General features: G+C 38.5%; 3 protein-coding genes across 8 annotated transcripts; 1 reads left to right on the top strand and 2 right to left on the bottom strand.

Moving 5' to 3' along the window:
* Positions 1 to 29,474: 29,474 nt before the first annotated feature.
* On the bottom strand, positions 29,475 to 32,405 carry LOC103431053 (stress-response A/B barrel domain-containing protein UP3). 5 transcript variants are annotated; one of them, XR_003774478.2, is made up of 10 exons: positions 32,217 to 32,405; positions 32,003 to 32,114; positions 31,493 to 31,620; positions 31,256 to 31,395; positions 31,073 to 31,141; positions 30,650 to 30,785; positions 30,371 to 30,433; positions 30,247 to 30,290; positions 29,819 to 29,965; positions 29,475 to 29,715 (listed from the first exon to the last, which is right to left on the bottom strand). XR_003774478.2 is itself a non-coding variant. In XM_029104618.2 (10 exons), exons 1-9 carry the CDS (start codon positions 32,311 to 32,313, stop codon positions 29,879 to 29,881), a joined length of 876 nt encoding a protein of 291 aa, XP_028960451.2. In that variant the 5' UTR covers positions 32,314 to 32,405; the 3' UTR covers positions 29,475 to 29,784; positions 29,864 to 29,878. The 5 variants fall into 5 exon arrangements, 3 of the variants coding, with proteins under 3 accessions (XP_028960451.2, XP_028960450.2, XP_070679592.1); XR_011581999.1 differs by having other exon boundaries at positions 29,475 to 29,697; XM_029104618.2 differs by having other exon boundaries at positions 29,475 to 29,784; positions 29,864 to 29,965.
* An 878-nt stretch (positions 32,406 to 33,283) lies between these two features.
* Positions 33,284 to 37,912, bottom strand: LOC114825631 (uncharacterized). Of its 2 annotated transcripts, none has more exons than XM_029104619.2 (5): positions 37,610 to 37,912; positions 36,534 to 36,773; positions 34,694 to 34,825; positions 34,434 to 34,550; positions 33,284 to 33,861 (listed from the first exon to the last, which is right to left on the bottom strand). In XM_029104619.2, exons 2-5 carry the CDS (start codon positions 36,771 to 36,773, stop codon positions 33,520 to 33,522), a joined length of 831 nt encoding a protein of 276 aa, XP_028960452.1. In that variant the 5' UTR covers positions 37,610 to 37,912; the 3' UTR covers positions 33,284 to 33,519. The 2 variants fall into 2 exon arrangements, with proteins under 2 accessions (XP_028960452.1, XP_028960453.1); XM_029104620.2 differs by having other exon boundaries at positions 37,563 to 37,642.
* Positions 37,913 to 38,274: 362 nt separating this feature from the next.
* LOC114825630 (uncharacterized) lies at positions 38,275 to 46,475 on the top strand. The gene is made up of 7 exons (XM_029104616.2): positions 38,275 to 38,521; positions 39,412 to 39,555; positions 39,639 to 39,740; positions 40,823 to 40,993; positions 42,009 to 42,104; positions 42,316 to 42,456; positions 43,441 to 46,475. The coding sequence occupies exons 1-7, from the start codon at positions 38,438 to 38,440 to the stop codon at positions 46,318 to 46,320; spliced, it is 3,618 nt and encodes a 1,205-aa protein (XP_028960449.2). The 5' UTR covers positions 38,275 to 38,437; the 3' UTR covers positions 46,321 to 46,475.
* The last annotated feature ends 25,614 nt before the right edge of the window (positions 46,476 to 72,089 follow it).

The raw sequence follows: 72,089 nt of genomic DNA, 5'->3' as shown, positions 1-72,089 counted from the left end.
GTAATCAAGCTTTTTCTTCACATTCGAGCACTGTGGGGGTCTCGATGTGGAGAGCTATATGGCAAGCTAAAATCCCCGGAAAGGCAAAAGTGTGTGTTTGGAGGGCCTGTCTCAACTCCCTTCCTACGCTTGCTAATGTGGAGAAAAAAAATGAGTGGTGGTGGACAATAATTGTGTGTTTTGTAGTTCCTCTCCGGAGCCAGCATTACATGTTTTTTCTGATTGTCCATTTGCTCAAGCGGTTATTTTCTCCTGCCATTTGAAATTGGATTCAAGTTGTGTGTGATTGGGTTGTAAGTTGTGAGTGTCAAAGAACATGTGCTCATTGTTTCTTAACATACAGGTAACTTGGTCAATCCAAGTTAATAGTTGAGAAAATTATGGAGCCTTATTTGGTTAGGTTTAGAGTCCTTATTTAGTGTAATTAATCATGAAAACCTTAATTAGTTGACAAATAATTTGTTACCATCTAGGACTCTAATGAAATCCTAATTGATTTGGAATATCCCTTTAATCAGTTAATAGGCCGGATTAAAGGGATAAGCGTACATATATATATTAGGAGGTCGTTGCACTCACAGTATTATCTTATTCTACTGCAAAACCCTATTTCTATGCACAAGGACTCTCGACTGCTAGAGTGTAGAAGTTCCTCCTTGAAACCCTAGCAATCAAGGCTTCTTCTTCCTCCGCTTTGGAAGATAAGTTTATTTCCCTTTAATTGTTTGATTGGTTTATTGTAGTTATATTTGTTATATATGTGATCCTAGTAACTTGTTGATTTTCAGATTACATCTTACATGTGATATCAGAGCAACTCAACTTGTCTAGGATTCAGAAGTTCCACGATCATATGGTTGGTTTTGAATATATTGAAATTACTTATGCATATACTGTACTTTGTTCCTTGTCTACAGATACAAATCTATTAGGGAATTTGCAAAGCTTGGGGTTCGGATTATAGGTAATTTGTTTGAACTTTGAACAAATTTTGACAAACTGAAGGCATAATTAGTTTATGTTTTTGTTAAATGTCTTTTACTTATCGATCCTGAGGCTTCCGCTTATTTTTAGAGTATTTTTATAATTACTTTTCTGACTTCATGACTCTCATGTAATTATCAAAATGGTTTTGTTTTGCTTTCATGGGAAGACGTGAAGATGAGTTTTCTTAGCCATGTCGTGATATTAAGAAGCAAATCTGATTGCTTTGTTTATAGCTATACTTATTTGATGAAAGCTATATATATAAAATTTTGCATTGAATTTTGATCTTCGCCTGGTTAATTTGATAATTTCTTCTTAATTTATTGTGACCTTAATTAATATGTGTGTATATTATCAATTTCTGGAGTTTGGAGGCTTGTCACAATTTGCATCTAAATAGTTTGATTTAATTATTTTAATATGATTAATATCAAGATTGACTTGGATGGCATTGTTGTAGCTGCTGGACAGTGTTTAGGGTTCCTTGTTTTGGAATCCTATTTACAATAATAATTACTATGGCTTCTCATGGTGTTTCAAATTTTTGTCTCACACACCGGTCACCGGCAAGCCGTTCTTTAGTGACTACTCACGCTGTCAATGGTCAAGTTTAAAATTTTGGTCATTTTCGGAGTCTTTCGGCAAGAATCACTTGCCATTAGGAAACATGGGTATGATTTAATTGAATTATGCTTTTGAATAAATTACATGATATCGATTATTTTCAAACTCTATATATAAATACTTCTACGAATTAATATGGAATTTTGTTATGAGTTTGTGAGGTTTGTCTTCTTGTTTTCCCTCTTTTTTGTGTATACATGGATCCTCTCAAATTTTCTTATTGTTATAAAATAATCCTATCGTTATGTGTTTCTAGGATTTTCATGCTTCCGCTCACTCTTATTCTATTATTTTTCATGAATCTATTACCCTTGTATTAAAGAGAAGAATTGTAGTGGTAGTCTTGAGATTTTCTACCTATAGTAACTTATATTTTAACTACATCAGCTTATTGATTGCATGATTAAATATTGTAGTTCGGTCCATAATTTTTGGAATAATGAATTAAAAGGACTAGTGTGGCTTTTGCATTGAAATTTGATATGGTTACCAAATTTGGATATTTTGCTGATGTAGACTTTAAGCAAAGTTGTCTGTATGACTAAATCCTTTTCTTTTATGGTGAAAATGGATGCCTTGTTTGTCGTAATCACCAAAAGAATGAATTTTTGTTACCTATTTGCTTTTTGTGTAGCAAATATATAGTGAATGGTCATTCTTTAGCCAAATTCTCATCAGTGCATATGTATCTCATTTTATTGTGATCTGTTTAGAAGATTTTGTAAATTTCATTCACCGCTCCAGAACAATAATTTGATAAATTTTCCTATCTCCAATTTTGATGAAATTATGTCATGTTATGTTATATAATGAACTCTATACATGCAAAAAATTTCATGTCTTTTGGACCAGAAATGGATTTATGGTAAATTTTTAAGTGTGATACCATGTTGCTGGAATTCTGCATACTTCTGCAGAATAGTGTCTTTGTAATATTATTTTGATATATTTATGTAATTGATAAATTCATGAAATTTTAGTATGATATACATTGAGATATTTATTTCAAATTGGAAATTTTGACGAGCATTGGTTTGCAAATGAATTATTGGTGTTTTTTTTTTAATGTCGGGACTATCCTGCAGAATTTACGCAACTTCTGCAGCACATTCCATTTCCATTTTATTTTTAGCCCAATTCTCAGATTGCAAAAATTATGGAACTTTTGGTGACAATAAATGTATGTCTACTTCAATTCTGGAAATTCTCAGGCATATTGGAGACAAATTGAATTTTTGGTGAATTATTTAGTCCCCGGTATGTATTGCAAAATTTTGCCGTTTCTGCAGCACATCCCATTTCTAATTTTCTTTTAGTACACTTGTAATGTCTCAAAAATTATGAAATTTTGGGATTTAACAGCTTTGTATGTTTGCTTTATGTCTGAAAACTTTGCATGCATATCAGATGAACAATGAATATTTGGTGATTTTGTAATCTCAGGTCTGTACTAAACCTTTTTCTGTAGTTTTTGCAGCACCTCCATTTTCGAATTCATTTTTTGGCTCACTTATAAAATTTTAAAAATCATCAAATTTTGCGAAATAGTAGCCATCTATGTGTAGTTCATACTTGAAAATGTTCATGACAACCTAACAAGAATTGAGTTTTCAGTGAATTTACAAATAATTTAGTACTGCTGAATTTTGGGACTTCAAATAATTGGTTGTGTTATGGGATATTGTTTCACTCATTTGTGCACATCTATTGGTACCAATTTTTAGACAAGTTTATTGTTCCAATATGTCCTTATTTTATGCAAATTCTCAATACTAATGTCTTTTATTAGGCAACACTGATTAAGTTTTGATTTAAAGATGTATTGGTTTATTTTTCTCAAACCAATGTTCTATTTGGTCATCAATTTTGGATTATGATGACCATTGCCTTTTGGGACAAAAATTGGAAAGTCGCATCAGTTTACTAATTGATCATTTTGGTCCTTATCGAATAACTGAATAACCATGTTTCCTCTTTCGAGAACTCTATTGTTCAATGTCAACAACAACATACTTTTGTGTCTAATTGAATCTTTTGAGAATCATTGAATATCCAACAAAATGGTTATTTAATATTGTTCTAAAGGATTATTTTGAAAAATCACTCACCAATTATAAATTAGTATTGTTTGTACCATACTTGACCAATCCCGAAACTACTGAGCACCGGTCAACGTTATACCGTCAAGGACCCAGAAAAGTTTCCCTCCAACCAGGAGGCCAATCACAACGCGACACGTGTCGACATCAGAAGCCAATCATAGCGTGACACGTGTCAACATCAGAAGCCAATCACAACACGACACGTGTCAATGTCAGAATGAAACTAGAAACTCTCTTCCATAAATAGAGACCATTCTCTCACAATATTTACTAATGTCATTTGTACTAAATCATTCACTAGTACTCACAAAAGAAGAGTTTGAACCTATGTACTTGTGTAAACCCTTCACAATTAATAAGAACTCATCTACTCCGTGGACGTAGCCAATCTGGGTGAACCACGTACATCTTGTGTTTGCTTTCCTGTCTCTATCCATTTACATACTTATCCACACTAGTGACCGGAGCAATCTAGCGAAGGTCACAAACTTAACACTTTCTGTTGTACCAAAGTCCTTATTGATTTTGTGCATCAACATTTGACGCCGTCTGTGGGAAACGACACTTATTCCCACTCTTTTCGGCTTTGTTAAGCTGGTTTCCACCATTCGTACACTCTCTTTTAACCAAGCATCCCTCTTCAACATGGGGAGCGAAGGAAGCCACAGCACGCAGAATGACACCCCTCTTGCACTTGGTGCGAGGCAACGAAAGAATGAAGGAAAGAGAGTTGATCTTCAAGCTAAAGTCGATAAGCTAGAAACTCAGAACAACAAGATAGCAATGAAGAATGAGGTCCTCCAAGAGCAGTATGAGAAGCTCTTTGAGACGCTCCACGAAACTAGGCGTACTCAAACACGCGAGCTTATTACCCCTGTGAACATCAACCATCATCTGGGTGCCCCCTAACACGGAGGGTCACCTTCCTTCGACATGGGTATCCCTGATGAGGAGCGAGCTAATCATCCAAACATTGATCAACATGAGACTTCTTTCAACCCAGCTGCTTCGACTGGAAGTAGAAGAAATGGAGGAAGACACCTCCTTACAGAATGAGTGGAAGGATCGAAAGTCGTCTTTTACGACTGTCGAGATTTCCTAAAGCAATGTCGAGACAATCCCATCCATGTAAGCTCGAAGATCAATGACCCAAAGGTCTCTGAAAGACTCGATCCCCTCCCATGTCCTAGGCCGGCTACCAATTTGGGGAAAGGGCAACAAGTTCTAGAGAAACACGAAGGTATAAAGGACTCAGAGATATTCCGACAGACATACCTTGGAAGTCAGTATGGCGAGTCCAGGGAAAAGCCACATGCTCTTGATCAAACCTTCCTACTTCCAATAGGAGATAAAGATTTACGAAAGAAAGCTCCAGTGGTACATGACTCCACTCAGGACCCTCTTGTCCTACAACTCCTTAAGGAAGTAAACAAGTTGAAAGCCGAACGACAAGCTGAGATACCTGATTGGAACCAACCTAGGCCTGGCCCTCTTACAAGGAGGATCATCGACACCCCCTTCATGCAAAGACAAAGCAGAAGCTTGGCTTGCAACTCTATACTGGAAAGGAGGATCTGATTGAACACCTTAACCTCTTTGAGTCTACCATGGCATACCAGATGCACACTGACGAAGAGCAATGTCTTCTCTTCCCCTCCACCCTCTCTGGTGAAGCTCTAAACTGGTATTGCCGTCTTCCACCTGAGATGGTAGACTCATTTGAGGAATTGAGGAAACTGTTTGTTTCTCAACACATTTTCTAGACCAATCGTTTACACTCTGCAGATGACTTGTACACTATTTGCCAGAAGCCAGACGAGTCATTACGTATGTATGCTGGCCGCTTCAGCCATGAGTATTCCTGTTGTGCCGAGGCAGACGACAAGACTGCCCTCAAAACCTTCATAACAGGCCTACATGATTGTTTCTTCAAGTACATGATCAATGCCAACACTTGGAAGACTTACTCACAGGCTTACAACCATGCCTCCACTGAGGCAATGACATATCAAAGGAAACCCCCCCTCACAACCACCCCTTATCAGCAAGTAGGAAGTGGAAGCCAGATCCAACCAAATGAGAAGACCTCGACCTTCCAACCGGCAGCGGTGCCTCCCCCTGCCTTACTTAATACTTTGCCAAGTCAACAGACATATCAATCTCAGGGCAAAAGGAAAGATTTCCATCCTCACCAGTCTCATTTTAGTAAAAGGAGTAAGGGACACTACCGCGATAACCAAGGGTATCGCCACGATAATGCTCGTCCCCAGGCAGTCAATGCAGTGAGCCAAGCACATGTCAGGAGAGGCCCTACCCTGAGGTATGAGACATACACGCCTTTGAATGCCACATGCGTGGCCATTTACCCCAGCATAGCACACCTAATACTGAAGCCAATGCCGAGGCAGTAGGGTTATAAGCCCACAAAGAACACGGGCGCGTTTTGCTGCTACCACGAGCATAACGGCCATGACGGCGAGAAGTGTATCACCCTTCGTGGTCATATTGAAGCTTTGGCGCGTGAAGGAAAAATTGATTAATTCCTCCTTCACCCTTTAAGGGATAACCGTAACCAACGCCAAGTGAATGTGATATATTCCATAAGCGGCGGCACACCCATATCTGAATCTTCCAACAGAGCCATGAAAAACAACGAACGAGTTTTAAGGCCTGGTCACCAAGTGTTTCACGTGGAAGACATCAAGGGAGGCAAGTGTCAAAAGCTTAACTGGGATCCAATATGTTTCTACCCTGAGGAAGAAAGAGGTATCATCTACCCTCACAATGACCCACTGATCATGGAAGCTCACATAGCCAACTTTGAAGTACGATGAATCCTGGTAGACACGAGGGCTTCGGTTAATATCATGTTTGCTGAAGCTTTCAGGGCATTTAATGTAGCTGAACACTTGCTCAATCACTCGATTTCCCCTCTGATAAGCTTCTCCGGTGATATCGTGCAACCTTTGGGGAGCATACACTTACCTTTCACCATTGGTACATGCCCTTACATAGCTACCATTACCACTAACTTCCTGGTGGTTAATTGCCCAACGACATACAATGTCATCTTTGGACGCACAGGCATTAATGATCTCAAGGCCATGGTATCCACACATATGTTGTTGATGAAATTTCCAACCCCTTATGGCAATGGTTACATCAGAGGAGATCAACTTAGTGCACGATCATGTTACAACACTTCGGTCAAGCAACAGCACCTGTCTGTGCCCAAGGAAACCCTTTCTATACATGACCAAGTCATAAAGACCAACCTAGATGAAGCCAACTTGGATCTTCATGGTGGCAACAGTCAACCCGATGATCCTCGAGATGACTCTTTCACCGAGCAAGCACAACCCGCTGAAGAGTTGGAGAAGATCTCTATCTCAAAAGATTATCCGGATCGCATGGTGAAGATTGGCACCACCTTGTCACCACTTATTTGGTTAGCATTGATCTCTTTTTTTGCAAGAGAACACTAAGGTATTCGCCTGGTCATACGAGGACATGACAGGCATCTCTCCCGATATCATCTGCCATCGCTTAAGTATTAACCCTAAGACCAAGCCAGTGAGACAGAAGTGAAGATCCTATGACGTTAAACGATACGAGGCAATAAAGGTAGAAGTTGAAAAACTCAAAGGCATAAGCTTCGTCCGTGAAGTTAATTATCCAACGTGGGTAGCAAATGTTGTCCTTGTTAAGAAGAATCTGACCAATGAAAGTCTTTTGATCCAAAAAGTCTTGTGGAGAATGTGTGTCGATTACACCGACCTAAACAAAGGATGCTTGAAGGATAGCTTTCCTCTTCCTCTCATAGACAGACTTATAGACTCTACAGCAGGGTGTGAACTCCTGAGCTTCATGGATGCTTACTTAGGATACAACCAAATCCTCATGACCTCATGAACCTTACGGACCAAGAACACACAGCCTTCACTACTGACAGATGACACTATTGCTATAAAGTTATGCCCTTTGGCCTAAAGAATGCAGGAACGATTTATCAGAGACTGGTCAATTCAATGTTCGCCGAACAGATTGGGAGAAGCATGGAAGTTTACGTTGATGATATGCTAGTCAAAAGCAAACATGCTGACCAACACATCACCAGCCTATCTGAAACTTTCACCATTCTGAAGAGGTATCGAATGAGGTTGAACCCCAACAAATGTGCCTTCGGCGTAGGCTCTAGCAAATTCTTAGGCTTCATGATAAGCCAACGAGGCATTGAGGCTAATCCCGAGAAAATCAAAGCAATCTTCGACATGAAGGAACCGGTAACTTCAAAAGACATCCAAAGCCTTACTAGCAAGGTGGCAGCCTTAACTAGGTTCATCTCTAAGGCCACAGACAGATGTGCTCCTTTTTTCAAAGCACTTAAGGGAAGTAAGAAGTACATTACATGGACTGATGAATGTGCTGAGGCATTCAAGAACCTCAAAGACTACATGAGTAAAGCCCATTCGCACTCCAAACCTGAGGTTGGTGACACTCTCATTATCTATCTGTCAGTATCGGCTTCAGCAGTAAGTTTCGTTCTCATTCGAAATGATGGTAATGTCGAACAGCCTGTCTACTGCGCTAGCAATGCCTTATAAAATGCGGAGACACGATACTCCAACATTGAGAAATTGGCTCTAGCAAATGGTCATGTCTACTCGAAAACTTCGCCCTTACTTCTAAGCACACTCCATCATCGTGCTTACCAATCATCCTCTTCGACAGATACTCCAAAGTCCTAACACTTCCGGGCGAATGATCAAATGGGCGATAGCATTGGGTGAGTTTAACATCTCCTACCAACCAAAGCTAGCTGAGAAGGGCCAAGCAGTGGCAGACTTCATCGTCGACTTCACATATCCTGTTAACATTGTTTCTACGCCTAAAGAAGTGGTTTTATTACACTCAGAAACTTAGAAAATAGAACCAACAGCCCCAGCATGGAGTCTATATGTTGGCTCGTCCAACCAACAGGGTTGTGGAACAGGACCATTCCTTACGACCCCTGACAAAGTGGCGATGGAGTATGCTCTTCGTTTCAAATTCAAGGCATCGAACAATGAGGCCGAATATGAAGCCTTCCTAGCAGGCTTACATTTGGCCAAACACCTTAGGGTTAAACGAATTGATATCTTCAGTGACTCCCAATTGGTGGTTAACCAGGTCACCAACAACTTTGACGCTAAGGATAGCTCTATGGCAGTATATTTGGCACAAACACAATTGTTGCTCAAGCACTTCCAATACCAGATCACCTAAATTCCTCGAGCGGCAAACAGTCATGCAGATGCTTTGGCTCGCCTCGCCTCAGCGGTGAAAGACAAGATTAGGAGAAAAATTCAGGTCGAATTATTGGCAGCACCAAGCACCATGGCTGCGGAAGTGTCCAACTTACAACAAGGAGATAGTTGGATTACCCTGATTTATAGTTTCCTTGCTCATGGCACCCTTCCAAATGATAAAGTCTAAGTTAAGCAGATTTGATACAAGGCTACCCGTTACTTGATCATTAATGACCAACTCTACAAGCAGGGTTTTAACCTACCATACCTAAGATGCCTTACGCCCGTAGAGGCGGAAACTATCCTTCGGGAAATACATGAAGGAGTCTGCGAAGATCCTGCTGGATCTCGATCCTTAGCACACAAGGCTTTTCACCAAGGATATTACTGGCCAACACTCCACCAAGATGCCATCAGAATATCCCGCTCATGTGATAAGTGTCAAAGCTACGCAAATATTCCTCACTCCCCTCCCGAGCCGCTCATTCCTATGATCAAGCCTTGGCCCTTCGTCCAATGGGGAGTTGATTTGATCAACCCAATGCCTACAATGAAGGGCAAGGCTCGCTATGCAATCATTGCAATTGACTACTTCACAAAGTGGGCCGAAGTAGAACTCTAGGCAACCATTACTAAGGTAAAAATAGAAGACTTCGTATGGAAGAACATCCATTATAGATTCGACATTCTTAATGCGATAGTCACTGACAATGGGTGACAGTTCGACAACAATAAGTTCAGGATGTTCTACTCTAAGTTCAACATCAACTTATGTTTTGCCTCCTCAGCTCATCCCCAGTCTAATGGACAAGTTAAAGCCATCAACAAAATAATCAAGCGAACTTTGAAAACCAGCTTGGACAAGGCTAAAGGTTGTTGCCCAGAATTTGTACCCCAAGTTTTTTGGTCATATCGCACTTCGTATCGGACATCAACAGGAGAAACCCCATTTTCACTTGCCTTTGGTACAAAGGCAGTTGTCCCAGTTGAGCTTGAGCAACCAACGTTCCGAGTCCAGAACTACGTGCAAAGCAAAAATGACAAACAACTTGCCCTCAACTTCGATCTAGTCAAGGAACACAGAAACCAGGCTCACTTAAAGAATGTTGCCTACAAGCAGTGCATCTCCAACTACTATGACTCAAAGGTCAAACCTCGTTCTATCAAAGTGAGGGACTGGGTATTGAAGAAAAGATTACTCTGCGACAGAGTCCCGAGTGAAGGAACACTTAGTCCAAACTGGGATAGACCGTTTGAAGTTGTTGGCATCAGTCGCCCTGGCTCCTACAAGCTTATAAGCTCCGATGGCAAGACCCTTGGCCATCCATGGAACGCTGATCACTTAAAGTACTATTACAAGTAAACTCACAATGTACAAGTGTTAAGCTTTAGCCTTTCAGCATCCTATGTAACGAAGACTATTTAGCATGAATTCAATAAAGAGGTGATTTAGACAACTCGATCCTAATCCTCTTACATTCCTAGTAATGAAACACTCGGGTTCAAAGCTTCAACATGAATGCTTCCAACATGAAACAAACTCTAAATATATGTCAATAAGACTATACAAATAAACGAACAGCTTCACAGTATATTCGTTCAATCATACATTCCAACACATTCATACATAAGTCAACTGTGCTTTGAAAGGGTTCAACATATTTTGTGTCATTCGACACTTGCTACAATGTACCTAGACACCTTGCCCTTATTCTCACCAACCAGGTGATGAAATGTGAAGAAGGAACTCATCTTCATGCCACCAACCAGGTGATGAAATGTACAACCCGTACTCTCCTTCATGCCACCAACCAAGTGATGAAATGTACAACACATATTCTAATATCATTTGGCAACTTGCCACTCATGCCACCAACCAGGTGAAGAAGGAACTCATCTTCATGCCACCAACCAGGTGATGAAATGTACAACCCGTACTCTTCTTCATGCCACCAACCAGGTGATGAAATGTACAACCCGTACTCTAATATCATTTGGTAACTTGTCATTCATGCCACCAACCAGGTGATGAAATGTACAACCCATACTCTAATATCATTTGGCAACTTGCCATTCATGCCACCAACCAGGTGAAGAAGGAACTCATCTTCATGCCACCAACCAGGTGATGAAATGTACAACCCGTACTCTCCTTCATGCCACCAACCAGGTGATGAAATGTACAACCCATACTCTAATATCATTTGGCAACTTGCCATTCATGCCACCAACCAGGTGATGAAATGTACAACCCGTACTCTAATATCATTTGGCAACTTGCCACTCATGCCACCAACCAGGTGAATAAGGAACTCATCTTTATACCACCAACCAGGTGATGAAATGTACAACTTGTACTCTCCTTCATGCCACCAACCAAGTGATGAAATGTACAACCCGTACTCTAATATCATTTGGCAACTTGCCATTCATGCCACCAACCAGGGGAAGGAACTCACCTTCGTACCACCAACCAAGTGATGAAAGCAACTCACCATTCATTCCACTTACCAGAAGACGAGTGGTACAACTTGTACATGTGAACTCCTAGCATTCACAAATAATCAAAAACCCTCAAGCTTGACAACTCAACTAGGGGAGCACTTATGCCAAACAAAAGTTATAGTCACCAACAAAAGCTTCATCAATGGAAGACAACTACAAATTCTCAAAAGCTTCACACTATCTTGATCAAGACAGTGTGAAGCAAAATCAATTCATGGTACCCAACAAAAGCTTCAACTCCAAAGCTTCACCTACAAAGCTTCAACTCCAAAGCTTCACCAAGAAAAGCTTCATCAATGGAGGACAACTACAAATTCTCAAAAGCTTCACACTATCTTGATCAAGATAGTGTGAAGCAAAATCAATTCATGGTACCCAACAAAAGCTTCAACTCCGAAGCTTCACCTACAAAGCTTCAACTTCAAAGCTTCACCTACAAAAGCTTCAACACAAAAACTTCGCCCATAAAAGCTTCAACACAAAAGCTTGACCTACAAAAGCTTGACCTACAAAAGCTTGACCCACAAAAGCTTGACCTGCAAAAGCTTCACCCACAAAAGCTTCACCCACAAAAGTTTCACCCACAAAAGCTTCAACACAAAAGCTTCACCTACAAAAGCTTCACACTATCTTGATCAAGATAGTGTGAAGCAAAATCACAAAATCAATTCATGGTGCCCAACAAAGCTTCAACACCAAAGCTTCACCTACAAAACTTTAAAATATATATATATATATATTTTGGAAATTCGAAAATTCAAAAATTTGAAAATTCAAAAATTAAAAAAAAAATCGAAAAAAAAAATTGCCTAGGCCTCATCTTTTTGGGCCTAACAACTTTCATAACAAATATATATGAAGAAAGAGTTTTGGGCTCCCACTTAGAAAGGAAATGCCTCATTCGTCAACTCCCTCGATCAGGGACTTGGAGGACTCCTACCATATGTTACTGCACCTTGATACTCGGAAGTCTCACGACCACTCAGTGACTTGGATTTTTCAAGTCTCCAAACGAGAAGTTTTCCTCACTCGGGAAATTAAGGGAGCATTATCTCAACCTACATGCTTCACTCACAAAGCTTCAACATACAAGCTTCAGCAAAAGGAAAAATTCAAAGAACTTTGTGAAGAAGGCCTTGGTGTATTTAACACAATACATTGAAATGAAGCAAAACTTGTTTATTGATATCTCCGATAAGTTACAAATATGTACATATACATGAATCAAAATAAACAAACAAGAGGAAGCCTTCACAAAGGTTACTCAAGAGAAGTCTCAGCAGTCGGCAGAGCCCCAGAAAGAGGAGGCACCAGAGGGTGATTATTTGGAGCCTGAGTACTAGGCAGAACCCTAGAAGGAGGAGGCACCGAAGGTTGATCATTTAGAGCTTCATTACGCGGTACAGCCCTAGAAGACGAAGGCGATAAATGCCTTTGGAACAAACCCACAAACCTCTGACGATCAAGTAAAATCTGACCATCAGATTCCTGTAGCTGGTCGAGCTTCCTTTTCATGTTTGTAGCATAGTCATATGCGAGCCTGTGCAACTGTTTATTCTCATGCTTGAGCCCTCTGATCTCCTATTTGAGACTTATCACTTCAGCCGCCAATGATTCAACTTGGCGGGTTCGAGCAAATATACGTTGGGCCATATTAGACACAAAACCTGCACACTGAACACTGAGAGCCAAAGAATCCTTAACAGCCAACTCATCAGACCGCTTGGAAAGTAGTCTGTTATCTTTGGGAGTGAGAAGGTTCCTAGCCACCACCGTAGCGGTCATATCATTCTTCATATCAGAGTCAATAACGGTAAGAGGACCAGTAAGGGATAAGAATAATGGGCGCCATATGTTGTCTTGAGAAGGCATGGCTGCCTCTTCACCAAAGTTCAAGTCAAAACGACGGTCGGATATGCCAGACATTTTCAGAAATGATGAAGGAGAAATGAGGTGCAATAAATCTCTAAAGTAAGGGGAAAATTCCTACAAGCAATAACTCTCTGAATGCACTCCTTGCACACAATTGGTGCCCTTATAAAAGAAAGGGCAATAGGGTCGTTGGTTCAAAAATTGAACAGGCACCACTCTCCGGATTTCGAAGAGGCACCACTTTCCACGCGCAACATCAGCTCCTCGGGTACCACATATAACTTTGCCAAAGATCTCTGACAAAGTTTAGACACATAAATTTTGAAGGTCCAGCTACCCTACTATTACCCATAAAGGTAAAGGAACATCACCACTGCTTGATAACTAGAAAGTCCCAATGTGTGTCAACCTCCGTGCTCCATAGCAAGGGAGACTGGCAAAAATGCCCAACCTTTACTCACATTCGAGAAAACACTCCCAACAAGATTGCTTGCTCAAAAATCGAAGAGGAACCACTTTCCGAATCTCGAGAGTCAGACTCCCAATAGGATTACTTTCCCAAAAATTGAAGAGACACTACTCTCCAAATCTCAAGAGTCAGATTCCAAACAGGATTGCTTTCTCAAAAATCGAAGAGGCACCGTTCTCTGAATCTCGAGAGCCAGATCCCCGACATGATTGCTTGTTCGAAAACCAAAGAGGCACCACTCTCTGAACTTCGAGAGCCAGATTTCCTTGGATAAAGCTTGTCTGCAATCTTCATACGCAACATCAGCTTTCCAGATACCACAGACCATTTTTTCAAAGTGCTCTGACAAAGTTAAAACATGTGAAGCTTGCAGCTCCTACTACATTACTATGACCAAGAAGGGTAAAGGAAGAGCATTATTACTTGCTCAAAAATCGAAGAGGCACCGCCCTCCGAATCTCGAGAGCCAGACTCCCAACAAGATTACTTTCTCAAAAATCGAAGAGGCACCGCTCTTCGAATCTCAAGAACCAGACTCCCAACATGATTGTTTTCTCAAAAATCGAAGAAGCACCGTTCTTCGAATCTCGAGAGCCAGATCCCCGATAGGATTGCTTGTTTGAAAACCGAAGAGGCATCGCTCTCCGAACTTCGAGAGCCAGATTTCCTTGGATAAAGCTTGTCTGCAATCTTCACACGCAACATCAGCTTTTCAGATACCACATACCACTTTTTCAAAGTGCTCTGACAAAGTTAAAACACGTGAAGCTTACAGCTCCCACTACATTGCTACGACCAAGAAGGGTAATGGAATAACATTACTACTTGTTGTTAGGGAGACTCCTATATATGTCGACCTCCATCCTCCATGGACAGGCAAACCTGCAAAAATGCTTAACCCTTCCTCATATCTGAGAGGGCACTCCCAACGAAGCCTCTCAAAATACTCAGCTTTCTTCCCCCCCCCCCAATAATACCTATACAAGCCAGCCACACCAGAGCAAAAGTATCCCATATCATCAAGGTCAAAAGCAAGAGTATCCCATATCATGTTTTTTCCCTGTCTTTTCCTTTGCCCTTGTTCTTACCTGTAAGACAAGGAGAAGGAGAGCAATTAATCAGCACTTGGAATCAAGCTTCTAGTTAGGAACTGACTGCCTGGAACCCCTTGCCTGATTACCTACCTGGCATTGCTCTCGAGTACTCATCTTCAACATCTTATGCTTCCAGAAAAGATACCACATCTGCCTGAGGAATAGATAGGGCAAATGAGAAGGATACAAGGAAGCATGTGAAGACAAGTGCAATAGAACACGTGCCGATTCATCTATTACTTCGTCAACAGCAAAAGTATCATATATCATCAAGGTCGAACGCACTCTTGATTTGATTGACTTGTTTTGACCCTCAAATTCTTGAGTCGGCCTTATACTTTGGAGGAAACCAGAAAACCCTCCAGCCCAATTCAAGAATAAGCCTATGGAAAGTTAATTCTTCAAAAGTAAAAGTATCTCATATCATTTTTTCTCCATTTGCTTTTCCTTATCCTTGTTGCTGTTTACGACACAAAAAGAATGAGAACAATCAACCAGAAGCCGAAGTTGAACCTCCGATCCAGGTTACTTGCTTGGAAGTCTGATTGCTTACCTTGTCTGTTACCTATTTCGGCAAATCTTCTAGCTCGGCGACTTAGGGGACTTCTACTATAGGGTTTTGTATCGCACTTGACCAAGCCCGAAACTACAAGTAAGCTTCAAGTGAAATTGATACATTACCTTGTGCATCTTCATCGGTTAAAGATACCACCCCTAGATGGAGGAAAAGTATTTCCAGAAAAGATGCCACATCTATGTATGAGACAGATAAGGCAAGTGAAAATGATACCACACTTCGGTACTTAGAAGTTTCGTGATTACTCAATGGCTTGGATCTTGCAAGTCCCCAAGCAAGGAGTTTTCCTCACTCGGGAACTTAGGGGAGCACTGTTTGTACCATACTTGACCAATCCCGAAACTACTGAGCACCGGTCAACGTTATACCGTCAAGGACCCAGAAGAGTTTCCCTCTAACTAGGAGGCCAATCACAACGCGACACGTGTCGACATCAGAAGCCAATCATAGCACGACACGTGTCAACATCAGAAGCTAATCACAACACGACACGTGTCAATGTCAGAATGAAACTAGAAACTCTCTTCTATAAATAGAGATCATTCTCTCACAATATTTCCTAATGTCATTTGTACTAAATCATTCATTAGTACTCACAAAATGAGAGCTTGAACCTATGTACTTGTGTAAACCCTTCACAATTAATGAGAACTCATCTACTCCATGGACGTAGCCAATCTGGGTGAACCACGTACATCTTGTGTTTGCTTCCCTATCTCTATCCATTTACATACTTATCCACACTAGTGATCGGAGCAATCTAGCGAAGGTCACAAACTTAACACTTTCTGTTGTAACAAAGTCCTCACTTATTTTGTGCATCAACAAGTATTATAGCAAATTATAAAGTACTTCTAACATATTTTCATCCAACCAAAGTTTTTGAAGCTATATGTATTTTGTGTATTTTATGTTTTGGCTAGCCATGCATGTATTTTCTTTGCATGATTAGTTTCTGCCCAAAGGTGTAACAATCATGCAATTTGCGTTTGGTTTGATCCTCCACAACTCGACTATTTCCATGATGAATCTTGCAGAATCGAGAATGAGTAGGTAAATTTGCCAATCTTTTGCCTTAATTTTCTCTGAGTTCTAAATTGGATTAAAATTATTGTTGAAAATTGATGTTGTTGAGTTATCTAAGTGTTTGTTTTAATCAACTTTGTTTTAGAATTAAAACATAAATTTTGAGTTTGGATCCTCTTATTAGGTTTCATTTTAATTTATGACCGAATCTTTAACACATATGTGAGTCTTCTCTCATACACTAAAATAAAATAAAATTTGTAGTCATTGCTAAGTTTATGTTTATGGAACTTTTTTTTTAATTCTAACCTACTTAAAAAAAAAATTATGTATTTGATCTTTATTGATTCAAATAGCCTATATTTTGTTATATGAAAACCAATTTCTCTAGTGTTTAAACTTGCAATTTTGAGTGTTTGCCCAAGTGGGAGAAATAATGTATTATGGGCTTCACACTCATCAATTTTGCATGCTTTTAATGGTCATGGTTTTGGTAGATAAAATGTACATTATCATACTTGTTTATATTTTATTTGTTATATATGCAACTAATCTTGCAGGAAACTCAAGAAGGGTTAATGAGTATAGTCTGCTCAAAAGTGTTTTGCTTATTAATTCATGTTTGTTGGTCAAGAAATTGGACTTGTGATTTATATGTTATTGATGGATAATTAATCTACTCAAAAGTGTTTTCTTATTTAGTCCAACTATAAATCAGTGAACGGTTAAACATAGAATTGACAAGATTGTATATACTTCATCTGCTCAAAAGTGTTGAAACTATATACGTTTTCCCTTGTATTTTATGTTTTAGATGTGAAAACCTAATATAATCCGATTTTGTCCAAAGATGATTCTGGAATTATATGTTTTTGTTGCAATCAAAAAACGTTCTGTTAAAGTTTTATGTTTCTGTCAAATTTTAGATGAATAAAACTGACCATATGATTTTGTATATCTTTTTAGCCACTCACTTCCTTGCAATATCTGACATAGAGATACAGTCAGAAAAATTAGTAGTTGATGTTGAATTTTCCATACTTTTAAATCCTTGATTAATGTTTGATCAATGTGAGCTTTTAAGAGATGTGTGCGTTTATGAGATTTTTAACTCTTTTAATCGGTGGGAGTTTAAGATTGCTTTTGTATATTATTGATTGAAGTGTTAGTGGAAAAATGGTTTAATAGTAAAATTTTATTCATAAATCTTGATAAGAGAGTAATTTTGTAACAGTATATTGTATTTGCATCTTCTCTTATTTTTATGTTTTAATTGACAGAAAATATGAGCCATGCTTGCATAAGGCTCAGTTCAGGAGTTGATCTTTTGCTTATCAACCTGAATTTAACGAATGATGTCAAGCAACATTGTGCTTGTAATTTGATATTCGTGGTAATAGAGTAAACATGTAGAAGCAATTACATGTTATTTTCTATAATCCAATATTTAAACTACTAGTGACAAGTTGTTAAAGGTATAGTTGCAAATTTTGTGGGACTCAGTGATCACCTACCACTTAGCCAAATAAGGATCATGTTCTTGGACACTCAACTGGGAGAATGTAAGTTGTGAGTGTCAAAGAACATGTGCTCACTGTTTCTTGACATACAGGTAACTTGGTCAATCCGAGTTAATAGTTGAGAAAATTATGGAGCCTTATTTCGTTAGGTTTAGGAGTCCTTATTTAGTGCAATTAATCATGAAAACCTTAATTAGTTGACAAAGAATCCGTTACCATCTAGAACTCTAATGAAATCCTAATTGATTTGGAATATCCCTTTAATTAGTTAATAGGCCGGATTAAAGGGATGAGCGTATATATATATTAGGAGGTCCCTGCACTCACATTATTATTTTATTCTAGTGCAAAACCCTATTTTTGTGCACAAGGACTCTCGGCTACTAAAGTGTAGAAGTTCCTCCTTGAAACCCTAGCAGTTATGGCTTTTTCTTCCTCCGCTTTGGAAGATAAGTTTATTTCCCTTTAATTGTTTGATTGGTTTATTGTGGTTATATTTGTTATATATGTGATCCTAGTAACTTGTTGATTTTTAGATTACATCTTACATGGGTTGCTATGTGTCTTGCCTCACTCCCTCCAGATCAGTTGAATCTTTTCCTAATGCTTATTCATTCTATATAGCTGGCCATAAATTATCTTTTATGGGACGGTAAGCTTGATAGTCCAACTTTGGTGAGTCGTCTGACCAAGTTGCACCTAGAAAACTTCCTGAAGGTCATGCTTGCATCACAATCCCGTCCCACCCAAGCATTGACTTCCTGGAGACCCCCACTAGCAGGTTGGATAAAGATCAATGTAGATGGGTCATTTGGTGCTGCTACTAATATGGGAGGTGTTGGTGTGGTATTTTGCAACGAAGTCCGTAGCTATACTAGAGGTTTCGTTCGCCAAATACCGTATGCATCTAATACCACGATAGTAGAATTACTTGCGATTCGAGATGGTATCTGCTGGGCTATGCAATGAAATGTGCCGAGGATTGCTTTGGAAAGTGATTCTTAGCAGATTGTTCAGGCCATTGGCAACCTTAAGATGGGGTCTTCTCACCTGGATTTGATAGCGGAGGATATCAGAGTTAGTTTGTGGGGATTTGGAGCTTCTTAGATTTGTCACATTCGCCGATCCACCAATGTAGTAGCACATCGCGTGGTCAAGTAAGCTTCTTATTCAAATTCTGTTTTTTGTTGGTATGAGGAACCTCCAGACTTGATTCTGGATACTCTTGCCAAAATTGTATGAGTTTATTATAAATTGGAATAAAACCTGACACACCCCGACCCAGAATGTCCACTAGGACCCCAAATCAGGGCGTGCTGACCGACACCTGGAAGGTGACGAAGCCATAAAGTGTGATAATGTATAAAATGTGAATAAATTAAAACCTAAGAGTGCCTAAGTACACAAGTGTGCGGTGAGCGGATCTGAACCCATTTCACGCATGATACAGAGCATAGGTATGGTACAGTAAGGTGAGATAATTATTATACCATAAAAAAAGACATATGTGCTGAAAAGTGCCACGAATCCTCGTCGATACGAAACTCTGCTGCTAGAACCTGAAGGGGTATAAAAATAGAAAATGTGAGTGAGTGAAACAAAACTTTTCAAACCAATTCTAACTACCAAAAGTAGTAGCCCCTCGCCGTAATACCTATATAATTTCGTAGAAATTAACAGGCATGACTATAAATCAAAACTGTAACCAAAATAATAGTCTTACAGTTATGCCACGTCAAATATCTCAACAACAATAAGTAACCCAAGTGAAATAAACCAATATGAAATGGCATGTTAGCCGAATCCACCTATCATGTACAGTTGAATCCATATCTCATCACATATGCTAGTTTATAACATATCTCATCATATATGCTAATATCTCATAACATATCTCATCATATATGCTAGCATCTCATCATATATGCTAGCTCATAACATATCTCATCATATAAATGTAGCATCTCATAACATATCTCATCATCTATGCTAGCATCGCATAATATATGCTAGCTCATAACATATCTTATCATATATGCTAGCATCTCATAACATATCTCATCATATATGCTAGCATCTCAAAGGTTGGAGTCACTTCCACTGACCTGTTCGACTTATCCATAGCTCAATAAGTATACATGCACACGAGTCGGAACCACCTAAAGTGGTCTGTAAGACAGGAATGGGTGTAAATAAATACGCTCAAGTGCTACGATCACGTGCAGCCTGTGCGAATAATTGCCGGTCACCTACGAGTTAGAACCACCTATAGTGGTCTGTACGACAGGAATGTGCACCTACCTTAGATCCAAGGTGAGCGTAAAGTGCGGGAGGTGAAGTGAAGGATTGTGCCCTGGCCACGGGCGGAAGCACTAACACCGGGGTGCAGGTTTATAAGCTCTCAATGCATCTCAACATAACATGTACGATTCATGGGCAACCCGTACGACTGTGTCGGGGTTGCTTAAGACATAATATAGTCATGCCATAACCCCATCATGTCAACTAATACCATAAACTCACTTGAACTTACCTGGGTGTCCTGAGTTCACCTTCGCGCTTCCAAGCATTTACAATGATTATGTGCAGGTAACATACATATGAATATGCCATGATGCAATCAAAATTCAACCATAGCATAGTATTCCCAAATATATATATATATATATAATATGGCATAAAATGCATAATCTGTAACGCCCTACTCCCGAACTACTTATTTTTGAAAATAATTATCGATGATAAGCCCAACTAGATACTAGTTTAATTAACTATCATTACTTACGTTTCCTTACTTCAAATTCCTGATTCTTCCCATATTGATTTATGACCAATATTTAACCACCAAAACATAAGGTTAAATCTTATATTTTCCACCAATGTCCCTCACATTATTCAATTCCCTAAACAAGGCTATTGTCTCAATTATTTAGTCTCATTTATTGTATGGCTGCATCTAACGTCTCGTTAGACTGCCTACGTACCCTAAACAGGGATCAAGCCAATCGTAGTTCACAGTAATTATTTGTAGGTAACATGCATAATTCAATTTAGAAGCATTTGTAGAACTATCAATTATATACATATAACAAAAAGAAAAAGACTCACTCACCTAGAGTCCACGCTATGATTCTCTAGCACGCACATCAAGGTGTCCCGAACGATTAGCATATGTGACCAATTATAGAATCACATCTCAGAACTCTTATCAATAGAATACGTAATTCACATAAAGCACATTCTCAAGGACATTCTAAAATAGTTTGAGACTCATTGACCACAAATCAACCGTCGATCTTTGATTGACGGTAGGGTCTACAACCCTATATAACTCAATCAGGAAGATTTGCATATCAGATTTCTAATCCGTAACCTCCAAAGATTCACATTATGCTTCTAGAATAACATCCTAAAATTTCATTACGATCCAACGGTCGGATCTTGGCCAATTGCCCAAAACCAAGTGGCGGTTAACATTTATTTTACGAACTTACAAATCCAATTTGGGAAGATCCGTACTTCAGATTCCCGATCCGTAATTTCCTATGATCCTTAAATATTACTTATTATAATATATCCAAGTTTGGTGACGATCCAACGGTCGGATCGTCGATTCATATTTTGGCCTAACCAAGTATCGTAACAAAATTTGATTCAAACTATCAACCTATGACATTCGGATATCAAAACTGAATTCAGGGCATTTAATTTAGCTTAAAAGTAGCATCGACAGTCTCCTGGCCACGTGCCGTCGCACGTGCTGCTGCAGGTGGCGGTCGGCCGCCCCGACTCGCCGGAAAATCCAACTATTTCCAAAAATTACCAAAATTTATAAGAATAAAGATCTCAATGAGTAGAGTAACTTTCATACCTCTGACCAAGGCCAATTTGGCCGGTAAGAGCTTCAATTTTAAATAAATCCGTCGGAAACCCTAAAGATGGGTGTTCTTGAATTGTCACCTCCGGTGCTCCGCTGACCCTCCCATTGGTTGGACTTTGTTCCAGACCTCAAGGGGAGTTTAGTGGTGGTGGTAATTGTAGGAAAACGTTTCAAATTTGAGTGATTCGAACACAAAACCGCCACACCCCACCGTGCGGGTTCACCCATTTTCAAGGCCAAAACCCTTGATTTTAAGGTGTAATAGGAAGAGGGAAGGTCATGGGGAGGTTTCCAATTGGTTGCTTGAAGAAATTTACCAGGAAAAGCCGTCGGAGGGATGAATTTGGGTCGCCGGAGTCCATGGGTCGCCGGAGTCCCGGGCTGTCACAAAACCACTATCATTTCTCTTTAAAAAATAAATATAAAAAATTAAAAAAAATAGCTGCCACTTAGTGCTATGATTTAGTGATATTCCGCTCCACTTGTAATTGAAAGGTCATAGGTTCGATTCTCGCTAAAAACAAATTTGAATCACATTATTGCTAACTCATTGTGAGGCTAAGCCCCCCTCCTTTAGTGTAGATAATATCGCTCTCCCCAAAAGCGAATTTAAATCACATTATTACTAGTTAGTTTCTCGTTCTACCCAAATAAAGAAATTTAACTACTACAATGGGTTGCTTAGTCTCTCTTCCGGGTATAATTATTGTTCTACTAATAATATTTAATTAACTTTTCTTTTCGTAGTCGCATAAATGATGTCAATTGTTGATTTATACAAGGGGAGACATAACTATTTTATGGGTGTGTTAACTAAAAAAAATCCTAAAATCAAAAGGACTTTTTTTTTGCTACATATAGATTGTATGCAAAAATTTAAGTTTAATTTTTTTATTCGTATATTTTAAAATTTGCTTGGTATGAACTCAATAAACTTCACAATTGCAAACTACAAAAAAATTATAATAAATCATCTAGTTTCACATATATTTAGATGCAAACATAAGGAGAAGATAGAAAACTTAATATATGAACTATCTTAACTACAACCACGCAACTAGCAAAACAAAATAATGAAAGTAGAAGTAAAGTCAATCTTAAAAAATTGATTGAAAATAACATAAAGCCCACTGAATAAAAAAATAATTATTCTTACACATTTTTTTGTCTATTGTATAAGGCCATACACCTAAAATACATACATATTGCTACAAATTCTCCTTGAGCTACAGCCCATCGTAGCTCCTTCAGAGGATGTATATTTTTTATTAATAAAAAGGGGGAAGGGGAGGCTCCATCTCAAGTTTATGGAGTACCACGAACGTGTTTGAGAACTCACAAATAGAATTTTGACCCCTTTTTAAAATTTTTACAAATAACCGACCAAAATATATTGCCCAACATAGTCCCAAGTTCAGCGAAGAGGAGCATATTATGCTTCAATTTTTTTATATTTTGTGGACCCTACGATTTAGATTGGAAGAATGATGACGAAGGATCGAAAGGAGCCCACATTTTGTGTTGTTGTGTTTGTGTCTACATGGTACAACTTGTTTTCATTTAATATCCAATTAATTAGAATTATATCATCAAGTACATGTGGGAGCATTTTTACTTACTATCATAATTATTGTATATGTTTATCATACACTTAGACTTAGTTTGGGAGTGAGGTGCTTAAAAAAAAAGCACCTATGAAAAAAAGCTGTGAGAGTTTTAGGTGTTTGGTAAACTGAAAAAAAAAAGGGCTCATTTTGGAAGCTGCTGTGAGAATAAGCTGAAATCAAAGGAAAAAGCTGAAGCTGCTATTTGCAGCTTTGGAAAACTGACTTTTTTTCAAAGCACACAGAGCTACAGTGCTCCTTTAATGAAAAGACCCACTATCAGACTGCTTTTCTTTCCAAAAGCACTTTTACAAAAAAGTTTACCAAACGCTCTGTTGATTTATTTCACAGCCGCTTATTCTCACAGCACAGCCGCTTATTCTCACAGCAGCTTTTTTTCAAAGCACAGCAATACCAAACCAGCCCTTACTCATTTGTTATTTGTTATTTCATTTAATTTCAGTTAATTTTTATATTAAATGTTATTTTTTTAATTTTAAAAAATACTAACCAAGATTAAATGAAAGACACATGATAGATGATTAAGTGTATTGTGAGCATACACCAAAGTTTAGGATGACGAGAAAAATAGCTCGGATAACGGGGAAGTGCCACTCGTCAATCGCATCTTGCACCAAGTGTCTCTGACCACACCTCAACTCTTCACCAATAATTACAGCACAAATTAAATTATCAAACTAAATGGAGATTAGAGAGGAGAGAACACAATTAATGTAAAAGTCAACTCTTGCAGCCCCTGCCAAAACCGTTTTTCAAATTAACACTTCATTGGGTGCAAAAGTACCAGATTACCCTTCAAGTTCTAACATATTCCAAGCCTCAAATGAATAAGGGAAATTTTATTTGAATTCATCTAACGTTTTTCTATACATAACTTACGCTCTTCACCCATATTTTTTTTAATTAAAGAATCAACATCTCTTTAAACCCAAATTTATTACCTAAATTACCCTTTCAAACCCAAATTCAAAATGTAAATTTATCTTTACACTCATTTCCTTTATAAAATAATATCTCTAATTGATTCTTTTTTTCTTCAAAAAGGCATCCTTTGCCCCTGTATAATTGCATATGACTATCATTTCCATGGTTGTTTTTTTTTTCTTTTACCAAACCCATCCATAGACTTGGGATCCAAGAGATCATTCCATAGATTTGAATTTGCCAGAGAATGCAATACAAGCTCCAGTTCAGTCTATCACTTTGCCAAAAAAACATTTGACCTTGATGCTTTGGATTTGGATGGAGACATGACACCCGCTTGCGAGTGGTCAAGGTTTATGAGGTTGGGCAATCGTTATTTGCACCAAGAATCAAATTATATGTCTTTGCACTACTAATCAAAAGTCCTTGCAATGGTGTTTTGGGGGCAGACAGACGGTAGATACAAAAAATACAATATAATATAAGAAGTATGAAATTTAATCTAAAGAATAAGCAAACAAACAAAATATCCATAAATCGAGTCATGCCTTAGTTGGGCGATTCAAAACTTCAAAATCATTATCCATCAATAAAAAAAGCTTGTTTTTCTCTATCAGAACTATTAGGGTTTTAGTCGGAATTGACATATGATAAACAAAGGATGATGCTAGGGTTTAATTATAGTGTATGGGTTTATTGAGAAATTTGAGTTTTATTATTAATTTCATTTTGTACTTAATAGTAATTATGCAATAGGGTAAAATAGATAATTAACATTTAAAATTTAAATTGGGTGTAGAAAGATGTTACATGAGTTTAAATAAAATTTCACAATGAATAAATATGGCTCTAACATATTCAAAGCTTTTTGAATTGACCAAAATGACCTGCAGGAATGCAAGAGAAATCATCTTCGATAAGAGTAGTTGAAACTTGAAAAGACCATCTAAATGCATGAAACAAGCGAGTGATTTTTGCACTTCACTTTTTTGTTTTTCGACACTAATTTGATTTTTATGTATTCAATTGAATAAATGAAAAGACAAAATAAGGGTGCAGAACGAGAAAACAAGAGTGAAAATCATTGCCCAAACAACCGAATAAGATAACAAGAGCAAGATAATCGTTTTCCACAATTTGAGCAGTTAGGTTAGTTCAATGGCATTTTCCGAAATTCGAGACGAAATATTGGGCATTTATGTCATTTCATCTTTACCACAAGCTGCCTCGTCTCAGATTAAAAGCCTTCACACCAGCTGCTTCCATTTGAAAAATGAGAGACAAACTCAGTTCCCCTGAATCTTCATCTTATAGAATGATGAGAATTCAGCATCTCAGATTTGTATGTGTGGCCTTCATGATCATGCTTTTGATCAGTCAGACATCGAGTTATCGTCGCATCGATAGAATGAAATTTGAAGGAGCCAAGCAAACTGAAAAAACTGGATTCTACTCCAGAAATTCATGGCATGTCTCCAGAGAAGCTCCAGAGGAGGGATCTCGTGTGACCGACCGAGTTACCGGCGTTTCCCTACGAGAAGTTCCACAGGGACCAAACCCACTTCACAACTGATCAGCCTTCTTGCAACTATATTTGTGTATTCTCAGTCATACAGTATTATTTTTGCAGTTTCGGTGTAAGTCATTTCTTTTTTTTTTTTCTAGTGAAAAATGTTAAGAGTGAATGTAGTTTATGAAGAAAGTGTGGCTGTAAACAGTTTTGGATTCAAATGATTAAAGCTATTAGCATGCACATAAAATCTGCACTTGATTTCTGGAGATTTTGCACTTGTTCTCGGGAGTAAAATTATTATTTTCTTTAGCACATGAAAAATATTATTCTAAATGAACAAAACAATATTAAAAATATATAGCAAGTGGTCGATTGCTCTGACCCCAAGTGGCGCATAGGATCTTTATTTTCCAATCCACTACAGCTCGGATTCAAAAGCCTCCCTGAATTTAGTATAGTTCATATTAGTAATATCGCTTGTAACAAAAATAAAAAGTTAATTAAGAATTAGTTTATATGGTCTTTCTTTTCCAATCCACTACGGCTCTTGTTTCTTGGTCTTTCTTTTCAAATCCATTACGGCTCTTGTTTCAAATTCTTCCCTCATTTTATTGTAGCTCATATTAGTAATATGGCTTGTAATTTAAAAAAAAAAATTAGTAATCAGTTCATATGGTCTTTCTTTTCCAATCCACTATGACTCACATTCAAACATTTCCCTCATTTTAATGTAGCTCATATTAGTAATATCGCTTATAATAAAAAAAATTAAATTAATAATTAATGGATAAGGTCTTTATTTTCCAATCCACTATAGCTTGGACTCAAACTCTTCCTCATTTTAGTGTAGCTCAAATCAATAATATCGCTTGTAAAAAAATATTTTAAATTAGGAATCAATGGATAGGGACTTTCTTTTCCAAACCACCACAGCTCGGATTCAAACCCTTTCTTCATTTTTGTGTTTTTCAGATCAATAATAGCGCTTGTAATAAAAAAAATAATAAATTAGGAATCAGTGGATATGGTCTTTCTTTCCCAATCAATACAGATTCAAACTCTTCCCTCATTTAAGTGTAGCTCATATTAGTAATATTACTCGTAATAAAAAAAATTAATTAGGAATCAGTGATTGGATCTTTCTTTTCTAATTCATTACGACTCTGATTCAAACTCTTCCCTCATTTTAGTGTAGCTCAGATCAGTGATATCAATTGTAATAAAAAAAATTTAAATTAGAAATCAATGGGTATGATCTTCTTTTTTGTTTTTTGTTTTTCTTTTTCCAATCCATTACGGCTCGGATTCAAACTCTTCCCTCATTTTAATTTAGCTCATATTAGTAATATTGCTTGTAATAAAACAATTAAAAATTAGGAATCATTGGATAGGGTCTTTATTTTCCAAACCACTATGGCTCAAATTCACACCCTTCCCTCATTTTAGTGTAGCTCAGATTAGTAATATCACTTGTAACAAAAGGAGTTTAATATTAAAAAATAATGAATGGGCCTTTCTTTTCCAATCCACTACAGCTCGGATTCAAACTCTTCCCTCAATTTAGTGTAGCTCATATTAGTAATATCGCTTGTAATAAAAATAAAAATAAAAAATTAGGAATCATTGAATAAGTTCTTTCTTTTCCAATCTACAATGGTTCAGATTTAATCCCTTCTCTCATTTTAGTGTAGCTCAGATCATTAATATCACTTGGAAAAAAAAATTAAAATTAAGAATCAGCGGATTGGGTCTTTCTTTTCAAATCCTACTACTCAAATTCAAATTCTTCCCTCATTTTAGTGTAGCTCAGATTAGTCATATGACTTGTAATAAAAAAAGGCCTAATCGGATAAATGGTCCTCGTGGTCATAAGGTATTCGGATGATAGCCCTTGTGGTAAAAAAATTCGGATTTAAACCCATGTGGTCACAGTCTGTTAGGATTTAAACCCCTGTGGTCTAAGTCTGTTAGGATTTATGCCCTTCTGTCATTCCTCTATTAGGTTTAGGTTGGCAAAATCGGATAAATGGTCCCCGTGATCATAAAGTATTAGGAAAATAGTCTCTGTGGTAAAAAAAATTCGGATTTAAACCCATGTGGTCTAAGTTTGTTAGGATTTATGCTTGAAACTAAAGGTTTTGTCATTTCTCCGCTAAGCTTACAGGTGGAGCAGAGTTTCTCTAAGGAGACGCGACAGTACGAGGTGGAACTAATAAATCACATAATTCATTAAAATTCAAGATCTAATAAATCAAATAATTCAAAATGCCTTTATAAAATTAACGAGTTTTTGACTCTCGAATATCCAACCGATTAATTAATTCTTTATAACATATTCTTTTTTTCTTTGACAAATAAGACAGTGATTGTTGGCGTTTTCCCAGAATTTTACGTAAACCTCTATGAGATAAATAGTTTTTTTGTGTAATTGTAAATGTGAAGTAAGTCTTTGTATCCTATTGGTGAAACTAACTATTTGAAATTCAACAGATCCTCTGTTTTTGTCTTTTTCTTCTTGTGAAATAACTGAGATGAATGAATTTTTTTACCATAAACTGAAATCTTCTCCCCCCACCCCTTCTTTTTATTGTAAGATATTTTTTATTGATAGATATTCAGAGAAACTCTGCTCCACCTGTAAACTTAACAAAGGAATGACAGAACCTTTAATTTCATGCATAAATCCTAATAGACTTAGACCACAGGGGTTTAAATCCGATTTTTTTCTACCACAAGGGCTATCTTTCGAATTTCTTATGACCACGAGAACCATTTATCCAATTTGGCCAACCTAAACCTAATGGAGGAATGACAGAAGGGCATAAATCCTAACAGACTTAGACCACAGGGGTTTAAATCCTAACAGACTGTGACCACAGGGGTTGAAATCCGAATTTTTTTACCACAGGGGCTATCATCCGAATATCTTATGACCATGGAGACCATTTATCCGATTAGGCCTAAAAAAAATTCTAAAACTGGGAATCAGTGGATAGGGTCTTCCTTTTCCAATCCACTACTGCTCGGATTCAAACCCTTCCCTCATTTTAGTGTAGCTCAGATTAGTAATATCACTTGTAATAATAAAAAATAAAAATAAAAAAGATTAAAATTAGGAATCAAAGAGTTGTAAGAAAAAAGGTGAGAACCAACAAACCAAGTTCTTGCCGGAAAGGTTTTTTTTTTTTTTTTCAATGTACAAGACTTGTCAAGACATGACTAGGTAACTTTTTTTTCAAAGTACAAGACTTGTCAAGACATGACTAGGTAACTGGAGTTGCGTCGCCAACAAGAAGTTGTTAACATAAGAATTGAACATGCAAACACGTAATTGATTTTTGGCTTGAATTTGGTGGAACACAATTTGGATTCTTATGGAGTATAAAATTATCTGAAATGCATAATAATAATAATTTAGTTGCATGTTATTATGCGTTTTTAGTTTTTTTCTGTAACGAAGTCAAACAATGCATTTGGAAGGATCCTATAAGTCATTCAGAAACCAGATAGAAGGTTAATGTTGCAAGCAACAAGCGCTATGGAAGTTTGACTGATAAATCATTCAAGATACAAGAAAAATACGTACATTCCTACAGTACAATGCACAGTTTTCGCTTGTAATCTCGAAGAATTGGACGGATTAGATTAAAGTAATCCCGTATGAGGATTTTGAAGAAGACGGAGTGAGTACCTGGTTGAAAGAACAAAGCTGGAGAAACCAGCTTGCATACTTAGTGCTTAAATTAAACAGATTGAGCAAGAATGCATGCTCAAAACCCTGCAGGGACACATATGAATATTATGAGATATACCTCTTTTCGTATACTCTTCGGTTTTGATGAATAAGGGTAACACACCTCACAGGATCCTCTCTACATAATCTCATTGCCAACTGGATGAACTGAAAAATGAACAGAAATTGTTTTCCGAGCGATTTGCTCGAATTTCGACTTCCATATCTGCAGTTTGGTAAAATTTCCGAATGTTAGAGATGTGTTGGTTGAATGAAACAGAGACAAACCTAGAATTACGATCCCAAAATGTCTCTTGAACCTTAAATTAGCCGGGGATCATAATTATATATATAAAAACGACGCTGTAAGAACAAAAAGAGCTAAGAATGTAGCCAAAACATTGGGAAGAACGGTATTTTTCATCATGTAAGATTAGATAAAAACACACTGGTAATAAGCGAGTTCATGCCACAGTGGATGGGGAAATTGGATTCAAGTATACTTACTTTTTTGTATTCTGAGCTTCCCATGAATATCTCAAAAGCGTCAACTACAAGTTATACAGTGAATGAAAGTTATCAAAGTGAAGGTAGCATGTATCTGAATCTAAATAAGGCAACGAGCGCTCACAGGACCGAAATCTGATCACCACTCCATGTGTATACTCCTTGCTGCTGAGATTAAGATTCAGACCTGCCAACGAAATAGTAACAAGTTACCATAGGGATACTTCGTAACAAAAATACGAATTTTCCCACTATTTCACCAGAATAAATGTTATATAAACACAACCAAAACAACCTAGAAACAAGAGTTGACAAAATCGAGATGCCTTGTTTTAGGGTTCAAGTGAATTATTTTCCACTAAGAGTGAAAAGTATAAAGAGATGGCTTTTAGCTCAAGCAAACCTCGAGTAGATTGGACAATCAAGGATGGAAATCCCACAATTAGTTCTTCCAAAGAAACCAATGCCTCTTCCACATGTCCAGATGCACTATCAACAAACGATAGCAGAAGCACAAATTCCACACCGAAGTTGAATTCCTGCTTGCAAGAGTAGTTAGCATAGCATTCCCTTTCGAGATTTCTTTTACACCCAAAACCGACAAACATAAATTATATGGATATATTAAGATGTGGAATGAGAATTCAAAAGTTTGATCCCAACCAATTTAGTTAAAAGGGATAGAAAAATTTAATTGAAAGTAAGCAAGTCCTGTGTAATCGCAAGCATTTACACTCTTTTCTGCATGTGCATTATGTAGTCCCCAATCCCAATAGGATTGTATCGCATAAATAAAACAAAAACCAGTAAGGATGTCGTTTCAAACCTCTCCTTTGCGGAATATTGGAACAATATCATCTTCTACTTCAGATTCGTAGTGGACATTAAGCAATTCCTGTGTATGTACCATAAATTCCAGTCCAATAAGTTGAAAAAAATGTTAAATGCAAAGTTAACAGAAATCGAAGCCTAAAGAACAGAGTGTCGGTGTTTACATGTCAGGGCATACATGGCAGTAAGGGAATACATGCTCCTTCAGAACTCGCATGTAGAAAGGGTTCTCATAAAACTTGCTAATGTCTTCATTTCTCTGGAAGCGCATGTAGACAGCGTGGGTATACTTGTCAGGGTTTTGATCAGAGACACGTCCTAAATGAGCGATTGAGAACATATAAGCCCTTGTAATAGTGCAAATCGGACAAAGAAAAGCCACCAAAATCAACCAAGTATTTTGAGTAAAACTCACCTAGTGATATGGCGAGAATGCCTCGCATTTGATACTGGGTTGTATAGAGATAATCCAGCATATCCTTCTCTTCTTCATCAGATAAATCCTGCTTCGCTTTGAGCAGGCTTACGTGTTCCACGATTTTCCTGTGGAAAGTACAAGATCATTACCTTTGCATGTAAAAACAGGTGAATGCATTGGCTGACCACATTAAGTGACAATTGATAATGTCTAGTAACACCACATGACCACATATGTTCTGACCACATTATGCGACAGTTGACGTGTCCGATAACAACCAGATGTAAAAACTTTCATAAAACAAGTGAATCCACCTTCTACGTGACATGATTGTATGATGTGATACAAATGCAATTCAAAACATAGAACTGTGAGAGATGGGCTCTCTACGCCAATGAAGCTCCTTCGAAATTCAACCCCACCAAGCCAATCTCAATTTTACATGAAAAAATAAAAGTTCAGAACACGAATAGGATTATAATGACAACAATTGGAAGAGTTATGAACCTTTTCTTCTGCACATTGAGGCTCGAGCTCTGCTCCTCCGTAGCCGAAACCAACACTCCCCCATTCTTTTTCTTCCCCAGCCATGTTCTCACAACTCCGTACGACCGGAAAACTGACCATAGATAATTAAAATTGCACCAAAAAATCCCAAGAAAAAAAAACACTGAAGAACAAAGAACAAAAAACCGAGTCGAAACTAAGAAATTCGTATTACCGTTAAAAGGGGCAGGGCGGGGAATGAGAAGGCACCGGCGACGGGGGTTTGTGAGGCGAATGGGAGAGAATACGGAGCACTGAGATTGAATGAGCATCGTGGCGTTGCGTGATCCTGTGGTTCCTGTGCTTTACTTTCTGCGAGTCTTGTGAGTGCGGGTTATATCAAATTAGGGGGACGATCTCTTCCGGTATAAAATGGGTGGACAGGGAAATAAACGAACTTTTAAATTTGTGGGTTTAAAATTGGCGCTTAGTTATTGAAGTTACCTAATTGCCCTTTCGGGAACTATTATTATTTAGTATAGGGTGCATTTTTAACAAGACGATAATGTGTATTCCAAACTATTCTAACTTTCGAGATGGGGAATCCCAACTAGTTGTGCAATGAAGAAGTGACCACACTACACTCACTACTAACTGACTTAATCAATATCTACAACATTCAGTGTTTTAAAAAACTCGTTTTGGGGCGCGCCTAGATGGCCTTAGAGGCGGGGCGGCAACATTTTCGCCTTTGTTTTTTGGGAGTTGGCAAAATACTTACCTAGGCTTTATGGGGTGCGCGAGGCGGGGCGACAACATTTTCGCCTCTATTTTTTGGGAGTCGGCGAAATACTTGCCTATGCTTCGTGGGGTGCGCTTGAGGCGCATCTTCTTTTTTAAGTTGTAGAAATTTGGAATTCTCTTGAGTTGTAGAGTTTGCCCAGTGAAGAAAATGAAGATAGCTAGGGTTTTATTTTCCCACCATCTTCCTTTATGTTTACTTTTAGTTAAGCGTTTTTACAAAGTATTAAATATATATATATATATATATATATATGTGTGTGTGTGTGTGTGTGTATTAAAAATTTAGGTTTCTTAAGGCTTCATCTCATACCTCAAGACTTTCGCCTAGACGGGACTATCCATGAAACATCCCATCCATGCCTTCATGCCTTTGCCCTTTAAAACATTGACAGCATCTTATGCAAAATAAATACGTTGATTGAAGACTTTGAGGTGTCTTGTGCCTCTTTAACTTCCATTTCTAAGGGGTGCTTGGCAAATAAGTCCCAGATAACCTCATTTACTGTCAAATGCGGCGTTTTGATTCTCGAAGTGTTTTTCACTAGCATTAATAGTTGTCACTTGGCTAATCTGATTAATACATCTGTTTTAATACTCTTTGGACCATACAAGCCCTCAGAGATCTTTAACATAAACTTCATGATTGTAAATGCAATCAAATATTCGAAGGCCCTACCCAAAAGGTTTTGCCTCGAGAGTATAACCACGCAACTTGCCAAAGAGGACGGCTTGATCTAGTTCTTTAGGTTTTGGAAAAGCTCCGGCAGATGGGCGTTTGTAAGCTTGGTCCTCTTTGTGATCTCGTGCTTCTTCTTCTTGGGTTTGGATTTGCTAGGAATGCCTTGACTCTGTGCCAAGGCCCTTCTTTTTGCAGTATCGGTGGCCGGCTTCATCCCATTCTTCTGGAGCTCTTTCTCAATGTCAATCATATCACGCGGCAACTCAATCCCCCTAAAGAGCACCTTAAGGTCATCGTCAACCTTGGAGGCAGGCAACCTGGGGTCGTTTGGATATGCTATGTCCTCTTGTGAATCAAAGTTTGAAAGCAGCCAGATATCACCCGAAGCTTTCAAAGCCTAGAAAATAATTTCTCTTTCTAAGATTCCACAGTAAGAGTAGCAATCCAGAGACTACAAATTACATCGCAGCATATAACAGCAGACAAGCCTCAACCAAAAACTGAAAGTTTGGATGAAAAAACAAGATGCATAGCCATTTTCCTTCATAAAATCAAAAGAAGGAAGAAATCTATTACGACATCTTTAAGACCAGAGATGTAGAAGTCTCTTTTGGGGTCACCATACCAACCTAAAGGCATTAAGAACAGTTCCTAACAGGTTCCGCCATAATGGCCTCAGTAAAAGCAATAGGGCTAAAGAGAAATGAAAACTTCAATTCTCTGTAGTTCATCAAATTCCCTAAATATGCAAAAGTTATAAAGAACCACGGGCATTCCATCTGTGTACTTTACAAGGTATAACATCAAAACACTGTGGGACCTCTCTCTCGCACACAAAGACAGTCGCATTATTTTTTGGGTAGGGGGAGGAATCTCTAAGATATCTAAAAGGTAAATACAGTATCGTATGATGTCATCTGCCATACCATGATTCATCAAATAAGTCGAAAATGTACAAATAATATATACCTGTAAATCGTCCATCACATTTGGGTAAGCATCCTTGAGATCAATGACCGGTATACCCTCTGAAAATTTCCGTACTAGGGACAGAAGCTGTTTTTTGTCCATGATACGATGTTTGGACTACAGATAAAAAAATACAAGTGAAGACATCATCCTTCATGGAGGTTAAACAAGAAGGCCATTTATAAATAATTCAAATGATATATAAAATCATAAGCATCCTGGTCTACTCGGGCATATAGTTAGATAAAATTCACAGTTACCTTATAAGAGAAGCTCTTCCCATCATAAGAAACTTTTAGGTTATTCCTCAGACTGTCAAAGACAGCTTTGTTAGCATTCACATCTACATAACATTCTTGATTAATTTGCTCTGGTGTATACGAAAGCCTTGTCTGCAAAAATATGTAAAACAGATATTCAAAGTCATCAGATGAGTCCAAGCTGGCATCTCTCTTATCAAAAAGCAGGAAAGAGAAAACAACAAAAAAGAGCTGGGAAAGGGAGGGAGAGTAAAAGGTGTTTCCAGGAAAGCACCAAATTGCTCCAACAAAATTATAGATTAATGCCAATGTTAGCACCTAGTGAATTTCTAATAGCCACAACTGAACCCGTGGCAAAGCTAATATTTTTAAGCACAAAAACTCTTCCATCTAAACTGATACTCCCCATCTTAACCTCGCAAATATTCTGTTATAGGCATCAAGAAGATCAGAAATAAGCAGTCCCTTCAGCACAGCCCTCTTGTATATATTATATGCAAATGCTGATTTATTTCTGAAGTCTGTTATTTGTTTATGTTTTAGTAGAAACAAATTTTAATGCAGAAAACAATAAAATTACACAAGCAATGGACAAGATGGCCATAACAGGAATGCAAAAGCATAAGAAAAAGCATGGAAGCAAGTGTTCTCAAACACTAAGACATAAACCACATAACACAACACGACACCTAGTATATAGCAAGATCAACCCCTGAATACTAGAATAAGATCAAGCCCTGAATTCTCTAGTGAGGCCCATAATGATGACCAAGATAAAAAAAAAATTCCAATAAAATCTGTGTCCCACCACCTGCAACATCTTCGAAAATCATAGCCAAACATCCCAAATAACTAGCCAATAGTATGCGCCCCCATAAAACTTTGGTTTTCCTCCCCCACCCTGGTAATTAAATTTCTCAGATAAAACGGAGAAAACATACTCCAAACTCCCTGAACAAGCACCACCAAAGACTCAAAAAACCACAGGACAACATATAAAAACATGATCTCCAGATCCCCGTCACTCTAGCATAGGATGCACCACAGAGGATAAAGGCATGAGTTGGCTCTCCTCCTTGGAATCATGTTGGGAGTATTGACCTTTTTATGAGCCACTAACCAAGTAGCAAACTTCACTTTGGGAGGAATTCATCTTTCGTGACCAAAACTATATATATAAGTACAACTCACATATGTTCATCAACCACAGGCAGATGTAGAAAATAGCGTAAGCCAATTTCTATACCCTTGCTGCTCACGCTAGGTGCTCTAGATACTGATCAATCATCAGCTTTACATTGAAAATTTTTCTAGCTATGTGAATCTCCAAAAAAACTACAAACATAACCAATTTTGGCATGTGGTCCACTATTTTACAATTATTTTTTTTATCTTTTTGTTAAGCAAAAAGATTTTTTTTTAGGGAGGGGGGGAGTGGAAACAACCCACTACTGTCTCACCAGATGGGACTTACGGTAGGACACAGAAGTCACCACCATCCAAATCCGCAGGCACACCAATAAGTTACATGCCAAGAATATCTGCACTAACCTCTACCAATTATCTTGAAATGACGCTGATAAACAAATTGTAATGGTTCACAAAAAGCCTGCTCATTACAACTACTGTACGGAACAACAGGAAACTCAAAACATGGGGTTCAGATGAGCTTGTAGCTCAACCATGGACACCTCAATTTCTTTTCGTGAATCGTGATTCAAAGTACACACACCACACGGTTATGATTTATTATGATTCATTAGTAGAGTTGTAAATGAAACAATATAATAGTCATTTACATCAAGTAAATATAGGGAGAAAATGTGGGTTTAGTTCGAACCTCCCGCAACAGGTCTATAACACGCTTGATCTGAGCTCCAACAGGGGCTTTCCGTATGCTATTAATATGTTGAAGTCTCTCCGTATCATTTGAAAATTTGACAGCTGGAGCAGGAGCCTTAGTGACCGCAGGCGCAGGTCTTGGTGTTGCTGTGGCCCTATCAGATGCAATGCCAATAAGAAGTGACTGTGCGCTCTCTTGCTGCTTCTTGAACCTATTTAAACTCTCTTTCAACGCCATCTGCAATTCACAAAGTTTACTTAGAACTCATCACATCTGTTAAAACAGTATAGAAAGATGTAATAAGTATACAATGCAAAATCAAGCTTATACACGAATATCAAATTGAAACTAAAACAAGCTATTGCAAGCGGTGGAGTACACTGGGTAGGGCCTTCGCCTTCCTCATAAACCCACTGCATCCTGGGTTCAAACCCTCCCCCACTCCGTAGTTTAAATGAATTTAATGTAAATTATCAGATCGATTGTCAAAAAAAATCCACAATCTTTCAATCTCCAAGAGCACGTAATCTCAAATTACTTCATTTCAATTGATTTTTATTATCAAGCTCCAGTTTTTTGATTAAAAAACGAACATGGCATATTTCTAACACCAATCGGAAATTGAAAAAAAATTCACAGGTCACGGATGAACATAATGGAATCGATAAAATTATAAACCCCCATCTCCAATCCCTCTCCGTCCAAAGTGGTTCACTTTGGTGACACCAATTCATCAGAGTATGAAGTAAGAAAGAAGGTAATTTCAAGTAAAAACCCACAAAAATCCAAATTTTGTCCTTTTTTAATTTATAATTTACTCTTTCAACTTCTGGGCGCTTGCGATGTTTGCCTAATTCCCATCACAGAAATCAAACTGTGCGGCCTAAACATGGTGTGTAAATAGATGAAACGATTCATGAATTCAACAGAAAAGGAACCCTAAAACAGGTAATCGAATACGCATTCGGGTAGAAATTTGAATTTTAGATGGATAAAATTCGAAATTAAGCACTAGTTTCTACATACCCGAAAGCTAGAGAGGGAGAACGAGTAGGGAAAGAACAAAAGCTTACCGAAGACAGCTCGAGATGACTCGGATGAAGGGCTGCTACCGTAGGAGATATGGGAGAACAAATGGGGGGATCGGATGCTAATCAAACATTTTAATTTGGATAAATTATATTTTACCCCTTCTTCGGGTATGGGGGCAAGTGTAACCTCATACCACAATTAAAAGATTTATTAAATTTGTCCTTTGACCTATTTTTTAATTAAAATTTAACGGCAGGTGATCGATCGAGTTTACAACATATCTTAAAATAGTAAATACGGTAATAAATCATACAAAGAAAAATGCAAAAATGCAAATGGATAACAAGGTATTGTTAGCGAGAAAATAATTATTTATACAGCTTACTTTGGGTTCAATCCACTAATTTTCGGAAGAGAATTTCTCTGGATTTAACATCAGATGCTATCTGTGCTTAAATTTAAATTAAACAGTCAAATGATTTTTAACTTCATGATGCACGATGAATACTTAAAGTATATAGATCTCTAATATTTTTATTATTTTGGATTCGATGGAGATCCAGATTCCCAATTTTCTTCTTACAATTTAATCGAGTTACGCTATCGTTTGTAAGGAAAAAAAACAAAAACAGGGAGAGATTGAGAATCGAGGAACACGTGTGCCGCAACATTTGACTCCGGTCCAATCCAATCCACAATGTTCACTAATATACGTTTAGCCGTTTGCTAATTCTCAATACACTTTCACTTCCTTTTTACTTCACAAGACCTGGAGATACCAAACACCCTCGATAACACCCAAACTTTGATCGCCGAACAACGCTCAGATTCCCGCGTCTCGTCACCGGAGACTTCGTATTCCCGCCAAAATGGTGGCCAAGAGCTCGCCGGACTGGCTCCCGCCCGGCTGGTCCGTCCAATCCAGAGACCAAAAGAGAGGTCGCAAAATTGAGGTAATACTTTCGCCAATTTCGTTCTTCTGCCTTCCTAGGGTTTGACTTGAAACCAGACAATCTTGGTTTTCAATTGGTCCCGTTAGCTTGTGGCTGAGCTTCCATGGTTGAAAGCTTGTAGCTTTGATTGTGTTAATTTGGCCCGTGTTTCTCTCTTTAGCTTCATACAAGTTTTGTATGATAACTACATGTCACATTTTCATGGCCTTGATGATTTCGATGATATGCGAGTGCGCCTTTTTGCGAAAAAGTGTGCTTGGTTGATGAAAAGGAATTGCATGTTGGGTGTTGCGTGATTCCGGTTGTTTTTAGCTAATAAGTTTTGCATTTTTAGGAAATTCTGAAGGTTTCTGTTCTGGGATTAGTAGATTGACATAAATTACATGCTGTACGGTCTCATGCCGTGATTGTTTGTTCGCTGCACGGAAACAGTTTAGTTTATAAAGGAAGATTTTGTCGTGCTCGGGGTTTGGGGAGTGTGCGTTGTCTTTCTCTTGCGTAGATTCCAAAAGAAGTGCATCAGGAGTTATTGATTGATCTTGCTGCCCAAAAATGACTGTTTATTAGGTATAGATGCAAACGTCAGTGTCATGGCTCATTAAACTCTCTTTGGGGTTTTTTGTGTCATTTCTGGTGTTGATGACAGACATATTGCTTGAGCTGGCAGTTGCAAAATGACTGTTGTGAGTGAAGTATTGGAATCTGAAACGAAAATGGATATCTTATCGTTATGTCGGAGGAATAATGTTTAACTTCTTCCTATTCTGTTCCAATCTTGATGACCTAATTGAGCAATAGTTAGAAAAGATATTAACTAATATGGAAACTTTACAATCAAAAGATCATGTGATTGTGTTATCGCTAAGTTCATATCACGTTGGTGTCTGCAGTTTTATATCCATTTGGAAACTGGGAAAAAGTTCTTCTCTAAGGATGATGCTGTGCGCTATATCAAAATGGAAAACACGCGCGGTAAAAAGCCTCAGCCAACTTCTGTGCAGATCCCAAACCACTCAGAAGAAGTTCCTTCTCAAGTAAGTCTTTTTCCTTTTTTAGGCTTTTCTCTAAACCATTTGCTAGGTTCATCTATTTGATTGGGCTTGTTTATTATCAAAAGCTTGAAGTGGACCCAACCGAATATCCTGAATGGTTGCCTAACGGTTGGAAAGTGGAGCTGAGGATACGACAGAGTGGTGTGCAAGTTGGAAGAGAATACAAGGTAACGTTTATGTGCATTTTTTGTGTGCATTGCCGTTATTGTCTAGTGAATTTATACTTAATACCTTTTTAGCCTTTTATTATAAGGCCATTACTAGTGGCTTGGCAATTAATTTTACCAAGGAACTCCTGGTTTGTTATTAATCATGATTTAGCTAGTATTCCAAAACACATGGTCAGCCTGGCACATGTATATTTGACATGTTTGTGAGATATGTCAGGGCTCAGTATTTACGTTTGTATCAATGACTTGATAGCATTTCACATTGAATACTTTTTCTAGCATATCAGATTTTTCCATCCAAAATTTGCCCCAAGAGTATGTCAAATTAGTTGTGCACATAATAGTGCTACAGTTATTTTAGCAAATATTTTAGTAGCATTCCATTGCATATTAGATGTCAAACTTTCAAAAAGAAAAGGTTGAAGCAAGTAATAATTTATTCCTTTGAATGCTATAGGTTAGAAATAAGTATTAGGATAATGGTTTTGGTCCGTTTGAAGGATAAAAAGGTTGTACCCAGTGCACAAGGCTCCGGCTTTATGCAGGGTCTGGGAGAGGTGAATGTCGGCTAGCCTTACCCCCATTTATGGAGAGGCTGCTCCCAAGTCTCGAACCCGAGACCTACCGCTCATGGTTTTGGTCCGTTTGAAGGATGCTAGGTGTTAAATTACATTGTATTCGTGTAAATGTTATTAGTGCACTTATTCATATTAATGCTAGGTGTTAAACTATATTCTATGAAGGATGCTAGGCATTAAATTCTTTGGTGCCACTATTATCTTTGGCGCTAATACGTCATTAAGTCGTTAGCAAAGATTCCTGTATGGTAGAATCCTAGAAATTGTTTACCCTTTATTCATGTCTTGCAGACTTGTTCCAACCATAAACTGTAATATCTTTTCTAAATCCATTCACAATGAGATTGTATGTTGTTGTATTCTGTGGTCTAAGTACCTGTCTTACGTACAACTTAAAGAGCGGGTTGATGTGGTTTTACAAAAATAGTCTTGTAACTTTCCTGTTAAAGTTGAAAGTAAACTATGAAGAAACATTGACTTGAGCAATTTTCCTAATTGCAGTGTTACATTGATCCCTCCAGAGAATGTACATTCTATTCCAAGCCAGAGGTATTTCGGTATCTCAAAACTGTAAAACGGAAGAGCTCGAAGTCAGGAAATCTCAAATCTACAAGCAGCAAGAGATGCATAACCGAAGGGAAGGCTGTCACTACCTTGCAGCTGACAAAAAATGTTTGTTTCCTTGGATATTCTCTTGCTGTAATTTCTTTTTCATACTTATTTGGATGGGACAAAAATTCTAAAAGAACGACCCAAAAAGAAGCTCCATGGTTTATGAATTGAATTCCTCAGTCCAAAAGAAATCAAAATCTAGCTACAATCAGTTTTCTTTAGAAGCTGTGTTCTTAACTTCATAGAAAAGCCTAAAGTAGAGAACACTTAGCATTTTACATGATGTAATATTTTAAGGAAGTTTACCATTTGAGTCCTGATTAAACTATCTGCCTCCTTGGCAAATTTTTCCTACAATCACATTCCATCCCGTAAATGGCCAAAAACATCAACCTGATGACTACTAGAATTTTCCTATCTTTTTACTTTTTCATATGGTTGAGTTCCCCTTGGTCATTTATCTGGGTCGTTTAGTATATAAAAATCAAAGCATGGAAAATGGCATAAGATATCTGAGCTAAGTCATTATCTGCTTTCTACCTTAAATCATTGGAATCAAATGGATTAGGGAAATAGGTTCCTGCTGAAATACTTGTATACGGGTTGTTGGATAAATATAATTTTGTGGTATTTTAGGATCACTTTTCCCGCTACTATAACTTCTCCTACTACTGTTGAATGATGATGATTTGGGTATACCTGAAAGGTAGAACAGTGAACTACTTCACTAAACATTACCACTAGTAGAGTTTAGTCCAGCCTGCCAGACATCCATTGTAGTTTGATTGTGAAAAAGAGAAGTTCTAAACTTTATATTATGTTTCGTCTAAAAAAATAAAAATAAAAGAAAAGTAATAAACTGTTTCTGCGAAAATCATCCTAAGCCTGAGGTGCCCTGATATTGACGGCACCTCATTTCCATATCGAAGTATGAAGATGGTAGTGTTAGGGGACTACTCATTGCAGGTTTCTATTGCATGACATACTGAAACTACCGAACGAATGATTGCATTCCGTTTACGAAATTCATGTTATTACATTTGATTAATCCAATGATTGTTGATGTATAATTTAGGTTTATGTTGAGAAGCATCATGTGGAGGATTTACCACCGGGATGGATAAAGGAGATCAAAGTTACAAAGTATGCAAATCGATTTAGAAAAGACCCGGTATAAAATCAGTTACCCTGATACTTATTCCAGCTGATGTTGGTTCTGTTCATCACCCCATCTCTCTATCTCTTCATGCATAGTACACATGCTCATGTGCTTTCCATGCTTAGTCTTACTCTATTAATAATCCAACTTGTTGCAGTTTGTTTCTATGAGTTCTTGACTATATATTATATGCTGATTTTTAGTGGTCCATTCCTTTGGACAGTATTACACAGATCCAGACTCTGGATACGTGTTCCGCTCCAAAAAGGATGTTATTTGCTATCTAGAAACTGGAGAGATCAGTAAACATGCATTTAAACCCAGGAATATGTGCGGGAATGTTCTAAAGTTAGCTAATGATGCAGTAAGTGCTATATCCATGCTGTTTTTTTTTTTGTTCCCCCATCACCAATGTTCTCTGTTACTGCAATGTTGTTGTTCACTAGTGCAACACCAACATTATTTATTTGTATAAACAGTTTTAATGTTTAATGGAATCAGTTTGGAGTTTACACTGTAAAAAATCAGAATGCTTATTGTTGTATTCTTCGGAAACTTTAGTGCTAAAACATTATAACCCATGGTTACATGAAAATTTATTGATCATGTCAGATATGGTGTGATGCATGACTAACATGTGCAGAAACAAAATAAAGTTCAAGTGATATTCATTTATACTACTTTGAAAGACAGAATCTTTTTAATTTAGATCACTTATAACACTTCGAAAGTGTGTTCCAAGTAAAAACAGGGAGGACTAGGTGGAATTTGGGCTCTGATATTTTTTGTACAACATGATTAAGCTTAATCCAAAACAATACGTCTCTCAGTCCCCGATTGAAATACAACTCTTGCATTTATGTAGCAGTGAAAGCTTTCTCGTGCTGTGGGGTTGTGATTTTCTATTTTGTTAGTGCTATTTAAAGCATCTGTTTTTCATAATTGTTTTGGAGCATTGTTACTGCTTTGGCTAAGATTTTTTGATGTTGTAGTAGGCCAATTTCATGCGTATTAACTTCTTACCCATTTTAGCAAAGATGGAATTTACCATATTAAAACATAAAGTTGCTGTTTTCACACTCATCTCTTCTACTGTTCTGTTTACCTGTCTCTGAAAGGAATAGAAGGTATTCAGTAAATTCTCTTTAATGAATAAATCATAAAAGTATGAAACCAAGGAACTCCAAGTCAAAACTGATGTTTCTCTATAACTATGACCCTATGAATGTGGTAGGCTTGTTAGCAACAATTTTATCTCTTTTATCAGTTATCTGTTATTTCTGTGCACGAGGGACATTATATTTACTAATATGCTTTTCCTTTTTTTTTTCTCTCTCTCTTACTGTAGCCATCATCTGCAACCAAAAGGCGAAAACTTGAGCATCCCGTCACGAGGAGACAGGTATCACAGCCAAAAATTGAACTCCCTGACAGACGTGCAGGAAATATGTTATTTGTTGAAGTTGAAGGTTCTGTGATAGACCCAGGAAAAATGAGTTCTGCTGGAGATGAGCCTGGTTTGACTCCTGCTATTAGCCTGAAGGAGAACAATTCACTTGAGCCTGTGATGGAAAAAAGCAATGTGAGGAGAGCCCTAGCACACTCGAGCAAATCAAAAAACAAGGAAATTCATAATTTGTCTCGTCGGTCCTCAAAACGACTTGCTGGGATCAGTTTAGAACTACCAGAAGCTGGAAGCTCCATGTTGTTAGACAAAAGGGTACCCTATGAAAGTGGAGTGGCCTTTAGTTCGACAACTGAGATTGTCCAAGAGAAGCATTTAACTGGGAACATGCTTGAAAAATGTGCCGAAACTAAAGAAGATAGTTCTCTAAACACTGTGGAAAAAAGCAAAGGCAGGAGAGCCCTAGTAGACTCGAGCAAATCAACAAACAAGGAAAAGCTCAAATTTTCTCGTCGGTTCTCTAAACGACTTGCTGGGAGCAGGTTGGAACTACCAGAATCTGAAAGCTCCAAGTTGCAAGACAAGATGGTACCCTCTGTAAGTGCAGTTGCCTTTGCTTCGACAGCTGAGGTTGTCCAAGAGAAGCGTTTAGTTGATGACATAGTTGAAAATTGTGCCAAAAATAAGGAAGATGGTTCTCCAAGCAGACCGTCACAGGCAAAGGCTGAACTTTCTGACATACATGGAGGAGGAAAAACCGATGTTAGAAGAGCCCCTGTAGGCTCGAGCAAATCCAAAAACAAGGAAAAGTTTAATTTGTGTCGCCGGTTTTCAAAACGACTTGCTGGGAGCAGGTTGGAACTACCAGAAACTGAAAGCTCTGAGTTGCCAGACAAGATGGTATCCTCCGTAAGTGGAGTTGCTTTTGCTTCGACAGCTGATGTTGTTAAAGAGAAGCAATTAACTAATAACATGCTTGAAAAATGTGCTAAGACCGAGGAAGATGGTTCTCCAAGCAGGTCATCACAGCCAAAAGCTGAACTGTCTGAGAGACATGAAGGAGAAAGGTCATTGCTTGAAGTTGGAGGTCCTTTGTTAGACCCAGGAAAAATGATGTGTGCTGGAAATGAGCCCCTTTTTACTCATGCTGCTTACACCCTGAATGAGAATAATTCACTTAAGACTGTTTTCAAAAAAAGCAACGTCAGAAGATCCCCAACAGGCTCGAGCAAATCAAAAAACAAGGAAAAGCTTAATTTGTGTCGTCGATCCTCAAAACGACTTGCTGGGCTTGAACCAGAGGGGGTTGCTAATTTGGTTTCTAATGAACGAGCTGTTCAAGCTGCAACTGGGAAGCCTAGTAAAAGTGATTCTGGTCAAGATGTAGGTTTGGCTTCAGATCTTGTAAACAGAGCATCTCAGCAGCTTGGGGCTCCATCAGAAACAAAGGTAACGCATCATACTTTAACCGATTTAAAATCTGCATCACCTGAGGAACCATTGGACAAGGGAGATATGCAACTTGATGACCAAGTGGTTCCTAAGGAGCAACAACAAGAGCTGGAATCTGAGAAAAGGGATGCTGAGAAGCCAGAACCAGAGCTCAGCATTCTGTTTGGTTCAGACCCCTGCCTAGAATTCGCATTCAAAACACTTACAGGGGAATTGCCAATATTTGATAATGTGGATAACAGGCCTATTCTGAGACCTGCAGCTGATGTGATGAAAAAAGAAAATTCATTTGACGGTGGAATGGAAAAGAACTGTAGTAGAAAACCGAGGGCTAACAAATCCAAGGACAGTAAAGAACTTAAGTTGCCCCGTTGGTCATCAAATCAGTATGCTGGGGTTGAACCTGAGCTGCTGGTCGGTACCATGTCCAAGGAACGAGCTATTAGAATTGCAACAGAAAATTCATGTAAAAGTATAGCCATCCCAGCTGTGGATTTGGCAGATGAAGCATCTCAGCTGCTTGAGATTACACCAGAAGCAAAGCTTGCAATTCGTCCTTGTACTGCTATAAACAATTCAATGCAAGAGGAGCTGTCAAACAAGAGCGTGAAGGCTCTTGAAGAGCCTGCTGTTCCTCAGGAGAAACCCCAAAAGTTTGAAACCGAGAAAGCACATGTTGAGCATCCAGAGCCACAGTTCTCTTTCCCTTTCACAGATTCATGGTCCGACCCATGCCTAGATTTCGCATTCAAGACTCTTACAGGTGCAATTCCATTAGAGGATGATTATTATCATGGTTACTTCCAAGAAAAACTTGACACCTCTCACAACCATAGAGATAGTTTGGCACTACCAGATTTTGGCACACCTAGCTTGTTTCAAAGTGATATTTTACCTCAGTTCGATCCACCAGAACAATCTGTTTCTGGCCAACAGTTTCCCATGAATTCTGCATTCCTGCCTTCTGGAAATGTGAGCATGCTGAATTGCAGTGGAATTGGTTCAGGCCAACAGTTATCAAGGAATCCTTCATCCCTCCCTGCAGGAAACGTGAGCATGTCAAATTGCAGCGGGGTTTGCTCAGGCCAACAGTTACCTATGAATCCTTCATCCCTCCCTGCAAGAAATGTGAGCGCGTCAAATTGCAGCGGGGTTTGTTCGGGCCAACAGTTGTCCATGAATTCTTCATTCCTGCCTGCAGGAAGCGTTAGCATGTCAAATTGCAACGGGGTTTGTTCAGGCCAGCAGTTATCCATAAATTCTTCATGCCTGCCTGCCGGAAATGTGAGCTTGTCGAATTGCAGCTTGGTTGATTCGCAGTGGCCTTGCGTAGGAGGCAGTAATGATTACCATGGAAATGTAAAGTCCTAGAGCGAAGGTAGCTCCTGTCTGCAAGTACACAGGTTTCTGTAAGTGGTACATTTTGAAACCTTGTAACTGTATGTCTCTTGTGATGTCGCAATGTAACCTATGAAACAATTCATGATAAAATTTCACATTATTTAATAGAATGGTAATACAAATAATCTAATAAAAGACAACCCCTTAATTGAAAATAGAAGAAATAAAAATCCAACTCAATAAACATTGCCTCTAAGAACATTTTTTGTTAACAGAGCACTATAGGATGTCTATTCACAAAACTATTCGTTGATTAAAAAAAAATTAAAAAATTCGTTGAATTAAAAAGAAGAGGTAAGATAGAAGACAACTTGAAACAGTCACATAATCGATAAATAATTATAATAAATGTTTGAACTAATAAAAAGCTAATAAAAACATTTAATAATTAATTAAAAATTATTTGAAGTTGCTGTCAAATTTGACAGCAACTCCTATGCTGCAATTTCATATCATGCCACATATATAGGAACTAGCATTTCGGTTGGAAAACACTAGTGCTGTCATTTTTTTTTTTTTGCTGTTATTGATGATGTTAACTTTTTGACATCTCCTTTAGAGATGTTCTTATATTGTTTTTCTTTTAGAATCAATACTAGACAAAGGGAAACCAAATAAAGGATTTGATAAACGCTCTTGATCACTTAAGTTGTATGTCTGGAAGGAATTTTAGGCACCCACTAGTTATTAGTACCCACGCGTTGCTGCAGTTTTTAAAGCAGAATGAAATGCTATATTAAAGACTTGAAAAATGGATTTGCAAAGCAGTAACAACACTAATAACAAAGAAATTGGAAAAGCTTGAATTGTGAGAAGATAGGTATGAACATGAAAGTTTTTTATTGGACCACAGCAGTTACAACTGTTTTTGGATTAGGATGATCATATTTACAGACAAAACATTAGCAGATACTTTCGTATGGAGATACAAAAAATATTAGAGCTATATATTCTACTTTAACAGCCCTATGTGCTCTAAAAACTAAACCAGCTTCTGTACACAAAAAATTAACAAATGCTAGTATATGGAGGTGCAAAAAATATTGTCTAATTTTGAGCAGAAAGTGGTATTTACACACTACCGAAGATCTTAGACAATATTTAATATAGAGTAACAAAAGATGCAAAATATTCTGTAGCATAGCAGGAAAGGTCTTGTTCCAGCAGCATTATCAAGGTTGACATTGAGAAACCAAGCTACATAGAGAAAAACAATGGAAGGTATTTAGACAGTGATTAAGTTCACATTTGAGCAGTTTTGAAGCAAAAAATTTAGCAAAATGAAACCATACTTACCGAGTTCATTTTGGAGGGATTGTATTTGTTTTTGTAGTAGCTGGAGGTGATAACTTTTTTTTTTTTTCCAGCGATTTGAAAGGCATTTCATCAAATTCTTTTGGGTCAACTTCTAAAATTTCTTCTGCCCCAGTGTTTCAAATGGCCATGACTAATGAGCACATTTTATTGCACAAAACATAAACAATGTTGCCCAACTATAATTCGTAATACTCTTTACTCAAATAAAAAAAAAAAAAAAAAGATTCTTCACAGGTATATTTTAAGCAAAGCAAGATAGGCAAAAGATATGAATGTTTGAACACAGGGAAGTAAAAGAAAAGTATCAAATTTGATGATAGTATGGAGTTTGAAAGTTTGAATCTAAACCTCTGTTCACTGCCAGTAAAAAGAGCTTTCCTCACAGACTCCCTCTTTCGTTTATGTGAATCTCTGCTTGTTCAAGTGGTGAGGTTAAAGATGATACATTAGTGGAAGATACTATGGCTGCTCTTGGTAAATCTGTGGAGTTATTGGTTCTAAAGCTGTCTTGTCAGACACATTGTAAAGCAGCACATCACTTGAGTTGAAACTATTCTTCCTATTTTCGAAACGCAAGTGAAAAATCTTCTTTTGTCCAATCAGTCGCAAAAACTCATTTGGCAGTTGTTGTTGGTCAACCAATCTTTGATTCATGGCCAAATCTTTGCAATCCATACCAAAGTGTTTTTTCCAGCTTGGCCAATTATCAAAGCACTAATTTCATTATTGTTGTCTTCAAGAATCAAATTAACTTTGTACCTATATTTAAAAATTGAATTGCATGAGTTTTTTTATGGTTTATAACTCATTGTTAACAATTAGAGCAAAGAACTTTAAACAATAGAGGTTATAGATTTGAACTCATTTTTTACTTGCAAAGAAACAGCATGGAGTTGAAAATTGAAGAAAAAGTAAAAAAACACAGAACAATAAACTTTCATATTAAACGTTACCAAGGTGTTGGAATTTGGTTGGGGTGTTTTTGACAGATGAGTTGTCCAATCGTTGGGTCCTTATGCATTTGCTTGACACAATTGGGGTAAGCATTGTACCGCCAATCATAACGTGTGTCAAAACGTTTGATAGATGCTTTACATAGAAATGTATCATTCTGTCAAATGTTTTGTGACACGTTGTTTAGGCCCAAAATAATAATTTGGGTTAAGAGTAACAAATGGGCCGAGACTCCTGGGCTAACGGTCTTCCAGGGGTATCATGGGCCAGCTAGGCACCTTGTTTAGTCGGGTTCAGTTAGATCTTTTTGCGAGAAGGATTGATTTGGATAAAGATGAAGGTTGAGTCCTTATATCACCAGGGTGTTAATATTGAAGGCTTAGGAATCAGGGGATGAATTTGGTTCATTATGAAGGTGGGTTCAAAGTTCCGATTGAATTAGGATTAGCTGAGTCCTAGTTAGATTAGGATAAGGAGTCCAAGTCTGAGTGTGGTTCTAACTCGGCCAGGAGCAGGTTCACTGCTATAAATAGAAGAGGGAGCGCACCATTTTAGTCTCTCCAATTCAACACACAAACAACCCTGCGCAAACTGTCGCTCTACGTGAAACCTCTCAACAATCTTGAGATTTTTATTTTCCTTTTTTGCCAACACATCTTCAGTTTGGATAAACAACACTGTGAAGGCAACCGGCGACACCTTCAATTTGGATAAACAGCACTGGAGCCGTAGAATCAGCCAACCGATGAGCACCTTCAGTTTAGTTAAACAGCACTGCGTCGAGGTCGACTGATTACCTTTCCAAGTCTCGGTCGAGAAGGATTTTTGAATCCTTATTGGTAGAGGTCATTTCATTAGCCTTCTCGGCGAAGTGAAGTGTTACGAATTACTAGGCTCAGCACATTGAATGCCGAGTTGCTTATGATTGGTTATTCACAAGCAAGGAAGAAAATATCGGTAATATCGGAAATATCGGTAGTCCGAAAACACGGAAATATCGATGGAAATATCGGGATAATATCGATATCGATAAAAATTACATGGAAACCACGGAAATTGTAAGAAAAACTTGGAAATTTTTATTGAAACTTTGCAGGATATTTATTTAGTCAATTATCTATTAGTTTATCACAAAAAATTGGAAGGAAATGCATTGCATGATGGATTTAACACTATCAAGTTGATTATATAGCGAGCTGACAAACATTGTGAGTGTAGAAAATATGTAGTAATTAATGAAAGATGTCTAAACACACCATAATATAGTGAGCTAGAGACAGGTTTTGAATTATTTGGATCATTGGATGCTTTTTTTTCTCACACGCCACCACACACACACAGAGTCAGAGAGTGAGTCACACTCACACCCCACCACACATGCACACAGAGATCGAGATTCGAGACCCCTCACACCACACACGCACACAGAGACTGAGCTCAGTCTCTCGATCCTTCCTTCTCTCTCTTCTGAGTTCTGAGTCTTCTCCCTTCCTTCTCTCTTCTGAGTCTTCTCGCTTCCCTTCTCCCTTCTTCAGTTCTCCCCCACACACACACAGACATCATCGACATTTCACAAAAATTTCGTCTTCCAAAACGCACAAAAACAGGTCCCTCACTCCCCACCCTTCTGGTATCCAATCAACCCTCCAGGTACATAAACGTCTTCAAATAATCAATGCTCTAATCAGATTTCGATAATTTATATCTGCAATTTATGTGGCTCGGTTTCAATCTGCTTCTTTGTTGATTGAATTTTGGGATGCAATGAATTTTTGCTTATTTTGTAGGGTTTGGGAAATTGGTACATTGAAATCATATATTGTTTCCAGGGAATTCTTTGCGACACGAATGGAAGGATGCCTGTGCACCCCCTCCCCACCCTCTATATCCACCCCCACCCTCCTCCTCTTCCCTCTGCGTTACCCACCCCTCCCCACCCTCTATATCCACCCCCACCCTCCTCCTCCTCCCTCCGCATTACCCACCCCCTTCTCTCCACACACCCCCACAGCTCATACAATTTGGGCTTTGGGTTTTCCGATTACCCACCAAATTTCCCTACTTTGGATATGTAATTCTTGTTAGATCTTGAAGCGTTTTGTGTAAATTAAGGTAATTTTTGAATCATAATGCACTGTAATTCCATAATTTGATCTATTGGAATTTGGGTTTGCTTCAACTTCGTGTTTGTTTATGGGGATTTTGGGGAATTTCGGCGGTGGTGATTGTGATTGGCGGTCCGGAGGAGTCCTCGCGCTCGGCAGATTCCTGCGGCTCCACTCCCTTTCCACCGTTCAGTAAGCCCTCCTCCACCTCTTCCAGCTCTGCTACTTCTTCTTCCTCGTCGGGAGCATCCTCCTCACGAAAATATCGAAAATATCTCAAAAATATCAAAAATATCGCGATATTATCGATAATATCGCGATATTTAGACGATAATTAAGTGGATATATGTAAAAATATCGTTATCTCAAAAAAACGATATTATCGGCGAAATATCGCCGATAATATCGATATTTTAATCCTTGTTCACAAGTGAGTTTTAGAGTTTGGCATTCTGACGGCTGAACCACATTCACCATTTAGACATACATCTTTTTTGAGTACTTGTGTCCGTATAGTTTGATGCCAGTTCGGCGTGCCTATACTCTTACGAATATAATCACCGTGACTGAACCTAGTGCTAATGATCCGTGAACTTTGCAGAACTAGCAGCCTTGTCTTTAGGTTCTAGAACCCGAAGGCTGAGACATGTTCTTTCCTCGGGCGCAATCGCAAGATCAAGAAGTCAGCAGCGCCCAACGCCACATCAACACATTTTACTCCTTGGCCGAGCTCGGCCGACAAGTTGGCACGCCCTGCACACAACCAAAGGACATAGCTAGCTCATTAGTTACTCAGCCTGCACGCCACGTAGGCTTGGTAGTTTTTAGGGTCAACACACGTGTATCATAAAAGAGCAACAACAAAATTAGTTTTTGTTCAACATGTAAAAATGCAGATACATGCTTTAAAAAAAAGATAGGAACGCATAAATCGTTTGTATACCTTATACAGATTAGGATCCAAAAAGGCCAGCTCATCTATTGTTAGTCTTCTTGCAGTACGTAGAATTTTAGCCTCATTTGCCTATCTTAAAGAAGGAGGCAGTATTTTTACAGGGACTTTACAGGTTGAGAACCTGCAAGTTTAAAAACAAAATAAGGAATTTTGAAAAATCAGCATGTTTGGAGGTTGAAACGGGAAGCACAATTTTAGATGTGCACTCACACTGATTTATATGAGTTAACCTTTGAGATGTCTTGGTCGATGAAAAAAAGTGAGGAGCCAATACTATTCAAGAAGATGTTGTATGTAGATGCCAAAAAATAATAACATAATTATAAAACAAACATTAGTAAATATTAGAGATGAGTAAGTATTTTTAATTGGATGATAGATGTTTAAATGCGAGAAAAAAATTGTAATGAATACGTTTAAAAATGTGGTAATAATTTGAACACACAAGGCTAGAAACGAAATACAAACCATAATGAACAGATTCTAACAGTTGACAATTAAGAAATAAAAAAGAAAAAAAAAATTCTGTCATAAAGGATAGCAACCGAATACACTAAAATCACATAATGATAAAAGAGTGGAAAAGTTTATAGCAAGAAATGTAAGAACATAACCAAATAAAGGTAGAAAAAGTGGGTTTCAATTAAATGAGCTACCAAGGTAAATCTTGACTTTTAAACTTGTAAACACCAATAATTGGCAAAGACAACTTCTGGATCGATAAAGAACAAAAAGCTTATGCAATATTTACCCACAACGTAATAGACAATTCATCTTTTCTGTGCACAAAACAAATGAGAAACAAAGACTAAATTTTCTTCCCACCCTAACAGATAAAATGATATTAACAATTTAGAATTGCAATGGTTAAACAAAAGAACAACTTGATATTCTCAATGTATATATCACATTTCTGCACTATTATTTGATTAATCTGTTTTGGTTCTAATTGTTGGACCGCAGTTATATGGCCAATCACATCTTACAATTTAAAAAGTTAATACAAAAACAATGTCAAAACTCATTTCACTGAAAAAACAACAGAAATATTTTTAATTGATGGACATGTAGATACACACACATATAGAGAGACAGATATACAAGTATTGATGTTACTTGTAAGAATATCATCTATGTTAAAACGGGGATAGAGTATGTTAAAATCTAGTAGGAAAAACCGACGTCGAGGGATGGGTGGAAAGACGGTAGAGAGTTTTTTAAACACTGTCGTAGCGGTGAATATAACTTGGGTATCATGTGGCACCACTTTATACTGTCCTTTGATTCTGATCGTGCGAAAATTCATGATTTCTTAGCAACTACTGGCATCAATCTTTGAGGCTACCAATTCACAATCAACGTCCAATGCAAATGCTTCAACCACATTGTTCTTCGTAAGTGATCACGTGCCATAAAAAACAAGAAAAAAAATAATAACAAAATTAAAAAAGTTATGAACAAATAAATAGCAAAAAAAATTATATTTTGGCACAAAGATTGAATGAGCACAGTGGGTAAATAGACTAACTGAAAATATGTAAACTATGATAACCAAGATTTACAAAGGACTTTACACATGTGAAAAAATCAAATTGTAATATATATATATATATATATATATATATATAAACATAAAATATAAATTAACAAACTAACAAATGAAAAAAAAAAAGAAAAAAAAAACTAATGACATAACTATAACTGTTAAAATACTTAATTAAAATTATGGGACAATGATGGCTCACCATTTCATCAACATACAGTGTAGTGTTACGTATTTGTGAACAATTACATAAATGCTAGATTTTCATATCATATACACACGAATCTTTATTTTGTCTGCTTTAGTGTAAGCACACAATCTGCAATAGGGGGTGACCTTGACTGTTTTCATTGAATATGTTGAAAGAGAATATAAATTTTATAAAGATAAGAATCACCATAACACAAATCTGAAAACAAATATGAAAGAAAAGACTGATTTGTTTCATTCCTAATTTAGTAAATGGTCAAAATAATTTTAACATAACTATTACAAAATCGATAACCACAACACAAACTTGAAACTCGAAAAATAAAAAGGATTGAGAAAAGAAATAAGCCAACCAAAAGTAATTAAAGAACTAAATTTGATAAAAAAAAAAATTACAATTCACATTAGGATAGTAACACAAATGACCACACGTTAATAGATGACATACAATAACTATTATCAAACACTCAACACATTATGAAAGCAGTAAAACAACGGTTGCAAAAAGCAAACTAAAGAAGAAACCAAATATTACAAAGATTAAAACATTACTTACCAAAAGTGAAACAAAATGTGAAGCACTTGTCCCAGAAGGGAAAAGTAGGGTTAAGGAGATATAATCAACTACTTTCCCACACTGCAAATGGATAAACCAAAAAGAAAAACACTTAGTAAGTCAATTTTAATACGTTAAGAAAGAAGTAAAAGACAACTAACTTTGTCAGGTGGCATGGGTGCAAACTCTTTTTTTTTCTTTCTTTCTTCCATAAATATAACTTTACATTAATGTGAAACCGAAATAAACACAAATTTGAAACAATCAGGTATCCATGGTACTCACCTAAATTTCAATGCATGCACAACAAATTTTATATTCTATAGCCTCAAATGACCACCAGACATTTAACAATTAATTAATAAAGCATTTGAGCATCACATGACTAAAAACCTAAATCTCAAGCTTTAAATACCGATATGCAAGGAAAAGAACTAATTTGACTATAAACAATATTAATGCAAACCTATAGATAAAGAAATAAATCCAAAACGTTTGAACACAATTGTAGAACAAAGCACATAGCATTGTGACCTTGAATTGAACCCCCACTAACAATCTAATACTTCAAGTTATTTAAGTTAAAAAATAATACAAAACACTAAGATGTCAAACCTGAATTAACAAACTATACGACTTGTATATAAAATTAAAATACAAAATAAAAAAATAAAAACTAATTTTAATTAAGTATACAAAATTGGAAAGAAGGATTTAATATGGAAAAAAGGATACAAAACTAGATTCCAACTTTCTCTCCCAAAGGTGTCTTTGCCGTTGAGAGAGAAACCTAAATCCCTCTCCCAAATTATTATCGAATAGTCAACGTTTGATAAAAGCAGCAAAGCAATGATTCAAAAGGGAAGACTAAAAAAGAGACTACATATTACAAAGACCCAAACATTACTTACAAAAAGTGGAACAAAACGTCAAGCACGTGTGCGTGCAGTAAATTGTAGAGTCAAGAAGATAATGTTCGTGGCTAGAATTTCTGTTGGGGATGTTTCCTAGCGGACAAGCACGCAGCTCCCCGAGAGGTTGGCGCCGGTTGATGCTTTTTGTCGGGCTTCTGCTCTCTGGCGGGCCTGTCCGGCAAATCTTGTCTGGCAAGGCTTGTCGGGAAAGGCTGAAAGAGAAGGACAGGGTTAACTTTGAAAGGTGCCTTTGTAGGGCCTTAGGTGTAGGCCTTGAGGCTCACAATCAAGTTTAACTTTTAGGTGTTCAGGCGTGCCACCGCCATCTTTAGCATGGTAGATGTAAAACAGATGTTGCGTTTTAATTGTATATATATACCTGAGAGGCTGTTTTAGTTATGAAAGGTGCCTTTGTGGGGCCTTAGGTGTAGGCCTTGAGGATCTCAATCAATAACTAACCCCAGTACTCGAACATATAATGTTTGTTTCATTGATTGCAGAAATGTTATGACTATTATATTTCTAATTACCCGAGCCCGAAGAGCAGAATAAATCCAAATAGGTGCCTTTATAGGGCCTTAGGTGTAGGCCTTGAGGCTTCCCATCAGAATTACTTCTATACTTAAACGTTCTATGAGAATCATAATATAATAGTAATAAAACTAGGAAATAGGTCGATTACTTGCGCCCCAAGTCACTTTGGACTTCTTGTTATCAAAGGTTGTTGTGGATGGGTTAAGTCCACATAAGGTTATTTTTTATGCCTTGAGACCAAGGACTTTTGAATGATCAATCTTACAGGCCTGAGGGTTTAGAACTTAGATCTGATTTAAACTGTGACTACATATTCCAATCGGATTCAAGCATTGATGAGTCTTTTAATCATCAACTTGCTAGAACTAACTTGGATACAAATGGAAGTATACAACATATTGCTAGACTTATGAATGAAAAGACAAAAACAAAGAGGGTCGGGCAAGGTTTCACCTTGTCGGGCAAGACTGGTCGTCTTGCAACTTCCTATCTTTGTGATTTATAGAGGGGCTTGAGAGCTTAGAAAGAGGGATAGGGAGATGAGTTTACAGAAGAAAATTGATACTACAGCAAGATTTAGACAAGGTAGCAGAGCTTTTACAAAGGCTTTTGGTGAGGGTTGATCCCGAAAGGGATGAAGGCTTGGGCTGACTATAACTTCGTTGAAAGCAAATCTGGCTTGAGCAGAGTTTGTGCTTGTATTTGTTTGGTTGTTTGAGTGTCTTCATCTCTGATTTCTCTTTCTTTTTTTATAGACAGTTTGACTTGGCCTCCTGTAGCTTTAATCTTGCCCGAATGCAGCTTGAAGGGCAATAACTCATCAGCTTTTTACTTGTACTGCCACTGTAAAGTGCTTTTGGGCTGATTAGCTGGCTGGTCTACACCACTTGGTCTCTAGGTAGGTGAACAAGTGGTTTAAATGATCTGCACCTAGTCGGGAAAAGGCCTTTTCTGCCTTTTGGGCTTTTGCTGGGCTTCAGGCTTCATTCCTCCTAGTTCTTCTTTTGGGCTGACTCCCTTTTGAGCCCAAAGTTCAAGTTTTAACCTAAACAGTGCCTCCTTCAATTAATATTTAGGTTGGAATTGCAGGCGCCAATATTAATTGAATAGCCGCATGCTTGTATTCAGGCTTGTGTTTTCTAAACGGGACGAAAGCAATCTTGCATCTCTTGTTTTTCTCATGACTTTTGAGCTATCCTCTGAAGTTTCTATAAATTCAGGCTCGAAATTGCTCTTGTCCAGCCAACAGATCCTCTTCAGCCTTTTCTTTTTTCTCCCTCAACTAGAAAATGGGTTCCTCCGAATTCAATTGGGGTTTCCTAAAACTCCCTTTTCATGAGAAAAAGGATTTTCACCAAATGTCTACTATCTCCAACACTTTTGGTCAAACACCCCGCTATCTCCAACACCTTTGGTCAGGCGATCTCCTTCTGATAACTTGCCCTCCTGCTCGTTGCTTTGATAAGTCGGGCTTCACCATCATACCTGGTGATGGTTCGCATTAAGGGTCCTCTACCAAGCTCATCTTGGCCACACAACCCGATCACCTGATCGGGTTCTATCCATGAAGATAACAGAAAACTGGTTGAGACACCATTGCATCCAAAAGGAACCATACATAGTGCACTGAGGCAGAATCTGATGTAAATTTCACCAATTTGTCGAAATGAATAAAACATTATTTTATCAACTTTTTATCTTTCTGTCTTCTTGAATGGTTGATGAACAAACACTGTACTTTGACATCCCGAAGCTTGCTTTATCTTGCATCCTCCTCAATATAACAGTCTCTAACATCCCATAATGTAGGACAGTACCTTTTTAAGAATTTGACATTAATGGGATGTCTCTGCCAATTTCCTTCGAGGTCCGCCAAGTAGTATCCTCCCTTGTCTAATACTCGACTAATCATGAAAGGACCTTCCCATGTCGGGCTCCATTTTCCAAAGCCCCTAAGCTGAGCCCCTAGAGGGAGGACTGTCTTTCACACTAAATCTCATTCCTTGAAAGACTTTATCTTTACCTTTTTGTTATAAGCTCGGGCAACAACTTTCTTTCCTTCCTGAATCTGGTTCAAGGCTTCAATCCGAGCTACATCTAAGTCTTCAATCCTTTAACACATGGCTTCGATGTACTCCTCACTGTGTAACCCAAACTGATTTTGAATTCTGACAGAACTTACATTGATCTCCATGGGAAGCACTGCATCTTGCCCGAAAGTTAAAGCATAAGGAGTTGTCCCTGTTCCTGCCCTCTTAGAGGTTAGGTATGCCCACAGAGTATTCCCCAGCTTTTCATGCCACTTTTCCGGACTATCTGTCACCATTCTTTTGATAATGTTTACCAAAATCTTGTTGCTGGATTCGGCCTGGCCATTTGACTTTGGGTAGTAAGGACTGGACTGGATCATCTTTATTTTGTATTTGCTTGCAAAATCTTCAACTTCTTTTGAAATAAAAGATGGCCCACGATCCGTTACTACAGTTTTGGGCACCCCAAATCTGTGCAGAATCTTGGTTTCAATAAAATTCTTGACTGCAGCTGAGGTTATGGATTTTACAGCCGAGGCCTCTACCCATTTGGTAAAGTAATCCGTTGCTACAATTATGAAAGTATGCCCCTTACTAGAAGCTGGATAAATCTGCCCGACGAAGTCCATTGCCCATCCTTTGAAGGGCCAAGGCTTAACTACTGGATTTAAAGGTACTGAAGGCACATGTTGTAGTGGTCCATGTCTTTGACATTCTTCATAACCTCGGGCATAGGACTTGCAATCTTTTTCCATGTCGGGCCAGAAATATCCATACCTTCTAAGCAACCACCTCATCTTCGTTCCAGCTTGATGTGCTCCGCATATTCCTTCATGTACCTCGGCCATCACTCTCATAGATTCCTCTTGGGTTAAGCATTTCAATAATAACTCGTCTAGAGTTTTCCTTAGCAGGTTCTTCGCCCATAAGACATACTTGGTTGCTTGCTGTCTATTTTTCTTGCTTGTGGGTAAAGAATGATCCTTTAAATGATGAATGATAGGCGACCTCCAATCTTCTATCTCGGTTTTTTGAACCATTACATCCAGACTGAATCTTCTTTCTAGGATAGAAGGAAGGTTTCTTCTTTGAATCTCGACATCTACCCCATATTTTCTTTCCTGTATTGGCACACCTGAGGCTAATTGCGCCATCTCGTTGGCCGCTAGGTTGGATTCCCTGGGAACATGATTAACTGATATCTTAGAATCCCAATAACTCAGCAATTGCGTGGCCGCCAAGTAATACCCTGTCATGGTGATATGTCTGCACTTGAAATCTCCATTTAGTTGGTTTATTACTAACCCTGAATCACCAAACACCTCTACTTCTACTGCCCCCAGATCCATTAAGATTTCCAAACCAATTATTAAGGTTTCATACTCTGCCCGATTATGGGTGTTCCCTTGGTAATCTAGGAGGAATGAGTAATAATGATAAACCCCTTAGGGGTTCACAATGACAATCCTAGCTCCAGAGGCCTTCTGAGTGTAAGAACCATCAAAATAAAGCTTCCAAGGAGTAATCCAGAGGCCAGTCACTCTTTTTATCTCTTGCTGGACCCATTTCTCTTTACCCGAGATATCTTGGCTTGGCTGGATCCAAACACTAGTAACTTCCAGGGTCTCGGGATATTGATTATCTTATCTTAGGACTCTTGATGCTCCGCCAAGAAGTCGGCATTTGCTTGGCCTTTGACTACCCCTTGGGGTACATACTGAAAGCTGAATTCTGATAATGCTATAATCCACTTCCTAATCCTTCCCGTCAACATTAGTTTTGACAACATATACTTTATCACATTTGTCTTGGCAATGATGTGCACGTGACAAGGTAACATGTAATGCCTTAGCTTATTGGCAGTGAAATATAAAGCTAGGCACAATCTTTCCACTGGGGAGTATCTTGTTTCTACCTCGGTCAGAATTCTATTGAGGTAGTACACCGTCTGCTCTTTCCCACCTTGATTGTTTTGAGCTAGCAAACTTCCGATTGATTTTTCTGAAGCTGAGATATATAGCTTTAAGGGTTTTCCACTTTAAGGTGGTACCAACACTGGTGGAGAAGTCAAATAGGCTTTGATGCTGTCAAAAGCCCTTTGGTGTGGTGGTCCTCGCTCAAAATCTTCTTTATCCTTCAGTCTCAGCAGAGGAGTCAGTGGTTGGATCTTGCCCGCTAAATTGGCAATGAATCTCTTTAAGAAATTAATTTTGCCTAGCAGCCTCTGAAGTTATACTTTATTGGTGGGTGAAAGGAACTCCATTATTGCCCGAGATTTGTTTTTGTCCACTTCTACTCCTCTTTGATGAACCAGGAACCCCAAGAAGTTGCCCACTCTTACTCCAAATGCGCATTTCTTTGGATTCATCTTCAGCTTATGGATCCTTATCCTTGTTAAAGCTTGCCTGAGGTCTGTCAGATGCTGCTCTTCTGTTTTGGATTTTACCATGATGTTATCGATGTACACCTCCATGTTCTGGCCAATCAAATCATGAAAGATGGCATTCATTACCCTTTGTATGTTGCACCATCATTCTTGAGCCCGAATGGCATGACTAGATATTCATATGCCCCCACATGACCGGGACACCTAAAAGCTGTTTTATGTATATCTTCCTGGGCCATCTTTATCTGATTATATTTGGCATTCCCATCCATAAAAGATAAGACTTTATGTTTTGCTACCGCATTTATGGACAGGTCAGCCATGGGCATGAGATATTCATCTTTTGGTGTGGCGCCATTAATATTTCTATAATCAACACAACATCGCACTGCTTTTGTTATGGCTTTCAAAACGGGTACAATGTTGGCTAACCACTCTACATATTTAGCTGGTCTAATAAATCCAGCTTTTACTAGTCTTTCAATTTCTTCTTTGACCTTCTCTTCTATCTCCTTTGACATCCTTTGCGGTGCTTGCTTAACAGGTTTATACCCCTCCTTGATGTGCATTCTGTGTTCCACCAAGGTTGAATCCAAACCTGGCATCTCAGTGTAATGCCAAACAAAACAATCTTTAAATTCTTGTAAAAGACATATAATCTTCGCCCGATCATTAGTTTCTAACAAGCCACTGATTTGTATAGGTCTTGGATCTTCTTCTGTCCCCAAATCAATGACTTTTAAAGGATCTTGAACCTCTGGTGGTGGTTTATCTGGTTCTATGCACAAAAATTCAACTAACTCCGGGCTTTCAGGCAAGTCGTCTGGCCCATCCAAGTCATATATACACTCGGCCATTTGTATGGCCATATCCAATTCTTCTTCGTAAAGCTCTTCTCTGCTTCTATCCTGATTGGTCGGAGTTCCTAGTTGCCATTCCTGCTCTTTTTTGTCTAAGAGCTCCCTTTCTTGCTTTCTTCCTTTCCCATACACCAACAGTCTTTTGATCAGGGACCTGACTGCCATTACCTGTGTTGGAAATGTGCCCTAAAACCAATCATATGATGATACTTTACGGACATTTCACATATTAAACTAATGTAGTTTAAATATAAAGGGCAAATATTATTGTTTGAGCCGTCTCATATAAATGTTATATGCTTAAACGATAAGTCCAAGGAATATGTGATTCGGAGAATGCGATCTAAAGAAGTTAGATTCATGAGACCATTCTTTCGTATACACATCCTAAACGTTCTTGATCATAGGATTGCCAATTGGGCATTGACAGTCCGTTAAGATCAGTACGTGTTGTGTCTTATCTCAGGGAGAGTGACTAGTCTCGAGTCATTGGTGTGTCTGACACCAAGACAAGTACGTAGGTGTTCAATAGAGAATGAGTTCACTGAACACGATCAAGGAAGAGTTCTCACACTCATGTCATATGAGAACTCATAGTTGGGATAATGTAAAGTAGTCCTTTGACCTGAGGCATCATAGTTGTCTTGTGGTTAGGTCCTTGATCTTTGATTATGTCAAAGTCACCCCATCCGCGGGTGTCCACGACATCGTTGGGGTTAAGCCACTTAGCCGTGGAGGCAAGTGAATGCGCAACAAGGGATCTCTAACCTTCAAACCGTTTGAGGGAGAATACTCTATGATATGATTAAGAATCTTTGGCCAAAGTATGAATGAGATTTAGGAAGGCGTTCCAAATCACATTCAAGGTAATCATATAAGTAAATGAATCACATTGGATAGTAGACATGAATAAACTATCAAACCAAACAATGTGGTTAAGAGTATTGTATTAGAGAAAGACCGTATTGCATTGTAATCCTAAACTGAATAGGTTCTCCACCTCTTCTGATTAGCTTGGGTAACCATGATATGCTGCTAGGTGTCACTCATGGTTTGTGGAAGCCCTAAACGTGTATAAACACTAAAGGGAGAATTGAAAGTAAATTTCAATTCACAATCGATTTGAAAGAGTTTTAATCGCCCACTGCCTCGCTAAAAGGAACCTAATGGATCGTACATCGAGTAAGGTAGAGATTGAAGAAACATCGGAGATGAGTAAGAATAATTAAATGGTTTAATTATTTATGGCAAGGATTAATTAATATGTTAATTAATCAAACGAATAAGTTCGTTAAAGACCTCGGGATAGTTTTGGACCTTAAGGCCCAATGGGCTTCGAACGTCAAGTCCATTGACTTAAGTTGTATGACAACTTAATGAATAATGACTCACAAAGGCCCAAATAACCCAATGAATCCCTATGGCCGGCCATTTAGAGATGGAGTGGGTTTTAGACTTATTTACAAGTTTGCCACTCCAATGAATTAAGGTATAAATATGACTTTATAGCCAAAATTCATTTAGGGTTTCTTTTGGAGAAAATTGGAGAGAACATGTCTCTCTCTTTCTCTCTAAAGAGGCCGGCCACCCTAGAGGAATTTAGCTAGCAATCTTGCTTCCTCTAGGTCACTCATTTCTACTTAAATCTAACCTTGGTGTGGAGACTTAGAGGTTCTCTACTTTGGGAACTTGGAGAAACCTATTCTTCCATCCAAATCCATGGATCTAAGAAGCAAGGAATGAAGGCCCTCTCTTTGGGAGATTAGCCTTTGCTTATGCAAAGAGGAATCTACAAAGGTATAATTTCTCAACTCACTTTGATTTGAGTTGAGTCTTGGTTCACCAATCTACTAGGCTTTGAATTTCATGGGTAATGTTTTGTTTTTGAGTGCATGCAAGCATGATTCCGCCTTTAATTGTTAATTGCATGCTATATGATGTTATTCAAATGAACATGTTTTCACAAAATTATCCTTCAACCTAATCCTTCCTTTTTTGTTCTGTCATTGATGGTGTAGGGGTGTTGGGACGATACAAGGTCTATCCCACTCCTCTCTAGTAAGGAGCATTCCTTGTTCTAAAAGCTTTTGGGCTATTACCTTGGTGGGGCAGCCGTTCTCATCTGCTCCTGAACATTTCAGAATTCCTACGTTGGGATTGTAGAAACTTGCCTTTGCAACATTGGCTGTAGGGAGAAATGGCCGTGATTCGGCCTCCACCATCTCCCAAAAGCCTAGTCCCTCTGTCCCTGCCTCATGATAAACAGCCACTTGTTGATGTAGAGTGGAGGGTATGGCGAGACTTTGGTGGATCCAGTCCCTTCCAAGTAAGGCTCCATATGTGGAAGTGCAATCTACCACAAAGAATGCCAACATGATTTGTTTGGACCCCAAATCCACTTCTAAAGGCAATATCCCATGAGATTTGGTGATAGCGCCCGATAAGCTTGAAACCGTGAGGTCCGTAGGAATAAGATCTTATGTGTCTCTCCTTATTCTTTTCATTTGCTTGGCTGGCAGTACATTAACAGCCGCTCCTCTATCAATTAAAATTGTTTTGAAAGATACCCCTTCCAAATGAGCTGCAACATATATTGGTTTAAGATGGTTGGCTAGTAACATGTTTGGATAGCTGAACACCATTTTATCTGTATAGATCCTTAAAGGACCATCTTTGGATGCTTCGGAAGATTCAGCTTTTCCCGACTCTCTTTCTCCAGCTATCTCAACACTAACATGGGCCATCATTGGCTCCGTCGTCATATAGTCTCATTCCATAGTGGCAGGTTGATTAGGCTCGGCACCAAACATGGCGGATAACACATACGCCATGTTGATATGAAAATTGCTAGGCTTTGGCAGTTCTTCTTTCTTACTCCCGATCTGTTCCATGAACTCATATAACCAGGCCATTGCATATTCTGGAAGCAGTGGTTCTGGTGCCCCCTCCTGTTGATTCATGCCCGAATATGGTGTTTGCTTTGGAACTTCACCGAAAGGATCCACTAATGATAGAGAAGGTGGTTTTCTTTCAGGCGAACAGTTCCAAAACAAATAGGCTCCGTCTTCCATCGGGGAGTTGGCATCATGATCATATCTTCTTGAGCTCTCCTCAAGATCCTATATTTCCCAGGGTGTAGGCTTTGCGATACATGGTTTCCTTCCCCTTCTGTTTTACTATTAGCTCTCTCCACCTCTTTTTTACTCCTCCAGCGGAACTGACTACTCCCCCCAGATGATGTTTTTTTGAACTTTTGATTCTTGGATGCTTCAGAGGTCGCGGAGGTCTTTAAAGAATTCATGTAGGCTTTGTGCTGCCCCTGGACCCTTCTAACCATGGAGGCTCCCATTTGTTTAACGCACTATCCATTTTTTCCAACCACGTACCATTTTCGCCTGAGGCAGGCAGGGTTATCTTTCTTGACAGGATTTGTTATCCTATTATTTCTCTTGAATTCTTTTCCCATATGGCCATATGGAAGATGTTCTATACCCTTTTCTTTTGGCTTTTTGGCATCCTTATCTTCTGCCTTCTCAAAAGCTTGATGATTACGAAATATCTTTGATAAAGCTTTGGGTTGGGAATCGCTTCCTAACCGCTGAAAAACACTTCGGGAAGTATCTCTTCCTGCAGTCTGCCTAGCTTTCTCACAGGCCTCTTTTCTTTCTTCTTCCTTCCTCATGATCAGCTCATGATCCATGAGGACTCCTGCTGGTGGTATTTCGAGCTCACACTCGTATTGGCATTTATTGCAAAGAACCATCCCTTTGATTATAGCTGCTTTTGGATGTTCGATCAATCTGATCACCCCTTTTGTAGATTTGTCAGCTAGTCTTCCTTCTTCTATTTCCCTTACGACCTTTTCTTTCCCCTTCTCGGCCTATGCCATACTGATCATATTTACTGGGGCTTCTGAGAAGGGATCTGTATGTTTGGCCACCACTGCTTCCTCTGGCTGGTTGGTTCTAAGTCTCTCTCTTTCCCTATTATCTTTTTCCCCAAGTTGAGGTAAAGATATAGGAATAGTTGGTCTTACAACCAGGTCTGCTTTCTTTCTGAAGCCTGCGGAGGCGCTCTCTAGTCTTTGTAACATTTGCAACAAGGTAGTTTGCAAGTCTTCATCAAAATGTTCTGGAACATCTGCTCTTTTTAAATCTTCAGGTTTTCTTGACATATTTCTTTGGTAAGTAAGATCTGATTAAAGGTATCCCACCAGGTATGCCAAAACTATGTTCGTGGCTACAATTTCCGTTGGGGATGTTTTCTAGCGAATGAGCACACAGCTCCCCGAGAGGTTGGCGCCGGTTGATGCTTTCGGTCCGGCTTCTGCTTTCTGGTGGGCTTGTCGGGCAAATCTTGTCGGGCAAGGCCTATTGGGCAAGGCTGAAAGAGAAGGATAGGGTTAACTTTGAAAGGTGCCTTTGTAGGGCCTTAGGTGTAGGCCTTGAGGCTCACAATCAAGATTAACTTTTAGGTGTTCAGGCGTGCCACTGCCATCTTTAGCATGGCAGATGTAAAACATATGTTGCGTTTTAATTGTATATATACCCGAGAGGCTGTTTTAGTTATGAAAGGTACCTTTGTGGGGCCTTAGGTGTAGGCCTTGAGGCTCTCAATCAATAACTAACCCAGTACTCGAACATATAATGTTTGTTTCATTGATTGCAGAAGTGTTATGACTATTATATTTCTAATTACCCGAGCCCGAAGAGCAGAATGAATCCAAATAGGTGCCTTTGTAGGGCCTTAGGTGTAGGCCTTAAGGCTTCCCATCAGAATTACTTCTATACTCAAACGTTCTACGAGAATCATAATATAACAGAAATAAAACTAGGAAATAGGTCGATTACTTGCGCCCCAAGTCACTTCGGACTTCTTGTTATCAAAGGCTGTTGTGGATGGGTTAAGTCCACATAAGGTTCTTTTTTATGCCTTGAGACCAAGGACTTTTGAATGATCAATCTTACATGCCCGATGGTTTAGAACTTAGATATGATTTAAACTGTGACTACATATTCCAATCGAATTCAAGCACTGAGGAGTCTTTTAATCATCAACTTGCTAGAACTAACTTGGATACAAATGGAAGTATACAACATATTGCTAGACTTATGAATGAAAAGACAAAAACAAAGAGGGTCGGGCAAGGTTTCACCTTGTCGGGCAAGACTGGTCGTCTTGCAACTTCCTATCTTTGTGATTTATAGAGGGGCTTGAGAGCTTAGAAAGGGGGATAGGGAGATGAGTTTACAGAAGGAAATAGATACTACAGCAAGATTTAGACAAGGTAGCAGAGCTTATACAAAGGCTTTTGGTGAGGGTTGATCCCGAAAGGGATGAAGGCTTGGGCTGACTACAGCTTCGTTGAAAGGAAATCTGGCTTGAGCTGAGTTTGTGTTTGTATTTGTTTGGTTGTTTGAGTGTCTTCATCTCTGATTTCTCTTTCTTCTTTTATAGACAGTTTGGCTTGGCCTCCTGTAGCTTTAATCTTGCCCAAATGCAGCTTGAAGGGCAATAACTCATCAGCTTTTTACTTGTACTGCCACTGTAAAGTGCTTTTGGGCTGATTAGCTGGCTGGTCTACACCACTTGGTCTCTAGGTAAGTGAACAAGTGGTTCAAATGATCTGCACCTAATCGAGAAAAGGCCTTTTTTGCCTTCTGGGCTTTTGCTGGGCTTCGGGCTCCTTTCCTCCTAGTCCTTCTTTTGGGCTGACTCCCTTTTGAGCCCAAAGGTCAAGTTTTAACCTAAACACCCACACTGCAAACAAACAAATTAAAAACATAAACACTTAGGAAATCATGTTTAATAAGTTGACAAAGAGAAAAAAATACTACTTTTCTTGGGTGTCATAGTTAGAAACTATTTTTTTCTTCTATAAACGAAAATTGAGAATAATTAGAGATTCATGGTTGTTACCTAAATTTTAGGTTACCCACAACTAATTTAGTTTGTATGGTCTCAAATGATCAGCACTAACTTAATCACTTAACGAAGAAAGTATTTGACCATCACACGACCAAAACTCAAAATCCTAAGCTCTATATAACAACCTGCATTTAAAACAATTAACCATGACAATAAACAATACTAAAATCAGAGAAACTGAGGATGCAAAATCTTGACTGTGTGCTTATTTTTTAAGAAAGAAATTATGCCCGATCGAAAACAAAACTGTTAAACGAAAATTTAAGGCTCTACCAAATGGAGATCTTCTTTGGTAACATCACCTGGACCATGCCAGAAGCGGCCACACACACAATGAAATCATTTTATTAAGGATATATATAACAATTGCACTCACAGCCTGTTCACCCACAGTTTATTATTTGGACAAAAGAATTAACCAACAATATCTAAACCAAAAATATATATAAGCAAGGAAATCCAAAAAAGAGAACTATCTGACCACAATTTATGGCTCCACAAAACCAAGATCTTCTCACGCGGTATCACCTTGGACATGATATATCCAACCACAGGCGCGATAACATTATATTATTTAACCAAATATGTAACTATTCAACTCACAGACTGTCCACGCACATTACACCATCAGGAAAGAAGAAGTATGTAACAATATTTAAATAAAGACTATAGATAAGGAAAGAAATCCAAAATGTGCAAACACAATTGTTGCACAAACCAAAATGATATTTGACACACCCCGACCGGAGTCGAGGCATGCTGACCGTTACCCGAAGATGACGTAACCAAAAGTATAAGTGATGTAAGTGTGAATAAATTAAAACCGAAACTAGAACTTATTTAAACTAATAAAGTGAGTGTGCAATAGTTGGTAGAACCCATGGAATACAAATGTTCAGAGCATAGATGACAAAAGAGTGTGCAGTTAAAATTAGTTAAGTACTTAATGCAAAACCGGAAACTGTTCCTACAGTTGTTAGGGGTATGTCAGAATCATTGGCAAATCCTCGTACGCCACAAAGTAAATCAGCTATCTAGGACCTGGAGGAGCGAAAAATAGAAGGGTGAGTGGGTAAAAATAAAGGTTTATAAAAAATCCATTTATTTTCTAAACATACTAACCCCTCATCATAAAACATGTATAGTTTCCAAAAAATCATACTACATATTGGTATGAAATCAAATGCAAATCAACAGTAAATCCAGAAGTATGCCACATCATAATATCTCAATAGTAATATAAGTAAAATCAAGTGTTCAATCAATCTATACTAGCACACAAGTCAGAATCACCTAATGCGACTTGTACGATTGAACTGATGCTCATCAATCTATGCTAGCACACGAGTCGGAGTTGCCTAATGCAACATGTACGACATGACTGGGTGTAATCATAATATATGTTCTAGTGCTACAATCATGTGAAGACTGACACTATTCGCGGTCACCTACGAGTCGGAGTTGCCTAATGCAACCTGTACGACAGGACTGGCACCAAGGCGAGAGTAGAGTGTGGATGTGAACATACACATGAAAGACTGGCCCTGGCCCTGGACCTAGGCGAGCACTAACACCGAGGTGCAGCAATGATGAGTAGACTACATAAATATAAGCATGCCATAATGATTCAATAATTCTAATCAACATAATAAACTTACCTGCGTATCCCGTAAGATTATTTTAGCATTTCACAACAGTATTATGGATGCAAATTTCTTCCTTCTTGTTCTTGCATGAAAATGCACCTGCAAAAAGAATTAACACCTTAGGTCAAGGCCAAGAGCCTCACGCCCCCACGATGAATTGGGGGGGGGAGAAGAACCTCCGATGCTAAAGTTAGAATTTTGAGGGAAAGGTGTTTGGAGAATTTAGAGAATTTTGCAAGAGGATTCAATTTAGATTTTTGGTGGGGGGTGGTAATTACTAGGGTGTGGCCGGCACCTTTGGGAGAGGTGGGAACCGGCCACTTTAGTGGTTTTTTGGGTGTTAATCATCATCAATTAGCTAATTAATGAATAAATTGAGTAATAAATCAATTAATTAGCTAATCAATATAATTTGAAAGAAATAATTTGGGAGTTACCTTGTGGGGAAGATTTGATGAGGGTTGATGAAATAAGATTTGAATAAATACCTATTTTGATCACTTTTGACCTTGATTGAGTGATGATTGTCCGCTACTCGTGCGTAGGGGTTCCGATGAGCCTCGAGGGTAATCTTGTCTTTATTACCCAAAAATCCACGTGTCGCCTCCATATTTTTCTTGATTGTTTTTGGCTCCACAAATGTCCCCACACTTGTTAGGCCGCTCGCAGGAAAGGGCAACAGGTGTAGAGATCTTCTTGCTTTAGGAAATGTAGGATTGTTTCCTATTTTGACGTAGATTCCCTCTTTAATTGGAAATTAGATCCTTCTAGGAAAGGAAAATAAATCACTTCTAAAGTCTATTGATGTCTACCTTAAGTAGATGGTAAATCAATTTTAGAAAGCAATTTATTATACCCTACAAGAAAGAGAAAGCTAGAGGATATTTGTTCCCAATCTCCTAGCTATCTTCTACACTTGCCTATGCAAAAGATCATATTTCGTTGCTTTCTTTGTCTTTTCCGTGCCGCATCGAGGTAAGAAAAAATTAATTTTCCTTGTCTTCTTCTTGGATAATGCTGTCGTGGGGCAGTCATCAGGGTGGTGCAGTACGTTGATTGGTAGGGGCCAAGAGTTGTCTTGGCATAGGCTGATGATGTGTTATGGCAGGGACCGCTGCTTGGGGTTCTCGACTTGGCTAGAACCAAGGGCAGCTTGTGCGGTTGGGGCAGTGGATTGAGGCACTAAGGCATAGTGCTAGGCAAGCCGTATGGCTCATGTCCTTTTGACTTTTGGACCTGACGCGGGCCAGGCCGGTAATTGAGAGAAATGAGGAGGTCGCGGGCCTTATGAGCTACTGGAATGCTGGGCATGCAAGCCTTCTGCCCGTTGGTCTAAGATAAAAAATAAGGAAAAACCAGTATTGGTTGAGCTCCCTTGATGGTACCGTGAATGACGTTCGTTGCTTAGTCCTTTTCACCAAGAGAAAGGTAAGATGCTCTTGAGAGAGAAGGTAAAGAGGATTAAGGTGGGTGCATTGCCTCGTTTGATCGTTATCGTGAAGCCTACTATGAATGAAGGTGGAAAGAAGAGATTTTCACCCCCTGCTCAAGAGATGCAGGTTGAGAAAAAACTAAAAACTTCCTCCACTGCTCTTGAGGGTCCACCTGTTGCCTAGAAGCCTGTGATTGACATAACCTCGTCCAATGGGTAGTACGATTGCTGATAGGATTGCTCAGTGTAGAGGTCAGGTCATGCCCCTAGTGTTGAAGTCTGTACCAAGACGTTCCTTGAGAGCAAAGTTCGGTTCACCTTTGGAGAAGCTTGCTATTATGAAGACCGATAAGGTGGGCTCTACTGCTATAGTGGCTCTAAGGTCCACCTATCTTCCTACTGAGACTGCTCGGATGGGCAACTGTGAGAAATCCACTAAGCTTGCTTCTAGGAGGCTGCTAAGATCTGTGAGCTTTTGAAACTAGATTTGCTTGAAGACATGGACGCTTGTGCCAAGTTCGTCGATGGCGTTAGAGGGGTTGTTTGCCTAAGTTCCTTTGCGAAATGTACGACCGAGTATATGAAGACTGCCTTACTTGCCATGATGTAGAAGGTGGCTATTCTAGCAATTGAGTCTATGCTCCTTGACCAAAATGATACCAAGACTGCCAAAGAGGTGACAAAGGCTGTGGCATCTGAATCGTATTCTTTTTCCGAGAAGGTCAAGAGGTTAAAATCTAAGCTCGTCGTTTTGAATGAGGTCTATCTCTGCCCCTACTTCTCTGCAGCTTGAGACCGCTCGCCAAAAGATTGTTAACTTAAAGATTAGGCTTGACGTGATCCAAGTTAAGTATGAAAATGCAGAGAAAGAGATCAGATGTTACATACCTCAGATTCAAGATCTTGGGCATGTCGTTTTTTAGCCTTGTTTTGCTTCTTATGCAAAGGATAAAGAGTTGATTACTGCTTATAATCAAGTGATCCATTTCAATAAGGTCGTTGATAGGCTTGAACCCCAAGTGTTGGAACTTCAAGGTGCGTTGAAGATCAATGAAAGTTTGAAGAAATAAGTGGATGACCTGTAGCGTGTCTGTGTTGGTCTACTCAAGGAGAACAAGCAGTTGAAAGGTGAGAAGGCTGGGTTCGAGGCTTCGCTTGTTCAGGGTCAGGCTGATTTCTACAAGCTGGGTTATGTAGATCATCTTTTTGGTAGGCCGTCTGACTTCGAGTTTGCTGGGAAGACTTCGAAACCTTATTTATTTCTTCAGACAACTTACTTGCCTTTACTTTTGAGGCTTTTATTAGTGAAGTAGTTGGAGAGGTTGATGCCTAACTTGGAGCAGCAAGGGGTGAAGCGCCGGATGATGCTGCTGCTATGAGCGTTGTGGCTGCTGAAGGTGTGGCGGGTAGTCGTGGGATGTCCAAGCTACTGAAGGGTAGCCTTTGCTAACCGTTTATCAATTTTGCTAGAAAATTTAATAAACTTGCTTCCTTCGCTTTTCTCCATCTTCGCTTCTTTAGTTCATGCCTTAACCTTAAACTTTATAGACCATCGGCAGACATGCTATTTTTCTATAAGCAGACAGGCCCACATAGCCTATGCAGCCGTAGGTGTTGGTGTAGAACTTTGCAAAGTTGTTTGCCATAGGGTCGACAGTATGACGCTTTACTTGCAGAAGCAGACAAATCCGTGTGACCACTAGGCTGTTAACCTTGGTTTTCTCCAATTTTGTAGGTTGTGTAGTATCATAACAATTTAGGACTTGGTGTAGGTCATTCCACGCTTTGGCAGAAATGAAGCCCATCGACTACATAGCATATCGGCAGTGGACGAAGCTTTGTAAATGCGCGTTAACTTGTTTAACCTTTCATAGAAACGTGCAGTTGTATAGGTTTAGTGTAGCTTACTGCTCGAAGGGCAAGTCGTAGGCAGTCTTCTGGAAACCGTAGGCTACCTTAGTGCACTCGGTAGCAGCTTTAAGGTTCCAGGGTAGCCGTCTGTAAGGCATACTACATGTGCCCCCTCCGTATCTAGGGCCCAGTTCCTTGCGGATTAGGCTAAGAGACCCAAAATTCTTCAGTTAGCTAAGCCTTGAAAAAGACCATTATGGCTACTTCTAAGAATCCCAGTGCAAGCCATTGTGCATCTAGTTATACTAGAGTAGCCCGACTCATCCATGTCTAGATATTCGAAGTGTAAAGTTTATCATCCCGCCTTGGAAAGCAAACCCATGTGAGTGTCGGGGAATTGGTTTACCCTCTCGCACTGGAAAGCAATTAGTTTATCCTCTCGCACTAGAGAGTAGAACCAGTTGGGTGTAAAGGAATTGGTTTACCTTCTGGCATTGGATAACATGGTTGGTCTCTCC

The sequence above is a fragment of the Malus domestica genome, chromosome 06 (assembly GCF_042453785.1).
Source record: "Malus domestica chromosome 06, GDT2T_hap1".
Taxonomy (NCBI): Eukaryota; Viridiplantae; Streptophyta; class Magnoliopsida; order Rosales; family Rosaceae; genus Malus; species Malus domestica.
This window is presented reverse-complemented; position numbering and strand designations above follow the sequence as displayed.

What these genes read in the sequence shown, in the direction of transcription:
- LOC103431053 (XM_029104617.2), bottom strand. Translation starts at nt 32,313, where the DNA reads ATGCTCATTCAATCTCAGTGCTCCGTATTCTCTCCCATTCGCCTCACA. An exon ending in ATGTATTCCCTTACTGCCAT is followed by an intron (nt 31,142 to 31,255) that starts GTATGCCCTGAC and finishes GTACATACACAG; the next exon opens with GAATTGCTTAATGTCCACTA. An exon ending in GAAGCTCAGAATACAAAAAA is followed by an intron (nt 29,966 to 30,246) that starts GTAAGTATACTT and finishes ACCAAACTGCAG; the next exon opens with ATATGGAAGTCGAAATTCGA.
- LOC114825631 (XM_029104619.2), bottom strand. Translation starts at nt 36,773, where the DNA reads ATGGCGTTGAAAGAGAGTTTAAATAGGTTCAAGAAGCAGCAAGAGAGC. An exon ending in GGAAGAGCTTCTCTTATAAG is followed by an intron (nt 34,551 to 34,693) that starts GTAACTGTGAAT and finishes TTTTATCTGTAG; the next exon opens with TCCAAACATCGTATCATGGA. An exon ending in ATGTGATGGACGATTTACAG is followed by an intron (nt 33,862 to 34,433) that starts GTATATATTATT and finishes ATTATTTTCTAG; the next exon opens with GCTTTGAAAGCTTCGGGTGA.
- LOC114825630 (XM_029104616.2), top strand. Translation starts at nt 38,438, where the DNA reads ATGGTGGCCAAGAGCTCGCCGGACTGGCTCCCGCCCGGCTGGTCCGTC. An exon ending in CAGAAGAAGTTCCTTCTCAA is followed by an intron (nt 39,556 to 39,638) that starts GTAAGTCTTTTT and finishes TATTATCAAAAG; the next exon opens with CTTGAAGTGGACCCAACCGA. An exon ending in TAAAGTTAGCTAATGATGCA is followed by an intron (nt 42,457 to 43,440) that starts GTAAGTGCTATA and finishes CTCTTACTGTAG; the next exon opens with CCATCATCTGCAACCAAAAG.